This window comes from Solanum pennellii, chromosome 4 (assembly GCF_001406875.1).
Source record: "Solanum pennellii chromosome 4, SPENNV200".
In the NCBI taxonomy this organism is placed as follows: Eukaryota; Viridiplantae; Streptophyta; class Magnoliopsida; order Solanales; family Solanaceae; genus Solanum; species Solanum pennellii.
Window position 1 is genome coordinate 18,154,308 of NC_028640.1, and position 72,089 is coordinate 18,226,396.

The 72,089-nt window shown below is 37.0% G+C and overlaps 1 protein-coding gene and 1 long non-coding RNA gene across 3 annotated transcripts; both read right to left on the bottom strand.

The window, feature by feature from the left end:
• Nucleotides 1–28,280: 28,280 nt before the first annotated feature.
• Nucleotides 28,281–31,631, bottom strand: LOC114076791. Its single transcript, XR_003577832.1, has 2 exons — nucleotides 31,348–31,631; nucleotides 28,281–28,524 (listed from the first exon to the last, which is right to left on the bottom strand). It is a non-coding gene; the product is annotated as an uncharacterized LOC114076791 (long non-coding RNA).
• A 5,520-nt stretch (nucleotides 31,632–37,151) lies between these two features.
• Nucleotides 37,152–56,149, bottom strand: LOC114076790. 2 transcript variants are annotated; one of them, XM_027916304.1, is made up of 3 exons: nucleotides 55,487–56,149; nucleotides 38,752–38,828; nucleotides 37,152–38,146 (listed from the first exon to the last, which is right to left on the bottom strand). In XM_027916304.1, exons 1-3 carry the CDS (start codon nucleotides 55,549–55,551, stop codon nucleotides 37,905–37,907), a joined length of 384 nt encoding a protein of 127 aa, XP_027772105.1. In that variant the 5' UTR covers nucleotides 55,552–56,149; the 3' UTR covers nucleotides 37,152–37,904. The 2 variants fall into 2 exon arrangements, 1 of the variants encoding a protein (XP_027772105.1); XR_003577831.1 differs by lacking the exons at nucleotides 37,152–38,146; nucleotides 38,752–38,828 and adding an exon at nucleotides 54,350–54,536.
• Nucleotides 56,150–72,089: the final 15,940 nt, after the last annotated feature.

The following is a 72,089-nucleotide window of genomic DNA, read 5'->3' on the forward strand; positions in this document are numbered from 1 at the left end:
CATGGATGCTCTTGATTTGACCGAATACTTGTGGCTCAACACTTGGAGCGAAGACTTTTTTGTATGCGGAAGACTTGCAAATCACCACTGAAGAGAAACTATGTATTTCTATATGTATGTATTTGTATGTATATATATATCTCTTTTGGTTAGAAGAATACCTCTTTATATATGCTTGTGTTAGGGCTTTAGGGGTATTTTGGTCTGAGCAATTTTGATCTCTGGCTTTAAGAACATGAGTCGGGCTTATCTTGTCAACTTAATGGACTTGGTCCGATGTAATTTTGACTTGATTTAAGTCATATAATTTTAACTTTAATATTAATACGAATATCAATAATATGTCACTCTCTACAAATGCCCCTTGCTTCAAGGCTTATTGGGGTACTTGATTTGTCAAACTTGTAAAGACAAAACTTGAAGTATTTGTGAAACAAATGTTTTTTCATAGTTGATCTTTCATGAAACATTTAAAGCTTCATGAGAAATGACTACGTCGATATGTTGAGGTAGACATTTACCAGAATCTTCATGACAACATTCTCAAATTTGTAAGAGATCGTTAGACTTATTGCATGATTACTTCTTCATAATCCGGTAATTTCATTTGTGACGTCATCTACAAAATGATCGCCATTTCGATGAGCAAGGATTGTGTCTACCAGCTTGACTTGGTGATAAAGACCTTGTGATTTCGACGCAAATTTGAGGCATTGTTTTTGGGGTTGAATGTCCTGCCAAGGATTTTTTTTTCAACTTTGCTCAACCACTTGAATAAAACGTAAGGAATTTAAATTCTCATTACGAGAGCCTATTCTCCTTCGAGGCATTTTTTTTACTTCCAGTGTAGTTTCCGAGAAAGACTTACCTTATTTTTGTTTCTATGAGATCTCCATAACTCGACTTATTTGGAAAATACTCATTGTTTGATTTTTTTAATGAAAACTTGCCATATTTTGGTTTCTATGGAATTTTTATAATTTGATTCCCATGGAAAATTTCCATAATTTAATTCCTATGAAAATTTATGATAATTTTCATAATTTGTAGGAACTAAACTTTGCCATCATTATAATTTTTTATAATTTCTAGGAACACAATTTCTATACTTTTGATTTCTATAAATACACGTGTTCTTACAATGATTGCTTGTCAATTTGAGGCATACAAAACCCAATTTTCGTCCCTTTTTTAGCACAGCACGCCTGCGATAAAAATTTCATAACCTGTTGTAGAAACATTGAAATCATGACCCGTTTGATGTTTCAGAAACTAGACTCAAAAAGATACGACATGTCCGAAATTCAAAGCCGAAACCCTTCAGAATTGGCGGCAATTAATTTTTGAAGTTTGCTATCAGATATGTCTTCTTTTTTTATATCTCTATGGAGTCCTACCAAAAAGTCTCTATCTTTGTGTAGGAGATTTCGAATGAGAAACGACTTGTTTCTATAGAAACTAACATAAAATTCTACAACATATCAAAAAATCAAGGTAAAATTCTTCATGGATTGATGATAATTAATTTATTGAAGTTCGTATTCAATTCTTTCATTATTATTTTGCAGATTGTGGAATCTCACCAAAACGTTTGCATGTTGGTGTAGAAGAGCTAGAATTGAGAGTGACTTGATTTGATAGAAAATAGACTCTTAATTGTACAACCTCACCAAAAATCTAAGTCAAAGTTCTTATGAATTCAAAAAATTGGTATTTTTTAAAGTTAGCGATCCAATTGACTTTGGACAACATCCATGAGTTCACTTCTTTGCATCTTCGTCGAAGAGTGGCATACTAATTTCCTTATTGATTGAGATTTTTTTAATCATCATGCCAATTTGAAGTTTCGTGCAATTGTCACCGTGAGACACAACTTTCATCATGAAGAGCACTAGATCATATGCCATAACTTTCACCATGCTGATTTGAAGCTTTGTGCAATTAGAATCGTGAGACACATCATTAATCATGACAAGTGCGAGAGTATATGCCATAATTTTCACCATTGAGATTTGAAGCTCCGTTCAATTGGCACCGTGAGACATATCTTTTATCATGATGAGCGCTAGAGCATATGTCATAATTTTCACCATACGGTATTTAAGCTTCGTGCAATTGGCACCATGAGACACATTATTCATCATGACAAGCGCGAGAGTATATGCCATAATTTTCATCTTACCAATTTGCAGTTTCGTGCAATTGTCACCATAAGACACATCACTTTCTTTTTTCTTTTTCTTTTTTTTTCCAGGTTTACGAAGGATAAAAACAGTCTCAATATCATACCATAATAAAAGAGGGGTAATCCATTATTGGCGAGGAACTACTTAATTCATCTTCGGTTGTAATAGAAATTTTGACCACGAATCATACTTGTAGTATTTTTTTGTGATTGTGGCTTTGGTGGAGATGACTCACACTTCGTGCATCTTATTTTGTAACTGCGGCTTTAACAACAAACTATACTTGGTGCAGTTTATTTTGCATTTGCGGCCACACATGATACATCTTACTTTTGTAGTTTCAACTCTGATGACGAGCCACACTTGGTGCCTCTTCTTTTGGAATTGCGGCTTTAGAAACCAACCACTCTTAGTATATCTTCTATAATTGCGGCTTTGCTGAAGAATCATACGTGAATCATATTATTTTAGAGTAGTGTCCTTGATGAAAAACCACTCTTAGTACATCTTCGACAATTGCGGATTCAATGAAGAATCATGAGTGGATCATCTTCTTTTAGAGTTGTGGCATTGATGACGACTCACACATTAAATATTTTTTTGTTTTTGCTTTTTATTGCAGTTGCAGCTTCGACAACGAGCCGCATCTTATATCTCTTCTTTCGTAGTTTCAACATTGATGACAAACCAGACTTGGTTCTTCTTCTTAATTTGCAATTGTGGCTTTAACGAAGAATCACACATTATTTTTTCCAATAGGAGCACCATGTCGCAATGACTTCCTTGTGACTTTCTTGGTAGAACTACTTCCAATAAAGGCATCACGTCATTAGAAAGTGATTTTATTGGTGGAACTACTTTTGGTCCACATAAAAAAACATTTACCGTGCCAAATCCACCTTTATTTCTGAGAAGTGGGGCGCATTGTGTAGATGGATTACACAATTTTCCTTAGGTTCTTCAGATGAATTTATAGAATAAAAGTCAAGTATCGCTTCAACTCTTGAGGAGATTATAAAGGTAAACATTATGTATGTTTCTTATTTCAAGGATCTTGTCGAGAGTTTCTTCAAGTCGTACGCCTTACTTTAAGATCATCAAAGATGACTATAGAATTACACGAAGATGGCCTCTCTGATGCCCAATGTCGTCTCGATGGTACAAAGCTGACACATGAAAAGTTGGATGGATCCATGTAGAAACATTACGCAACTCTAGCGGATGTGGAGAAAGACTTAAAATTCTTGATATCTAAGAAAAATAAGGTCACCGCTCTCATTAACAAGTACCAAGAGAAGTTGTCCAAAAGTCAAAAGAATGTCAACATTATGGAGGGCGAGATTTATACCATTGAGGCAAACAATGTCATGTCTAATGATGAAATCGAGAGACTGACCAATCTGAAAGGGGCGGTTAAGAAAAGTCGCTAGGAATTCATAAGCTTCAAACTCTTTCCATAGCTATATGTTCTTTTTATCTATTTATTTACTTGCTTAGGATTTTCTCATTCACTCATTATGGTGTAATGGTTCCATTTTTTGATGCAATGAAATAGTGACTTATATTTCAACATGAAACACCTCGTCTTGAACTTTGAATTTTGATTGTTTGTTTCCACGAGCCCCTTTTCTTTATTGGAAAAAGGACTGCATAAGCTAGCGTTTATATGAGGATTGCAACAAAATTTTAATTATTTTAGCTTTATTTCAGCTTTGCACGCATGTGGAAGAAAATTCAGAACATAAAATACGAGCATCGGAATAATGAGTTTATTTTTTTGTTGGAAAGAAAAGTCAGAGATCTTCAATCTGTATAATAATCACGTTTATGGGATTTAAGGATTAGTACAGATTTTTGTTCGAAGTTTGATCAAAATATGCATGCTTGAATCTTCAGCTTTCTTCAACTTTGCACATAGGAGGAAGAAAACTCATACGTGAAGTAGGAGCGCTGGAATAATGAGTTTCTTTTTTGTTGAAAACAAAAGTTCGAGATTTCTATCTATATAATAATCATTTCCATAGTATTTACGGATTAGTACAGATTTGTCTTCAAAGTCAGCTCAAAATATACGATCTTGAATTTTCAGCTTTGCGCACGTGAGGAAGCGAATTCATAACGTGGAGTAGGAGCATCAAAATAATGAGCTTTTTTTTTTGTGGAAACATGACTTCGTGACCTTCAATATATATAAAAATTATGTCCATACGATTTATTGAGTAGTAAAAATTTGTCTTTAAAGAAAGCTCAAAATCTGTCACGCTCCACTCTTCAGCTTTGAGTAACTCTGGGAAAAATTCAACAACTCGGCATAAAATCCTCGAAATGATGTGATTCTTATGTCATTGGAAGCATAACTCATAGAAGACACAATATGTAAAAATCAAGGTCAAAACCTTTAAAGATTTTCACAAATATGTCTTTGAAGTCTGCCCAGTTTAGTTTAGAAATCTGATGGTCTATTTCACAGCTTCGAGCGGTCGTGGTAAAAACCTCATAACATGGCGTAGAAACCTCTAAATCACAATACAATTTTTAGGGTTGCAAAATAGAACCCAAAAACTAATATATATGTGAAAATAATTGTCGGAACCTTTGAGGATCTTTACAAATGCGCCTTTAAATTCAGCTAATATGTATTACTTAACTCTTCTCATTTGCTCATTTGTGACGCATTTGAACTTATGTGCTAGCTACATACTTTTAAAGAGATAGTGTGATGATCATGCAATACCACCAAACTCCCCCCCCCCCTTTATTTTTACTCATGTGATTGATCTTAGAGTGATTAGTCCAAGCACGTACGTACCTCGGTGAAGAGGATCAAGTCATATCGTAGTTCAAGAAAGCGAGTTTTTATTTTTTTTATTTTTTTGTGTCATAACTTTAGCCTAGGCTGCCTCTTTCGAGATTTTCAACCTAGCGGACATTTTTTTTGGGAGTAATACACATTTTATACTCTTGCAGTCTAGGAGTAATGTCACATTCCAAGAGTACACCCTAGAATTTGTGGCACTCCCAGAGTGTGACATGGCATCCTTGACCTCTCAGAGGTCTTGTACTAGCCCTTCAAATCATTCATCACATAACATTTATGAAAAGTAGTGCGAAATTAAAACTTTTCACACAAAATATCGTAAAAACATCTTTCATATTAAAATCATAGAAAACACTAAGTCTCAACATATGTCAATCTTAGACTAAGGAATACTTGGGACACTGCCCATACAATACGAAATATAGAATTACTTAGTCTGTTCCAATACTTGAGATAAAAGAAGTCTAAAGATAGTTATGCCCTCGAGTCAAGTGTGAACATACTTCAACTTTGCTTGAACGGTTAATAGATTATAAGCTTGCTTCAAAACATCTCTCACCTTCTAGCCACAACTTTAGAGATAGATAAAAAGTATGGAATCAGTACAATGTATGTACTAAGTATGGCTTAATGCATAAAATCATGAAAAACGAACATTTGTTAGAAAAATGCGCCAAACATAACATTTAGAACACAATATAAGTCATATGCAATTTATGTCAAATTATGAAACCTCATAGTATCATTACAGTAAGCTTACAGTGACCTTCACTGTAACTTGAAATAAAATTCACACCCTACAATATAGCATCAATAACACCTAAAATACACATAAACATTAGATCCTTCTACCAAAGGTTATTCTAAGTCTCACTTGAATGAGTTATGAAGCGACCGCCCAAAAGTTATGATCCTTCACACACATTTTAGACTTCCTAGGATAAGATCATTCACACTTCATAGAATAACATACATATAATATGACATTCTCCTCCCAAAGGTTATCAAAAGACTTACTTAAGTAATTAAAGAAGAGAACACCCATACACTCTCTCCAAGATTACCTAAATAATCCTTAAGACTACCTATGTTTAGATCATGTCTACTTTATCACTGTACTTTTCTATCTAGAGTCATTCTTAAGACTTCCCTAGGTAAGACATGAAGAGACCATTCTTTTTCCCCCGTCACACCTTAACTAAGAAACCCTTAAAGTACTCTAGGTAAGTACTTATTCATTAACATGCTTTCTTACTTGAGTCGTTATCTTCTTTAGTTCACTTAAGAGACATTCAAGATATAAATACATACAAGTAATGGTCTTGGAGAATACCTAGGGACTCACTCACTAACATCTTCAAAGCCTAATCGTGCAATGTTTAGATAGCTTCCCATACCACCACCTAAACTTCATAGAACTTCTCAAACACTAGTGGGTATCCCGTATGATGAGAATTGACAATAACCGACATAGATCTAACTAGATATGCATGGAATCCGGAGTCATGTACCTGCTCTTATGGAGGTTGTTCTAATTGCCAATGGTAGAACTAGGACACATACAATGTAGGCAAATGATTAAAGAATATGAAGGCTTTCTTTATTCTCTAATGTCATCTTATGTAGAGCAACTTCCCAAACCATACTCACTTGGGGCTAGACTTGTTCTCATAGAGTATTTCAATAAAAGAGTACATGAACAGGTTCCATATCTAGTTCACAAGCCAATCACATTACACCTTACCAACGAGGGTCCACTAGGGCTACCTAAAATCGCTAAGAGGATAGCTCAATGACTTTCCTAAGTATGTTTTCATGCTGTTCCACTCAACCAACTCTAAGTCCAGCATTCACACAAGAAGGATATCATTACAACTCTCAACTTCAAGGATATCATAACCTTCCAACTAGGTTGGAAGTTCCACATAAAGGACCTTCTTAACAATGTTCAAGGTCACATGTAAATCACACATATAAGACTAACAAGCTTTAGCATACTAAGTCAAGAAGTCATATTAACATTTACATGTATCAAGTAAGGGACACAAGTCTACTAAGACCAGACACACACATACTCCACATATAATATATCATTCAAGAAGCACATAGGTATAACCAATATCATATATATGTCAGCCTATTCACTACTGCATAACCACAATCTAAGTATCATATAATCTATCAAGAATCATCATACTACAACATCAAGTAATCCACATATGACTACACTATGGTCTACTAAAGACACATATCATCAATTAGAAGGACTCATGCTTTGACTCCACATAGCACATAAGTCATCAAGACATTCATAATACCATCATAATAAAGTTATAACATGATAAAGCCATAATACATAAAGTAATGCCGACGAGGACATATTGGTTCAAAATTAATAAAGTAATGCCGACAAGGCCACTTTAGTTATAAGTATAGCACATAAGCACCGCCACCATAAGTGGACCATACCAAACATCATCACTATCTACACCCTACACAATGTATAGAATGTTAGTTTAATATACCATTGATCCAACCTCACAACTTCAATCCATAGCCAATTCATTCAATACAATATACCAAGGCTCTTACTTATAGCCATAGTTTACAATTCAACCCATCAATTATAATATACAATGAATTTAAGATAATTCAACATGAATTTATGAATTTAGGGTATCTTACTAATAATTCTAACATCATTCTATCATAATTCAATTCCCTAATCAAACTACATAAGAATCCAATAGCATTAGGACAATAATCAAATCACCCACAAAATAGTCAAATCTAGGGTTGCATGAATTGCATGGGTTTTTTAAGTTTAAATCATCAAATTAACATCAATTTGATCAATATATAATGATTCAAAATGTTTTATGCAAGAACGCATGGCTGGATATCAAAATAGGACAAGTTCATCTTTGAAAGACTTTGGAAATCAATTTGAAGTTTGTCTCCTTGAAGAAAAAAGATTAAAGGATGAATAGCCATACCTCAATTGATGCTAGACCACGAATTTGATGAAGAATTTATGAAGAGATCACATATAATCTTCAATCCAAGCTCTATCTTGAGTTTTGTCTCCACTGGAGTTCTAGAGAGTTTCTTAGAGATTTTGGATTTTGATTTGGATTAATGAATTAATCTAGGTTTTTAGGACTTATAAACCGAATTGAAATACTCAAACACCCCTAGGAAACCACCCACTTAATAATTTGGACGTGGAGTGTATTTCCCAATTCACCCATACACTTAACAGTGAACCAACGAGCAGTTGTAGACACCACCGATGGTTGCCAATCGACGAGGCATTGGTCCCTTGACGGGTCATATTGTCTGACCGTCGATGGGTTCAGAGATTTGCGTTTAGTTTATTAATCTCCTTATATAATTCCTCACTCACGCCTCCCACTTACGGGGCGTTGATCAGCCTATTGGGCGTCGATGCCATCCATAGGTAAGGCTGGTTTGCACATCCTTGGCTCATAAGTTGAGTGCTTCCTCAAGGACCCTTGGTTATTCCTTGGGGAATTTTGTTCGGACTTTTCCAACCTGAATATATTCGCGTACAAATTTATCACCTCTCACATAAATTTCATCGAAAACGAACACGTAAGACTCAACGAAACACACTAAGACCCACAAGTACGTTTCAAGGCAAACCTTTTTACGTCATGGATGTTCTTGACGTTTGACCTCCAAAATTCATGAAACCTTAAGCAATGCCTCCTAACGTCATTTTAACCCTATTTAGGATTTCTAAACATTGGGACACAATTGTTAGGCTCTAGTTTCACCTAAATCGTTTTAGATATGTTACAAGTATGACATCATTTCAAGGATAGTACTTTTTCAAGAATTTTCCATTGATGGGAAAAATCCGCAAGTCATCTACATCCACAAGTTTGTAAGCTCTGCTTGCATAGAATTCTTTAATTATGTATGGTTCATCCAATTTTTATGTGAACTTGCTTTTCAATTTATGAGATATGATAATTAGCCTTCTAACTACAGGGATGTGATCACAAACTTGGAAGGACCTTAAGCAAACCTTTTTATTGAAAGCACGAGAAATACGAGCTTGATACCATTCAATACTTTGTGATATTACAACCTTTTCTCATTGAGATCTTCTAACTCTTCAACGCGCAGACAAGCAATATCTTCTTCAGTAAGTTCCTCTTGGATGGAAAGCCTCAATAAGGTTATTTGTTGTTTAAATTGAAGGACTGCTTTAGTTCCAAAAACAATAGAATAAGGAGTTCTTGAGTCGGTATGCGATGAGTCATTCGGTATTCCTAAAGATTTTCTTACATTCTATCATGCCAATCTCTTTTAGATTTGGAGATGACCATCTTTAACAAGTTGCATAAGGTCTTGTTAAATGCTTCGGCTAGTCCATTTAGAGCAGCATAATACATTGACGAATTATGTTGCTTGAAGCCAAAAAAGGTCGCATGTCTTATCCATCAATTTATTGGCAAATGGATTTCCATTATCTGTTAGTATATAACTAGGAATTCTAAAATGATAGATGTTGTGCACCCTAATGAAGTTTGCTACATTTTCCTTCTTTACTACTTTGAGGGCTACAGCCACAGCCCATTTTTAGAAATTATATGTTGCAGCCAGGATGTACAAGTGGCTTCCAAAATATTTCGGTAGTAGTCCAACTACGTCTAGCCCCGAAGCATCACTTGCCCAAGATGTAATAGTCGGATGTAATACATCAATAGGTTGGTACATAAAGTTTGCATGAAATTGGCATGCTTGACATCTTCGAGCATTATACAAGCAATCTGTCATGTCCGAAGAGCACCCCCCAGATGTAACCGGCGTCGTCGTCCTCGAAGAGGACTTAGACAAACCCTTAGAGTTCGTCATAATATATCATAGGTTCAAAATGCGGAAAATCAAAAAATTTCTTATACTAAGTGAATATAGTTAGACTTCTTTCTTATCATATATTGAGGTATACATAGACCTCTCACATAGAAGCTTACTTAGGCATCTCTTTTAGCAACATGCTCAACATACATACGATAGTCTAATAAAACTATCTCACATTAAAACCATCTAAAGAGTACGAATCTTGGACTTACCCAATACAATATCAATATGCCATATATGCCTTACTATGATAGAATTTGATGATAAAAAGAATAAAAGTATATCTCTTAGACTATTACAATCTTCATGGCTAGAGTAAAGAAAAGATAGTATCCGCGAACATGAGGACCTACCAACACTTGGAGAAAGAGTTCCAAGATTCTTCAATCGACCTTCTTAAGCTTCAATGGCTGGACCCTACATTTTTAGATTTATGAAGGATATGGTAGTACGCCACTTGTAATAAGTATGGGTATATGCAAATAAAACATTTAAAGACATGCATGAAAAGGACCATTTCTTTAGAAAGCATGCTGAGCCATTTGAAAGCATTTAATGCACATACAATATAGCATATACAAGATAAGGATCACAACAACATAAAGCACGATCATAACCAATCACACATAATCATAAAGTCATACTAACATTTCATGTTCAATAGATCATATCAACATAACATACAACACTTACAAATACACTCATCCCAAGCCTAAAAGTGCAATGCACATGTGAAACCCCATAACCCCACATAATCAAGTAAATAATATAGGAGACCAAAAGTAAGGCTTTACTTCATACAAATTATATCATAAGTAGTCGTCATCACACATAGCAATATAGTCTAACAACATGTTCGTCAACATAACCAACATCATATAAGAGCAACATCATATATCATGAGTAAGGCTTTACTTCATATAAATTATATCATAAGTAGTCGTCATCACACATAGCAATATAGTCTAACAACATGTTCGTCAACATAACCAACATCATATAAGAGCAACATCATATATCATAAGCATATACATTTCATGTACATAGTACATAAGAACAATAGTTTAGGACTTCCCTTAGAGTCAACTTGTGTAATGTCTAGGTAGATTCCCATACCCCTACCTATACTTAGTAGAATCCTCAAGTCACCCTAATCAATGTCCATTTACACTAGTCTTTCATATTACTTTAGGGAACAATCGACTTAACAAACATTATAACATGTGAGATAAACATGGAATCCGGTATCATGAAACCCTACACCAAAAGAAGGTGGTCTACTTGGCAATGTACAAAGAAAACATGAATATAGCATTCTATGTGGATCCACTAGCTAGTATTCCGATGGGGGAAACATAGTTAAAGAACTAGGATATATATTATAGACTCATAATTCCATATTTCATGGCAGCCTCCATCTCATGAGAGTCATTGTGAACCTACCTTCCAACTTGGGAAGGGATACCTCTCATATCTAGTTCACTCAGTGCTAGGATAAGGTCTCATTCTAAATAACCTTTAAGTTATCATTTATCATCAATCTTATCATAGGTCATAGGAGACTAACTCCTTGTATAAACATGTTCATTAGCTCATTAGGTTTAGGATAAGAATTTCCTTTCATCACAACCCTTCATTAGTGAGAATAGCATATCATAGTCATATTGTGTAAGGCATACAACAAAAACATCATCAACCTTGCATTATCATACCCTTACCATGATCTCACATTCAACATATTCATAGCCCATCGTATATGCATAGCAACATAACAACAACATCAATTATAGGCCAACATTAACATAACAGAGTAATCATGAATTTAGAAGACTTACCTATTGCTTCCAAGAATCTCCATGAAGAACATACTCTCAATTCACAACAATCATCCAATAATATTGTGAATTGCAGACTAATATAACAAATCCTAACCACTCTAGTCATATACAAGACCAATTCATATCTAAGTTTAAGGGAAAGGGGTTCCTTTATGAGTTCATTCGAGAAATAGTCCCAATCCCAATATTTCATGACATTAAGTGAAAGTGTAATGTAATCAAATCCATTATTTAGGGAAACAACATGCATAAAAATCCAACAATTCCATGTCAATTACTCAACAACATATACATAATTAGCCATAGGAAATCAAAATTCAACATAATTAGTCATCATTTTTCGAGTTAGGAAGAAAATCCATTTGTAGAGTAAAAACGCTAGAAATTTGAATTGTTTAGAAATCACTTTGAAAGGACCTATTAGGGAAAGGAATCCCAAGAGTAAAGGATTCTTACCTTAATGACAATTCAATACATGAATTTTGAGAAGAAGAGTTGAGAAATTTACCTTTTTCTCCAAGTTTCCATTGCTCTTCGTTGGTGATTCAGTAGATAAAGAGTTTAGAGAGAGATGAGAGATGATTTGGTGAATCTGATTTGGAGTGCATGAAAATAGTATTACACTGACCTAAAAATGATGTAAACTCTTCCAGGAAATTACCCAAAAGACTCTTCACTTGATTTGGTGGTTTTATTAAGTTAAATTAATTTAGAAATGACGCGGACGAATATGCGAAGTGGTTGTGCGTCGCGGGGGCAATTTCAATTCTTTTTAATGAAAGCCAAATTGAGTAAGTAAGCCTTGTGAAGGACTCTGTCACGAGTCAAGTTTTTTCCTTCCTTGTGCTGACTTCGCGACGCGTGGCTGGCTCCACATCTTGGTTGTTGCAAGCTGATTTAGCAGCTTGCTCACCAATGTTTGGGTCCTCCTCAAGGACTCTTCAAGTGGTCCTTGGGGAGTCATTACTAGACATTTGGACCTTTATACTATATTTTACCTATTTAAAGTATTTTTAGAAGATCTAGACTTTATTTGACACTCCCAAACCTTCACCAAACATACTGATGTCTACTTGTTCAATTTGGCTAGTTTCCGGACGTCAAGGTCTTTCTTTGTTGTTTTGGATCTAACCTATTCTAATTGATTTTAATATATTAATATAGGTATGAAACATCAGTTTAACCATTATTTAATAGGTGAATATCTAGTCTAAGTTATGAAACTGGAGTGTTACACAATCTTTTACCATTGTTGGCCAATAATATCCCATTCTTTTTACATGAAAGTGCAACTTTTGCCCCGACTGATGTGATCCACGAACTCCAAAATATGCTTCTTTCATAGCATGATTTTCTTCTTATTCTCCCAAAAAATGCAAGAGACATCCCCCTCAAATGATCTTCGATATAGAGTATCTTTATAGTAAAGAAACCGAGGAGCGCGACGATGGATTTCAGTCTTTCTCTTTGGATCTTCTGGAAGTATATTGTAGAAAAACTAATCAATCAAGGCATGTCTCCAGTCAACTATCTCAGCTTGGAAGACAACTAAAAGATGTTCAACCTTGCTTTCTTCATTCGAATTTGGTGGTACTATCCATTTTTGGCAGATAGTGATTTGGGCTCAGTCAGGGAGAGTTAATGTTGAAGCCAAAGCAACTAAGGCATCATCTCTATTATTCTCCTTTCTTGGAATATGTTGAAGAGTTACATCTCTGAGCCATCTATCAATTTTTGCGCACAGTCATAATAGAGGCGCAATTCTGGCTTTTTGACTTCATAGCTACCCTACAGTTGATTGATCGCTAATTCGTAGTCTCCAAAAACGTGTAATTGCATTTGTTTCATAACAACCCCCATTTCAAGCCTGAGTATTAAGGCTTGATATTCTGCAATACTATTGGGGCAACATTGTGTGAAGATGAAAGAATATGGCAACTTTCGTCACTTCTCTTGAGAAGTGACAAATATCACTCCATCGCTGGCTCCTTCACGATGTGAGTCCTTATTAAAATACATCTTCCAATGTTGTTAACCTTCAACAACCATTGCATCTTCATCAGGTAATTTTGTCAGTGATATCCCAATCATTAGGTATTGGGTGGTATGCTAAGAAATCTGCCAATGCTTTCCCTTTCACGGACTTTTGAGGAACATACACAATTTAAAATTGTTGAAACTGGTGATACCATTTTACTTGAAAGTAGTGTTTTATCTTCTGAATTTAGACGACTAAGGTTAAACATACATTTTAATTGGAGAGTACTTTAACTCATTCGTTTTCATCATCCTACTCAAGTAGTAAAGGGAATTTTGTTTTCCTTTACTATTCGCTTGGCATAGGAGTGCTCCTATTGATTTTTCTTGAGTTGATATCTACACTATCAATGGCTTTCCAGGAACAGGAGTTGCCAAAACTGGTGGTTTTGTCAAGTAATACTTGATGCTCTCAAAGACATTAACATAAGATTTGTCCTTTTATAAAAGAGCCCTTTTTCATAAGACGAGTGAATGGTTAGAACTTTCCTGTTAGATTCAAGATGAATCTCCTAGGATATACTATCATCCCTTGCAGACTCTTCAATTCATGGATGTTTCTTGGTTCCACCATCTTCAGAATTGCATATATTTTTGCTTAATCTATTTCGATTTGTCGTACAATGAAACCAAGGAATTTTCCAGAGGTAACTCCAAACGCATATTTCAAAGGATTCATTCTAAGTTGATACCTTCATTGTAAATCAAACACCATCCTCAAATCTTGCAAGTGATCACATTTTTTCCTTGATTTCACTACTAAATCATCAATGTTAACATTCAACATTGTGAAGAATGTTAACAAAGATGTTTTGCATAGCTCCTTGATAGATGGATCTTGTGTTCTTTAAATTAAAAGGCATTACTTTGTAGCAAAAAATACCCTTAGGAGTACGGAATGCGTTCAACTCTTCATCATTTGGTGACATGCGGATCTGGTTGTATAGCTGGATAAACCATCCATAAAATACATTGCGTCATACCCAGTAGTGGCATCAATCATAAGATCACAAATAGGAATTGGAAATTCATCTTTGGGACATGCATTATTGAGATCCCTAAAGTCAAAGCGAACTTGAATTTCCCATTTTCTTCCTCACAGGTACAATACTTGAAACCCATGTGGGTTACTTAACTTCACTGATAGAGCCAGTCTCAATAAGCTTGTTAACTTCAGTTTTGATCACGAGAACAAATTCAGGCCTTTGAGCTTGCTTGATGGGACGTGCACCGCTTTTCGCAACAAGATGATGGACTGCTACCTTCTGGTCTAAAGCAAACATTTCTTTGGAACTTCAGCAATTACATAATAATACTTTTCGAATAAGTCAACGTAGGTCCTTTCCTCATCACTCGCCAGTGAAGCATTCACATAAGTAGGTTTTAGATCTTCATCAGTTCCAAGGTTGATATCTTTCAATGCATCAACTATCACCTTTACTCCATCTTCAAGTCCAGGTGGCACATCTTTAGCATCTTCATCTTCGTGAGGTTATCCATTGTTGAAGACATATGGTAACACCATGAAACATTCTCCAACTCTCCATCAATTTTAATTGGGGAAACATTATGCCTTTCATCTGGTGTAGTGACATAATGTAAAGACTCATGACATTCTTCATCTTCGTCACATTGCTTGGTGTAGACCACAAAAAGTGACTTAGCCCTTAGTACTTATCCACATGAGACTACAATGTTTGTTTGCCGCCTCATTCTATAAGGGATCAAACTTTGAATATCTTTAGGAGAATTTTGAGGATTGGGTAAACCAGATGCTTGCATACTCTTGATATTTCTCCAAACCTTATTTTTCTTCCTCAATGGCCCTAACCTCTCAAATACATAAATCCTCTGTAACACTCCAGAAGTTTCATGACCTAACTAGATCCTTACATGACGAATAAGACTTGAAGCACTGTTTATAAACCTAAAATAATTCATTTAAACTAATTAGTAAGTTTTATAAGTGAACATTAAGAAACATCCAAGAAATCCGAAGACTAGTGAAATAGAGGTTAGTATGCCTTCGCATATTTCATGGGGTTATAGGACTCGGAATTAAATGAAAATTGGTACCAATGTTTTAAACATATAGAAGAGTGTGTTTAGGGTTGAAATGTCTGGGTACGATTCCCGAAAAACCACCCTAAGGGTCCTTGGAGAGGACCCTACATTTGGACTCAAAAGATGTAAGTTGACCATAGGCAATCGACGGACCAAACTACGAGCCATCGATGGGTCCACGGCCCGTCAATGGGGTCGTAGGTCCAGCCTTATTCCATTTACAAAATGGTCCCAAAATCCACTCTTTGAAACAAATGACGCCTTGCCAGTACGGGGCTATTGATGGACCTACGGGTCATAGGTCGAGGCCTCGTCGTTTGGGGTCTATTTAAATGTCTCTTTTTAAGCCAAATGAATTAATTAGTTAGTTAGTTAGTTAGTTAGTTAGAGGTTAGGGGGTGGTTAATTAAGTTAGATGAGGGAATATATAAGACTTAACCTTGATTAAACTAACCCAACAACATAATTCCCCAAACACAATTATCGCTAGCTTCTCTCTACTTTCTCTCTCTGTAAGCTTCAACCTCCATTGAAGAACACTAGGATCAAAGTTGAGGAAGAATTTACCAAGGATTTCACCTAAAATTCGTGCAAAAATCATCGCGAAGGTATGATTTCTTTCACTCTTCGGATCCTTTCCCCAAGAGTCTCCTTAGACTATCGTTTTTCAAACCTTCCAAGACTAGGTTTTTACTCTAGACATGGGTTCTCTTTCAAAAACAAATTGTTATTCAATTACGATGTACTATAGTATTTTATCATTGTTTAACTAAGTGTTGAGGGTCAATTGTTGGTAGTCACTCAAGCTTTTCCCTTGAACTCTTGTTCTTCCCGAAACACTTTATGTCTTGAAATTCTTAGGCAATTGTGGAGGATGATGAGTATGTGATTATGTAGAATGTCAATTTTTATGTACTACTCCTTTAATTTACCTTGTTTATGCATTGATTATGTATCCTTTGTTAATTGAAGTATGAAGGCAATGAAAGGGAAAGAAGGTATGAAGATTGACTCTTCTTGAATTCAATTATGAAGTATGTGTTACTTGGAGAATGCTTTTATGTCTAATGTGTGGTTGTAATGTTGATAACAAGTGTTCCTCAACCTTAATATAGACAATTGGATTAGCCATGAAGTATGTGTACATGTTATGATATGATTATTATATGATTCTAATGATGATTTAATAATAAAGTGTTAAGTGAAAGGTTTACTCACTTGGTTAAGTGGAGTTCAATGTGAAAGCATTGTTCTCACTTATGATGGCCTATGAACTATTAAGTTAAAGTGTTTACATAGGAGTCTAGAATAGACTAATGTGAACTTGTATGATTAAAAATATGGTTGCTAAACGAAATAAAGACTTAGCACCGAAAGGGCATGTAAATGAGATGGAGCTCTAATGTCTAGTAAGTTCGGCCTCCCATATGGGTTTCTTCATATCTAGAAATTTTGAAGTCCCAATATATGTGTTTTCTCGTGAGATGGTAACCTCCATGTCTAGCAAGTCAAGGTTTCTAGTAGCAATCTCCTTGACCCTTAACTATGTTCCCACATAGTACTATAGCTTAGTGTATCTACTTTGAACCTATATATGATTGGTTACTCCTTAGGCAAGTGTTAACCCTCTCTTTTAGATGTAGGAGGAGAACACTGAAGTCAATGTAGCTCACATGGTCTAATGCCGGTTGTGGTACTTGTTTCCCTAACGTAAAATAAAATGAACAATTTAAGTATGTGAGCTCTTATTATGGTTTTCCTAAAGGTTAATACATACGGTGAGGGAGGGTATGGGACATTTCTAACACATTGCACATGTGGGAACCTAAAAATGATCTTTGTAGTGTTTTGGAGTAACTAAGTTGATTATATGCTATGTATGTCAAGTCATATATGATCTTTTGAATTAAGAATGTTATGATGAAATATGAAGTTATGTTGAGTTACTTATATGTTGAGTTTCTTATGTGTTGGGTTGAGTTATGATGTTCCATATATGTGCTTAATAAGGTTTTATGACACTGAGCATGGTTTTGACTAAACTGTTGCTTTTATGCATAGGAATCATACATAGTACATGTGGTTTGTACTAACTCATATCTCTTCCCTTTTCCCCAATGTTGTAGGTTTCGATCATTGAAGAGCTTCTAGACCACTTTGCAATAAGACTTAGACTTTTCCCAAGTTTTGGTACGTTCTGTAGTTCGAGGATAGTGCCACATAATCTACCTTAGTAATATTTGTACTGTGTAAAGACATTCATTTCTTTCCTGTTGTTGGAGATATTGTTGTATGCTTTATGTGTCAAATATGTACTTGTATAATGTCTATGCCCGAATGTTGTACTTCGTTTAGATGGTTTAATATGAGACAACGTATTAGACTAAATTTCTATGTATTGGTTATGTTCTCTAAACGAGAAGCCTAAGTAAGCTTCATATGCGAGGAGTCTAAGTAAACTCCATATATGATATGTGAGAGGTTTATGTACACCTCAATATGTAAAAAGTTTTAATTTTTCCGCATTTTTTACCTATGATATGAAATGAGGATTCCTAAGGTCTTTTCCAAGTCCTCTCCTAGGATGATGACACCGGTTACGTTTAAGGGGTACTCTCCGGTTGTGACAAACTTTGTATCAGAGAATGAGATCGAAGTGATCATATGATTGATTTCTCACTAAACAAAGTCTATGTAGAGTCTTGTTCATGGGTTTAAAGCGCATCACACTTATGAATGAGAGGATATGTGATGATTAAGAAATTCTAATCTTCTTGGTAATCCTATGACTTGCCTCAAGAGTCTTGACTTTATGTGTCTTTTCTTCAAATCTCTTTCTTAGGTTTATAGGTATTACGACCCAAAGCACCCCTTAGGCATAACCGGCGTCAGCGTCCTCTACGAGGACTAAGACAAGCCCTTAGTGTTCATCATAGCACATCATAGGAGACAAACTACGGAAAGATTAGAAACTTTTGCTTATATAGAAAAGAGGTTTACATAGACCTCTACATAGGAAGCATACATAGGCTACTCGCATATATACAACATATAGGAATTTAGTCTAATACTTTGTCTCACATTTAACCATCTATAAAGTGAATCACAATAGTTTGAGCATAAACCTTACTCTATTACAATATTCCATATAGACTACATTGAAAGACTGAACATGAGAATGGAATAATTGTCTCAAAACATAGACAAAACTAATAAGGCTTGATGGGTGTCTCTATCCTCGGAAATCATGAGGACTCACCAATTGACTTAAAAAAGAGCCAAGTCTTCTTCTTCAATGACCACGAATCTCCTCAATGGCCCGAACCTAAACTGTTTGGGAAAAAGGGAATAAATATGGGTTAGTACAAACCACATGTACTAAGTATGGATCCTATGCACAAAATCATCAATGCATGAGAAAAGGACAATATAGTCATGCTTTCTATAAATTTAACTCAACATACATATATAAGAAGCATAATAAGTCAATTCAACATAATAGCAACCCAACATGTAATTCACCCAAGTAATACTTTTGCAATATCAAATATATAGAACCTCATAATCCTATCCAGGGCTAAGTATCACATTAAGCAACACACTTCATAGTTACAACATATTTTCATAACATGCTTATACATTAATGCTTACTTATAGCTTATTAATCATAGCCATAATCATAATGATAATCATAAAAGAACACTACTTAGAATCATCCCTTAGGATCTCACATGTGCAATGAATAAGAAAAGTATCATACCCTCCCTTGCCCTATGTAGTAGCCTTCAAGAAAACCCTAATAAAAGTTCACATACTTAACTTATTCACTTGATTTTACATTAGGGAAAGAAGTTCAATAACCGATATGAGACCACATGAGCTACATGGAATCCGGTGTTCTACTCCCACACCAAAAACAGAGGGTTAACACTTGCCGAAGATGTAACCATCGTACAGAGCTATCTAGGTGGATCCACTAAAATAGAGTCCTATGTGTCCACATAGTTAAGGTTCAAGGATATTGTTTCTAGAAACCTTGACTTACTAACGTGGATGTTTCCATCTCATGAGATAACATATTATTAGGGAATCCAAACTTAGTAACGTGAGGAAACCCATGTGGGAGGCCGGACTTACTAACGTGAGACCTCCATGTCATTTACATGCCCTTTCGGTGCTAAGCATTTATTCCTTTTAGAAGTCATCTTATTACATTGTACAAGTTCACATTTGTAACATTCCAGAAAATGTACTCGTCTAGTGAAGAGCCTATTAAGTTTTTATAATTGGTATTGGGGGTACATAGGCATCCCAATGCCCAATATTGAGTAATATTGGGAATATTAGAAAATATTCGCTTAAAAAGGTGTTAGCCAATTATACAAGTATTTAAAATATAATCCAAGCTTCTCTAAGAAATGTACTTGCAATGAAAACACTAAGCTAAAAATACACATATTGATTCTCAAACCAACACATGAGGTATTAGGCATCCAAGTGTCAAGCCTAGGCACCATAGCACATGACCAATTAAAAGGATCATACAGATTAAGCAGTCAAGGACATAGTGATGATCCTTCGACAAGGAGTGAACTCTCCAAATGCAACAATAGGACTGCATGGTTGGGAAAGTGGGCAGCAACACATTTGCAAGTATATGTGTAACCGGCCGAGGGGGACCACACGACCTAAGCCAACCAAATTCGGTTAGGTGGTTGAGGGCAAGCGCGCGAGCGTGTCCCTCCATGTGGGGCCTAACTCCCTGAAAAACTCTAGACTCTAACTAACTGACCTAACTAACTAACTCCAACCAAAACTAACTATCTAAGGGAGCCGAAAACCTAAGACCTAGTCGAGTGACACCAAACAATGTAACTAACTAAGAGATAACCTATTACCTAACCTAGGATGGTCTAAAAGGGTTAGTTATGGTCCTAATTACTTAGGGGTACTTTAGTAATTACCCTACGTCCCTTAATTAATTAAATTAGCAACTTAATTAATTAATGAAAATTCACAAGCTAGGCCGAGATCCTTAGCCAATTTAAAGATTTGGCTAAGTTAAATGTTCTCCTATGTGTAGTCAATTTCGGAGGGGCATTTTATAAATTAACTAATTTATTTAATTAATTAAATTAATTAGTCTAAGTTGAATTAGTCAATATAAGTTTCTAAGAATTGGACTCATGTTCAAACACTAGAAAACTCACGACTAGAAACGGTAAGCAAAAACATAAGAAAAACAAAAGTTCTCTTAGGCGATTGCAAGGTATTCTTTAAGGTTTTCGTGCAAGGTGATACTCGTAGATTCAATTCTACATAAGGTATGGGTTTTCTCTCTTGGTTTCCTTTCCCCAATAAACTTTTCAAACGTTTTATGAATTCAAGATCATCAAAAATAGGGTTGTTCCTAATGACGCCGTTAAACGTCCATCTCCCTAGTTAACCTTGTTTTCGATTCTAATAGTATGTAGATGTAATCTCGAACATGTTGTTGGTATGTTTGCTAATTGATTATTATGTGTAGGGTTCTTGTTTTTTTTATGTCTAATAAGGCCTATAGATTTGATTCATATGATTAGGGTATTAGTTACATGAGTTAAAGAAGTTGTAATGCCGAATTGTGATCGAGAAGGTGAAGTTGTTATGAATCGTTCGTGAAGTTTAGTTCACTATTAAATGTCAACTTGCTTTGAACTATGAAATCACTATAGTACATCCATTAGGTTAATTGACTTGGATAGTGATTATATCATAGTTTGGTTTATGCCAACAAATTGGCTAGCAATATATTATCCAAAAAGTTGAATAGAATTGGCTTACAATATTATTTCCAAAATATGATATAAAATTGGCTAATAACTAAGTTATGCCAAATTAAGAATGACCAATGTAACTCAATGAATTCATAACCAAGGGTATGTCAATCATTGGGACAAGTCCTAACACACCCTTTCCAAATGAACTATGAATGTAAGTAAGTACATTGAACAAAGTTTATAACGTTCATAACGAGTGGCATAAAGCTACCAAATGTCATTGAACAAGATAAGGTGAGTAATGACGTAATTAAAAGTTTAAGAATTATGAAAGTGGACCGAATGAGGTGTTAAAAGAAGTTAGACAAGTCTCACTCACCCCTAGACTATTATGTTAAAGATACTCATATAAAAGGGTGTTAATAATCGTGACACAAGTCTCATACACCGAGATGATAATATAAGGTTAAATTCACATTTCATCAAGTAAAGAAAGGGATGTACGGCTATCCAAAGAGTTGAGTAAACCTCATAACTAGAAGCAAGCTTCCATAATGTTTGAGTCAATTCTAAAAGTTATAAAGAAAAAAAAGTTGAGGACAACACCGATAGACTAGCAATGAGCTTGTTCCATCACATGTAATCCTCATGAGATGAGGATCCACTAAGGTGGATAAGAGTCTCCAAAAATCTCCTAGTCTTCGAACTATGTTGCCATCATAGGAACTAGCCGTGAACAACCTCTTTTCGAAGCCGGTGAACCACCCTTTTTTGGTGTGGGGCAGACACTGGATTTCATGTTTAGCTCACATCATCTAGGTTAACTTTGATCGGTAAGCCACCCCTTTTAGGTGTGGGTCAGACACTGGATTTTATGTTAGCTCGCATGATATTAATGCTAAAGATTTCTTTAAGAAAGTAAGAAAGAAAGAAGAAGAAATGTAAGTTCAAAGTGAGATGCGAAAGCTAGAGCTTAAGTATGTCAAATCATCTGTGGTTGATAAGAATGAAGTTTTAACAAGTTATTGGCTTGTGCCAAATTAAGATATATGCTCAAATCTTCACGTTATGCAAATGATCAAATAATGGGCACGGCCAAATAAAAAAATTGGCTTAAAATGACTTCTTATATTATGCCAATAAAGGAGAGTAAAACATAATAGCATCAATGCCCCATAATCTCCTTAATATGAAAATGATGAAACAAGTGGCCTAGCCAATAAAGATTGGCTTATAAAGATTTCGTGCCCAATTTTAACAAGAATGACAAGAATAACTTGTAGTAAGGGTAGCCAAATCATTTCCCTGGTCTTTTGGATTACTTGCTCGATTCATTGTAGGTGTGAGACTATAATGAATCATTGTAATTTTAAGTAAGACATAGGATTACGGAGATCATTGAACTACACAAGAAGAAGAAGAAAAAGAATGAAAAATGAACTTAAGTGTTAGGGGAAAATCTCTCGGGTTTTGGAGGAGCAAATTTCTAAATTTTCGTTCGAGTTGTTCTAAAATTATGTTCATGATACTAAGGTCTTATGTTCATAAAGAAAATGATTTGTGTGCTTTGAATGCATTAAAATATGTCATATTCATACCATGATTCACAAATAATGAATTAAGAAAGTCTAGTGACTTCACTTTCCAAAAATGGCATGTTGTTGTAGAACGAGCTTTCTTTGATCATGCATATTCCTTACGTGTATATGTGCATATACCCATACTTAGTAAAAGTGTGTACTTACCCTATACTATTAATATTTTATAGGCGCATGTCATAGAGAAGATTGAGGACTCATTGAAGCTGTGTGGACTAGCGATCTCTAAACTTTGGTAGGTCCTCTTGAGTTCGAGGATGCTACATCTATCATTCTTGATTAGCACTTTAGACATATCTAGTGGATGTTTGCCCTAGAGTTTCATTTTAGACATTTTATTCAAAGCTTTGTATTAAGGCCGTTTGGCAAACTATTACGATATATTGATTCTTTCATTTGAATTGTTTAATCTATTATAGATGGTTGTTTAGTTTGATCTCGTTTGAATGTTATTCTATATAATAATCATATGAAGTATATGTATACTTCACTATGTTTTAAAAGTCTTAAATTTTCCACAAATTTAACTATATGATTGTGATAAAAGCTACGAAGAGGCTTGTCTGCGACCTCAAAGAGGTTAACGACGCCGGTTGAGTTCGGATTCCAGAATCCGGGTGTGACAACATTAGTCTCTTCTAGACCCTTAAGTAAACCTCTTATCATAAAAGCTCATAGGTGATCACAAGTGAGAACTATCCTTTCACTTTAGATGCATTATCATAATCATGAGAAACCACATTAAATCATATAATAATCATATCATAACATAATTACATAATTCATAGCCAATTTACAAATCTAGGGTTAGGGATGAGGGATTCTTAAGACCAACATAACAACACAATTAGCTATATAATCACTATCACATAAGTTAATTTCACCTTGCATTATTTAGATCAAAGGAGAATCAAGAACATACCTCATTGCCCTTCATGGGACTTTACCCTTCATCACCCAAGAATTCAAAACCAACATATGAAAATGGGGCGATTCATGAAGTATTAACATAAATAAAATCAAAGTAAACAAGGGACATGTTCATCACCCTCAACAATTCACCTTAATCAATCCATGAAATTAGGGACTTAGGGGAAAGACATGGGTCAAGGGAAAACTCATAGGAATTCATCAATTGAACATAAATTCATACTTAAAACAACATTAATTAATCATTATTTTATCACAATTTTGTTTTAGAAAGAAGACCCATGTGAGGAGAATAACCCTTGTTTTGGGGATTTAGAAATCATCTTTTGAAGGAACTCTTGGGGAAATAAATCCCAAGTGTGAAAGAAACCATACCTTATTGATGAGAGAGCACTAAATTTGGTTGAAAAACTTGAAGGCTTGATCTTCTTCTTGGAGCTCTATTGGTCTGCAATGGAGTTTTGGAGGAAGAGAGAATTTGGGAGAGAGAGTGATTTTTTATTTCAACTTGTGGGACTTGATTTTTGTGTTAGAATGGACCAAAAGATAACCCTAATACTTATATAGTCGCCCATTAAATTACCCAAAAGACCCCTCACTTAAATGGGTTTATTTGTGAAGTCAAAACACCCAAAATACTACTGTTACGATATATGGGATGTAGGTGCGCGTTGCGGGGATAATTCCCCAATTTATTTTTAAATTTTGAGTTCGGGAAGTAGGGTCCGTGTCATCCCCGCATTGCGAGTCTAACTCCATATCTCCACGTGATGGCTGCGCGTCACGCAACGGCCATCAGAAACCAACCTGCACGCAGCTACCTTGGAAGCTTGCTCACCCAAGTTCGGGTCCTCCCCGAGGACCCTTCCGGTGGTCCTTGGGGTGTTGTGACTGAATTTTTTGACACTATATACTACAATATACCTATTAAAATCATTTTTTCAAGTTTTGGACTCAATATGACCCTCCAAAATCTTCACCAAACATAGGGGCGTCAACTAGTTAAATTTTGCTAGTTTCCGGATGTTAAGGCTTTTCTTTAATCCTATTGCTCCAATACTTCTCAAACAAGTTATTTATAGTTATATAGGTCTAAAACCATAATTACTCAACAAATAAGGATCTATTATAAGTCATGGAAATTTCCGTGTGTGTCAATAGGCGATTAATACAAGAAGGAACAACGTTCGAAGGGCCGAAGAAGAGAACACAAATGACGCCGTTCCTTCTCAAGCTCCTCAAAACACAAAAGTTCCTATTGAAGAAAGTGTTATTTCTAATCTGAAGATAAGTGGCCATTCATAGTTTGACTCAAGTGATGGCTACTCATCTTGCTACGGATACTAGGGTGCAAGTGAACCCAATGCTAGTACCGCCGCATCAAGTATATAGTATTTCACAAGGATCAATCCTCCTACTTTCTTTAGATCCAAGGTTGAAGAAGACCCACAAGGGTTCATCGATGAAGTATTCAAAGTAGTGGATGTAATGGGTGTCACTTCTCAAGAAATTGTGAAACTAGCCGCCTATCAACTAAAAGATGTAACACAAGTTTAGTACGAACAATGGACGGATGAGAGATCGGTTAGAGAAGACCGATTTACTTGGGGGGATTTCAGGATGGCTTTTCTTGATAGGTTCTTGACTTTGGAACTAGGGAAGATAAAGATTAAAGAATTCATAAATCTTCGCCAAGGGAATATGAGTGTGAAAGAGTATAGCCTTCAGTTCACTCAATTCTCCAAGTATGCTCCCACCATAGTGGCGGATTCCAGGGCCAAGATGAAGAATTTTTTTATGGGGGTATCCGACCTTGTTATTAATGTGTGTAGTTCAGCTATGTCGATTCCTACTATGGACATCTCGTCTTATGGTTTATGTCGAATAAATTGATGAACAAAAGCATAAGCAAGTTGGTAAGGAGTTGAACAAAACAAGAGTTGAAGATAGAAATTCTTTCAAGACTAGATTTGAAGTGCAAGATAAACCAAGGTTCAAGAGGAAGTTTTCCAACCAAGGCCCTTTAAACACTCCAAGTTTCAAGAAAGAAAAAAGTTCTACACCAAAGTCTTAAGAGGGGAGAGGTAATGGTACTTATGTGGAGAGTTTTACTTGTGCTAAATGTGGTAGAAATCATGAAGGCAAATGTCAAATTGGCACGGGCAATTGCTATAATTGTGGTAAGAGTGGTCACATGAAGAGATATTTCCCTATGATATAAGCTCAAAGAAGGGAAAATACTCAAGCACAAGCTAGTGCACCAAATTTGGAACCTCCAAAGTAGAATCCCATCTATGCTCTTCGCTCTAGGGGTGATCAAGAGAATTCACCCGATGTTTTCACCGGTATGTTGCAAGTGCATTCCAATAACGTTTATGCTTTATTATATACCGCTGCCACTTTATCTTTTGTAACTCCCTTAGTAGCTATGAGGTTTGACGTGTTACCCGATGTTCTAAGTAAACCTTTTTCGGTTATATCCCCGGTGGATGACTCGGTTATTACTAAAATAGTCTATAGGAATTATCCTATAATGTTGACTAATAGAATGACTTGGATTGATTTGGTAGAACTTTGTGTTATTGATTTCGATGTCATTTTGGGATGAATCGGTTGTATGCTTGTTTTGCTTCTATAGATTGTAGAACAAGGATAATTAAGTTCAAATTCCCAAATAAACCTATCATAGAATGGAAGGGGGGAAACTTAATTCCTAGAGGCTGTACCATTTTTTGTCTAAAGGTCCATAAAATTATTTCTAAGGGATGTCTCTTTCTTGTTGTGAGGGTCAAGGTTCTTAAGTCCGAAGCTCCTCCTTTAGAGTCGGTCCCCGTAGTGAGGAATTTTCAGAAGTCTTTCTCAATGACTTACCCAAATTTCCTCCCGGACGGGAAATAGACTTCGGTACTAATTTATTCCCAAATACAAGACAAATATCAGTTCCTCCTAACCAGATGGCCTCGGAAAAATTAAAGGAACTAAAGCTTTCACTTAAGGATTTACTACATAAGAGCTTCATACAACCTAGTGTTCCTCCGTGGTTCGCTCTGGTGTTATTTGTGAAAGAGATTGATGGTTCCCTTGTAATATGCATTGATTACCGCCAACTAAATAAGGTCACTATAAATAATAAGTATCCTCTCCCTAGCATTGATGATTCGTTTGATCAACACCAAGGGGCAAGCTACTTTACTAGGATTTCTTTGAGGCCGGTATATCACCAACTTAGGGTAAGGGGTGAAGAAATTACCAAAACAGCTTTTCGAACTAGGTATGGTCACTATGAGTTCCTATTCATGTCATTTTGGTTGACAAATGCCTCGGCGTCTTTCATGGACTTAATGAATAAGGTGTTGCGATAGTACCGTGATTCCTTTGTGATTGTCTTCATTGATGATATCTTGGTGTATTCTAAGAGTGATTATTAGCATATGGGCTATTTGAGGGTTGTATTGCAAGTCCTCAAGGAACATCAACTTTTTTCTATGTATAGTAAGTGTGAATTTTTTTTTGAGATTGGTTGATTTCCCAGGCCATATTATATCATGTGAGGATATAGAGGTTGATCCAAGAAGACGAAAGCAATTAGAAATTTGCCTAGACCTCTAACTCCCACCGACATAAGAAGTTTCTTGGGTCTAGAAGGGTACTATAGAAGGTTTGTCGAGGGGTTAGACTCTATTGCATCTCCTTTGAAAACATTAACCCAAAAGAAGGTTAAGTATGAGTGGTCGGAGGCTAGTGAAATAATCTACCAAGACTGGAAAAATAAGTTGACCTCTCCTCCGGTGTTGACCTTACCAGAGGGTACCAAGGGTTTTGTAGTATATTCTGACGCTTCTCGGGTAGGTTTGGATTGTGTCCTCATGCAACATGGTAAGGTGATATCTTATGCCTCTAGGCAACTCTAGGTGCACAATAAGAACTACCCAACTCATGTGTCACGACCGAAATCTACACCCCAGACGAGATCAGCGTCGTTGATACTCTCAGAGGTCACAGACAAACCTACATACGTCGTTGTTACTCTATCTAGGTTAATTTTAGCGGAAAATTTGAAATTTTTTTTACTTAAACTTTATATTGTAAAACATTGATCTCGCATAATACTATCTACTTAAACTCATAAGCATTAACGAAAACCGTCGAATTTAAGATAATCAAATGAAAGATATAGTCATAAATATAGAGTTGCCAAAATGGCACCAATATAACGTCTGAAAGTAAATACGAAAGAAATGCTAGTGGAACATACGCCACTAGCTCATGCCTACGTCTACGCTATAATAAATCAGTAAGCATCCTCAAAAGCATGAGGGCCTACCATATCCGAATAAAAGCTCCACGTTCGGGTAACTTCTGCGTCAACTCGTAATCTCTAACGTACAGCTGCATCTGCACCTAAAAGTAGATAATATATGGAATTAGTACACACTTTTACTAAGTATAGGTATATGAAAGCACACATCATGGACATGTATGATTTAGAATAGCTCTCTCCTAACTATATGAGTTATGGAAATTCAAGATAATGGACTTGCCAAAATTGGATTAGGGAAGTCATGCCATGAGAGTAAGAATATCATATTTCACACGTCACCTAACATATTGCATATATCACATAACATATTGCATATAGCTTATATCATATTTCATTTCATTCGTTCATATGCCATGAGACCTTGGAATCAAGGACTTAACATTAGAACTTCCCAAAATGAGTGCTCAACATATGACACCTCAACTAGGGAGCCTTCTTTAGAAAACATAAAGGGCTCAACATTTGGGACCTCAACTAGGGAGTCTTCTTTAGCAAACACAGAGTCTGCTTCATCATTCATACGTACTTCATTTCATTTCATTCATAGGCTAGTGTAAGCACCAACTATACCTAGGATGTAGTTTAAGACTCTTATTGGGTTCACTGTGCAATGACTAAGAATGACCTAGTGTCATTACATAAGTCTAGTTCACCTCTTGATTATCCTACCCAAACACCTTCTATATCGTTCATTTCATTGTATACATGCATGACATGAGGCTAGCCTCATTCTTTCTTTGGTATCTTTAACTTTAAACAACATATATCATGTGAGCTCCATGAAATCCTATGTCTACCCCACACCGAAAAGAGGTGGAATCATCGGCCAAAGTAAAACCAAAACATGCTAGCGTATATAGGGAATTGAACCCTGCTAGATCCCTATGTTGGCTGCATAGGTTCAAAGACTAGGAGATATAAAGAGACCCATACCCGTCTGGAAGACAGTCTCACCTCATGAGAATTACACGAACCTCTGCCTTCCCAAAAGAAATAATCGCAAATCATAGCTAGCCTATCGGTTCTCAGTATAAAGTTTCATTACATTCATCTCATACATCATAGAAGTTCGCTTCCAGCATGAGGACATCATAGCTGATGATTTCTCATCTCATCATTAGTATTAAGTATATATTAACTTTAATACTTTCATTAGAGTGTTCATAGAGACTGGTCTCTTCATTAACCTTACACTCTCATAGGTGAGTACGTTTTGGCAACATTAGGCTAATTTGTGATTGCTCTCATATTTCACATTAGCCTCTTATCATGTTGTCACCACATTCATTAGTCTTAGCACACTTGCCCTTCATAATTACTCACCCCTTTTTACGTGACTGTTCATTTCATCATATGTCAATGCACTTGGCCTTTTAGTGTGTTCCACACTCTTACTTAACCTTTTAGGGATCACATCATTTATTACATAACATTTTAGGTTCACTTACTTTTAAATGTCTGCTGGATTATGGATCCATACATACAAGCCATGTGGCTTCATTCGTAATTCGTCTAAGTGATTCATACTTACCCAAGATTATGTGGTACAAGAATTATGCATCTTGTAAGTATGTCAAAGTATCAATTTTGATTCCTATACAAAGCATGCGTTAATTATTTAATCACGTAAGACTTATGTGTCAATAAGGAATTAGGAAAGGGAACCCTATTTCAAATCCCTTGTATAACACTTAGTTAAATTTTTTTTGTGATTTTCATTGTCATAAACTTCATGGCTAGGGAACCAGAAATCCATTCCCCACACCTACACTTTCTTTCTTTCTTTTCTTGATTCTTCTCTTAAACATTTCGGCCTGGGGTACCCAAGATCGAATCCCCACCCACATTCTTTTCTTTTTCTCTCTTTGCTTGATTTCTTCAACTTAGACTAAGAGGGTGTGGGATCAAACCCCCACAGCCCCATTTTATTTTTCTCCTTTATTCTCTTCATTCAGCCGAGAGGTTGTGGGTTCGATTCACACATACCTAATTTAATTATTTCTTTATTTTATTTTTCAACTCTCTCCTTCACCCATCCAAGAGGTTGTGGGTTCGAACCCCACACGCCTCACTTCATTTTCTTTCATTTATCTCCTAACTTTTCACTTGATCTTTAACCCATTTCAAATCCCCCTCACCTCATTTTATTATTTAATTTTTTTTCTACTTGTATATGGTGAGGTCTTGGTTTCAATTCCCACTGACCTTATACATTTTTTAAAAAAAATTAAAACAATTTTTTTTACACTAAGCTTGGCCGAAAAAAAATTCAGAATGCTGGAAATTTGTTCACCCTTTTTGCAGTCTATTTTCTCAACTTTTAAATGATAGATTGAGGAAAATTTTTGTGTAGCATCTAGTGCATCTTTTGGGGAGTTCTCATGGTACTTTTGGAAATTTTATCACCTTTTTGCAGTCAATTTTCTCACCCTCTTTCACATTAAACATTAAGACATTTCGAGTAGTTTTTAGGGAGATCTTTAGGTGCATCTTCAAGGTTACTTTCAGTCAAGAGTTATCATTAAATTCAGCAACTTTGAACTTATATGAACATCAAGTTTTAAAGATATTCGCACACACATAATTCATAACATTTTAACATGTTAATATCAAGCTTCAAACTGTGGCTAATTTACAGCACACACATGCACAAACAAGTTGACAAACTTCACATTTTCAGAAAACCTCTTTCATTTCTACATAACTCTGAATGCACATTCAAATGTGTAATCACAACCAGCCCTAAAATCATCTACCAGAAGTCATACCAACGCATACTTGAATCTTTTAAAGGATCTAATGAAAAGGGCATGCAATGTGGACAACCTTAGTTTTTTTATTGTAAATAGTCTCAACCTTAGGGGTCACTTGGGAAAGGGACCAAGAGGGAAGAAAACCCATACCTTAATGTCTTTCAACACTTGTTTTAATGCTGCAAATTTCCCACAAAACCATGCCTCGCCACCGAAACTTCAAGCACAAACCGTCGAGGAACCCCTTTTTGTTTTCGTTTTTAGAATATCTTTGCTTTTGAGTTTTAGCATTCAAGTTCTTGATGAACTTTATTTTTTGTTTTGTTCTTTTTCTTTTGTTGAAGACTGATCGTGCAAGTGAGGGTGAGAGTAGATAGAGAGATGTGAGAATGAGTGAATTAGGATTAGAAGAGTTAGGTGGAGACTTAGTCAAACTAGGACTCCTCATTATTTATTAATTTTATTATAAATCTGATTTTCCTTTACTTAAATCAAAAATTTAAATATTAATTAATTTAACTAAATAACTAAACACCAATTAGTTAATTTAATTCGTTGCTTCCATCCAGGTTCAAACCAGGTTAAAGCTTAAGTTCGCATAAGGGTCAAATTCGGTCAACCCATACCCGAATTTCCCCTTAATCATATTAATTAATTAATTAATTTTTAGGGTTTGGTTGGGTTGGTTGTTGCATAGGTTCAGAGGTCTGGTCCTACGCGCATCAATCCGTGTGAACCCGGTCTAATCTTAGGCATTCTAGATACATACGTCATTACTTAGCAGTCATTTTAGGGTGGTTACATTATCCCCCCCCCCCTTAGGAACATTCGTCCCCGAATGATACTTCTAATTATCTAGCACAATGCCAGTCATCTACAAAACATATGCATATCCAAGCAATTCAATGCTTTTTATTGGTGAATATCTGGTTCATATATTAGCAGGTTGGCGCACATCCTTGAAACCTACTAGCAGCTTCGCACTAATAGACTAAGGAACTCTTTCCTAAACTAGTCTCATCAAAGCATACAATATAAATAAACACATAAGTCACATAAATCAGCAACCAACATGATGACTCCAACATATTAACTTCATACTAGTTCATAAAACTATACACATGAAAAACTAATTTAGGCTACGCACACGAGACATCACCAGAGGTGTCTTCCCCTACACCCCTAGACATGAGTGCGAAGAATAGTTGACTCCTTGGAGCCTCTTCACTAGGATCATTCGGCTGAACTTTCTCCTTACCTTTTTCTCCACCTCTCATATCCGGACAAATCTTCATCATGTGACCCAGTTTTTCATAACTGTAACAAGCATTAGAGACCATCATACACTCTCCTACATGCAGTTTCCCACACTTCCTACAAGGTTTCTTTTCCTTTGGTGTATTGATATACCGTGGTTTCACGGTATTTTTAATGCTTTTTCCTTAAGTTTAGCGTGTCCAAAAGCCTTTTGTACTAATTTTTATATAAGTTTCTCTTTATTTGTAGGAAATCTATCTAAAAGATGAATGCGGAGGTTTTTGAGCAAGAAATAAAGAAAACTACCACCTACAGAGCATGGGACGGTTCGTTGTGCCCGTGACGGTCCGTAGGTGGCATCATAGTGCAGTTGCTGAAGGAAGATGGGGAATTCTGACCAAGTGTGAGGTTACGTAGTGAGTGATGGACCGTCGTAGCCATGACGGTCCGTCCTGCTGGTTCGTCATGAAGATCAGAGAAGTAGTCCCAGTATCCAAATTCCAAGAGTTCAAGTGTTTTGGAACGGGGACCCTCGACGGACTATTGTGCCTGTGACGATTCGTCATACCTGCCGTCAAGGGTAATGAAGAGAGCAGCAGAAGAAATTGCACAAGTATGGGACGACACAGTCCATGACGGTCCGTCGTGACCACGACGATCCATCGCGAGGTCCGTCGATCCAACCGCATTTTGACAGATTTCCAGCAAATACAGTCCTTATTTAATTAGGTTTTTATTTTTTATAAATAGTTGGAAAAACCTTGTTTTTGAGGTTAGACTCTTTGTTAGGCTCTTGATTTTTTTTAGACTCTTTGTTCGACTCTTGAATATATTTAGACTCTTGTAATTGATTGTTGGTGACTTTTGCTGATTAATCAAGTGAACTTTTGGATTTTATTCTTTCTCATTGAAGTAAGTGCATGAATTCTTATATTACATATTTGAATTTTGTGATTATGACTATGGGTAACTAAACTCCATAACTAGGGTTGTGGGAACCATAGGCGAATAATGAGGTAAAACCTACCTAAAATAACAATTCTAGAATAGTGTCTTGCATGTATTGATAATTCTTTCGCTTAGAAGTCTTTTTAACGGAAGGCCAACTTTAGAACTCGCCTTAATGCTATTTGCCGGACAAAGGAGGTAGATAATAGGAAAAGAATTATCATCATAGATTTAGTGTATACTATCTAATAGGCTAGTATTGATTGGTACGAGGTAATAACTTAGTCAAATATCGAATACGATGCTTAATGTGAGGAAAAGATAAGGGTTAGTATAGCAACACACGTAGCCAGACCAAGGTGGGGAGTGAAATTTTCTAGATGCCGGACCAAGGATATAGAAATACATAACTTATCACTTTGCATGCAAGATAGTAGGAAAGAATTGTTATAGTTAGAATTATCAAGTTATGAACCTGTGGGCAACATGTAAACCCTAGTTACTTCTATTAATTGATTAAACTCCAACATTTGAAGTTGTTAGTTGTCTCCTTTAATTTCGCTAGTTATTTTCATTTATTTAGAAATAGAAAACCCCCCCTTTTTATTATTTTTTCTTTCCAAGGAAGTAATTGACTGAACAATAGTAATAATAGATTGAAGTTAAGTCTAAATGATTTTCTTCGTGGGAACGATCCCAACCTCATTAGTTGGGTTATTTACTTGACACGACCGTTTTACTTCTTATTTGAGAAGTAAGTTTGAGCGTATCAAATTTTGGTGCCGCTGCTGGGGAAAGTAGCTTTTAGATTAACTTAAACTTATTACAATAGTTTAGTCGATATTTTCTTGATTTTACTGTGTTTTATTTTTTTGATTTTTACAGAATCATCATCCTTGTATGCCAAATACACGGAGAGGAAGAGAACCCTTGTTTCCCTATGATCACGAATTAGAGCGTACACTACGCAACATGAATCACAACTTGGGAATTAATTATGATGATCCAAACCAGAACATCCCAGCACCGGTTGATGTTCATGGTCACTTGTTACCCGATGCTCCGGGTGAACACCAACAGAGGGGACAAAATCCCGCTCCACGGCCCCAAGAATACTACAGAGGCTATGACAATATAGCAGACTCCGATGGGCCACTTGTCTTGCCCCCTCTACCACCAGGCCACACCTTTGTGGTAACTAGTAGCCTGATGCAGATGCTCACTGCCAAAGGTTTATTTTCAGGGCTACCTTCTGATGATCCACATGCCCATATAACTAAGGTTAGGGCAGTGTGTAAAAGCTATGTAGGGAGGCCTGACTTGGACTTGGATGTAATAGGGCTAAGAGTGTTTCCTCTCTCACTGACGAGAGAGGCTATTATTTGATTCACTGAGCTCCCTTAAAACTCATTTTTCACTTACAACCAACTAAGGGACGTTTTCTTAGCACGCTACTACCGGGTCTCCAAGAAGGTCAACCACAAAGACAGAGTGAACAACTTTGTGGCACTACCAGGATAGTCAGTTTGTAGTTCTTGGGATAGATTCACCTCGTTTTTTAGAAGCGTACCCAATCACCGCATAGATGATGAGTCATTGAAGGAATACTTCTATTGGGGACAGGATGATAATAATAAAGCGGTGGACACTATAGCGGGTGGTTCTTATGGGGAGTGTCCTTATGCTGAGATTGCTGAAAAGTTAGAGAAAATCTCCCGGAACAATAAAGCTTGGAGTACTAGGAAGTCAGATACAAGGAGAAACACCTTCGCAGTGCAATCCACTCACAACCCAGCCACAGATGAGATCCGTGAAGAGATGGCACAGATGAGAATTGAGCTTGGGTTGGTATTAAAACATATCACTGGGGGTGCAGAAAAGATAAATGCAGTTAACTACTTGTCTAAACCACCACCACCTAATGATGAATCCTATTATGCGGAGGATTCCTATGTAGTAAATGAGCTAACGGGGAGTTTTCAACCGAGTGCCCAAGGCTCAAATCAGGATAATTGGCACCAAGGTCAAGGGAACCAAGGTTGGATCTATGGTAACTATAATCGTGAGGGTCATTATGTCCGAGATGGAAACTACAACCGCGACAACAACTTCAATATAAGTAACTACGGTAAAAGAAATGATAGGAATGGGCCCTATGTCCCTCCTCAAAATCATGAAGTTACTCCTAGGGATGGTGGAGATAGTATGGCGCGAGTTGAGGATATGTTGGACAAAATGATGAGGAGGTTCGATGCTAGTGATGAGCTCATTAAATTAAGGAGTGATTTAGCGGGTATTGGGCTAAAAGTCGATACACATGGAATATCGATTAAGCAGATCGAGTTGCAAATGGCCCAATTATCTACGACTGTGAACACACGGCAATCGAGCACTCTTCCTAGCAACACTGTCCAAAATTCGAAAAATGATTCACACTATATGGAAATCACTACTCGGGTTGGTAAGCAAAGCATTGACCCACTTATGCCGTCTTATGAGGAAAACGTGAGAAAGGATAATGATAAGGTGGTAGAGGATAGTGGTGAAGTAGAAGATAGAACTGGAAAAGATGCAGAAGTCCCTATAAAGGTAATTCCCATGCCTAGACCACCACCACCCTTTCCTAAGAGATTAGTGAAAAAGACCGAGGATGGTAAATATCGGCGTTTTATAACAATATTGAAGCAGCTTTCTATCAATGTCCCTTTGGTAGAAGCTCTAGAACAAATACCCGGTTATGCCAAGTTTATGAAAGAACTGGTTACAAAGAAAAGACGGTCACTTTTGAGGATGATGATAGAATGCAGCATTGTAGTGCTATTGCTACAAGATCTCTCGTACAAAAGAAAGAAGATCCGGGTGCGTTCACTATTCCTTGTATAGTTGGGTCATTACATTTTGCTAAAGCATTATGTGATCTGGGGGCAAGCATAAATCTCATGCCCCTCTCAATTTACAAGAAGTTGGGTTTGGGTGACCCAAAGCCCACTGCGATGCAGCTACTGATGGTTGATCGAACAGTGAAAAGGCTTATAGGGATACTCCACAATGTGCTAGTAAAAGTGGAGTCATTCATATTTCTGACATATTTTGTTATTCGTGATTGTGAAGTCGATTTTTGAAGTGCCTATTATTCTTGGGAGGCCATTTCTTTCTACGGGTAGAGCCTTAGTTGATATGGAAAAGGGGCAGATGAAGTTTCGGTTGAACAATGAAGAAGCAACCTTCAACATTTGTAGGTCCATGAGGCAGAGTGGTGAGCTCCAATCAGTATCTTTTGTATCCAACAAACAAATGATGAATAAGTATAATGACCTAAAAAGTAAAAACGAGAGTTTATGGTTGAGGATTTGGTGTTTTTGGACAGTTCTAGGTTGCGTTGGCTTCCGGGCAAGTTCAAGTCCAGACGGACTGGCCCTTACTTGATTACCCAAGCATTCCCTCATGGAACAGTTAAGTTAGAAACCAAGGAGGGAGTGCGGTTTAAGATGAATGGAGAATGAATAAAACTCTATTTTGGGCATACTGCATAAGTGAAGAAGTGATAGAGGCATACCATCTTGATGAAGGTTGAGTAATCAAGTGTCCTCAGTAGTGTCGCGACGTTAAATCAGGCGCTTGTTGGGAGGCAACCCAATACTTATAGTTTTTTTTCTTTTTCTTTTTAGTAATGGTAGCATTTTCTACTAATGGGTTTTGAATTTACAGGCACATCACCAGGAAATTCTGCAGAAAATCACTCTGCAGCAGTCACCGACGGATACATCGACGGCCCGTCACGGGTTACTTCATTGTTTCTCTTAACTATGGGCTCAGAATCTCTATCATAGCGACCCTTGGATGAACTTGACTCCCCTTGGTGTGAGAGTCCCTTTTTAAACCTGGGCTTATCCCTAAATTCAGTACTACTCTTCCTTGAAAAATTCTCCTCAACTTGCCTTAACATGTTCCCTGCCCTATTGTGCTTTCTCTTCCTACTTTCCTCCACTTGCTGGACATGGACCATAAGTCTGGAAAGGTCCATGTTGTCATGAAGCATAGCTGCCCTACACTCCTCCTCCAAATCCTCTGAGATCCCTGTAAGGAACCTGCTCATCTCGTCCCTGCTGTTCAACACAAGGGAAGGGGCATACCTGGACAACTTCACAAATTTCAGGGAATACCCCTAACAGTCATGGATCCCTGCTTACGGTTGATGAACTCCTCAACCTTAGCCTCTTTCATCTCCCTGGGAAGAATCTCTCCAAGAAATTGTCTTAAACAACTCCCATATGACCAGACCTTCGCCCAAAGTTCGACTATCCTGCCACATCTTGCACCAGGACTATGCAACATCCTTGAGTTGGTAGGAAGCCAGCTCAGTCTTCTCAGCATCTGTGGCCCCCATGGTCACCAAAATCTTCTGCACCTCATCAATAAACTCCTCTAGATCCTATAAAGTATTGGACCCTGTGAAAATTTGAGGATTCATCCTCGTGAAGTCTTGTAGTCAGTCTGTCATGCTACGTGCTGGTGGGTTCTCCTGTTGAACCTCCTGCCCGTTGGCATGGGCCGTCATAGCCTGGGCCTACACAGTGATGGCTTGAGCCATCTGGTGCCAAAGCGATCCACACCTCTACATCAGTCCACCCAACTGGGTTAACTGGCATGGCCACTCCTATAGCTGGAGCTTGGTGTGGAACTTGGTTGCCCCCAGCAACTTTTTCTCCTGTCTTCGACCAACATTCCTTCTTGTGTTCATTTTCTGAAAAAAGATAAGAATTGATGTCAGATACACTCATAACACCAAAAAATTAGTCATAAGAGAATGCACGATAAGATCAAAAGAAGGGAATTTTCCTATGTATCATGCAATCTCTAATTCAGGATAGTGGTCACTTCACTACCATGACTTAGAAACTACTCAATATGGTTGATGTGAACTTACTACCCTCAGAATTTAACCTACAGCAATCATACCACATTTATCATGACCGTAATTTAGATCCAGATGAGACCGGCGTCGTTGACCTCTCAGAGGTCACAGTCAAGCCTACATACGTCGTCGTTACTTCATCTAGGTTATTTAAGAGGAAAATTTTGAACTTTTGTTTACTTTTAAACTTTATACTGGAAAACATTCATCTCGCATAATACTATTTGCGTAAACTCATAAGCATTGATGACAACCATCTAACTCAAATAATCAAATGAAAGATATAGTCATAAATATAAAGTTGTCAAAACGGCACCAATACAACGTCTAAAAGTAAATACGAAATAAACGCTAGTGGAACATACTCCACTAGTTCATGCCTTCGTCTAGGCTAGAATAAATAAGTAAGCATCCTCGAAAGTATGAGGGCCTACCAAATCCGGATGAAAGCTTCGCGTTCGGGTAACTTCTGCATCGACTCGTAGGCTCTAACGTCCAGATGCACCAGTACCTAAAAGTAGATTAATGTATGGAATTAGTACACACTTTTACTAAGTGTACTTATATGCAAGCACACACCACAAACATGCATGATTTAGAATAGCTCTCTCCTAACTATATGAGTTATGGAAAGTCAAGTCAGTAGAATTGCCAAAATTGGATAAGGAAAGTCATGCCATGAGAGTAACAGTATCATATTTCACACATCACCTAACATATTACATATAGAACATAACATATTCCATATAGATTATATCATATTTCATTTCATTCTTTCGTATGCCATGAGACCTTGGAATCATGGACTTAACATTAGGACTTCCTAAAATGAGGGATCAATATATGGGACCTCAACTAAGGAGCATTCTTTAGTGTAACAACCCTAAGAATGGATATGCTAAGTAATGGTTAATGTGTCTAGAATGCCTACGATTAAACCGGGTTCACACGGGTTGATGCGTGTAGAACCAGACCTTTGAACCTCTGCAACAGTGAAGCCAACTAACTGTGTGAGTTAGTTGAGCTAGAAAAGGTTGGGTCCAACCATGTAGGGCAACCGGATGAGTCTTTACCAAACTTAAAAAGGGGAAATCTTAAGTTTGGAGGGTCTTGGGGTAAAATGGTATTTTTTTCAGGCTAAGGGTAGTATAGTAATTACCCTAATTATTTAATTAATATGGTGGAGGGGCATTTTCGGGAGAAAGTGCCAAAATTGGCCTTTGAGAAAAATCTTGCTCCATAGGGTTTGAACTTATGTAGGAGCAATGATTTAATTTGATTTATTATTTTGGTGAATTAATTTAATAAATTAATAATTAATGGCTGATTTATGAAAAAGGAAAATGAGATTTTTATTTACTATTAATTATTATTTATTAATTATTTAACCTTATTTGACTAAGTCTTGCCTAAAGTCCTAGCCCTAAGGAAACACTCTCTCTCACATCTATGCACTCTCACGTTTATCTCCCTCTCTTAAACATTCTCTTTCACGTTCTCTCTGCTTAACAAAACAAAACCATAAATCAAATAATAACAAAAGCAAAAGTTCTTCATACTTGAAGAACTCACACGCGAATTACAAATTACAAAGAAATCTGAAAACGTAAAGCAAAACATTATATTCTCGTCGGGTAAGGTGTGAGATTCTTTGGTGGACATTTGGTTTGGGGTGGATTTGGAAGCAAGTTGAAGTTTTGAACGACGTGAGATCAGCTATGGGTTTCTTCCTCTTGGTCCTTTTCCCAAGAGACCATTAAGTCTCAGATGAATCTACTCCAAAAACTAGGGTTGTTCCCCATTATATGTTACCTATAACTAGCTCCCAATGATCTTAGGTTGGTATTTTACGATTAGATTAGGCGTGTATTGTGATGTTTTTGAAGAATATGCTCATGAAACTGTGTTCGGAATCGTATGACTGATAATTTATGTCTTCTGAAATTATGTGAAAAATTATTTGTGTGCAATGTGTAAGCCGTGACATATACTTTCAGTTTGAAGTTCGAAAAATGACATGTTTTATGATTGTATTAAAATGCACAAACTTGTATAAATCGTAATGTTCATATGAGATATAATGTGGTTGATTTGAGTGAAAGACGCTTAGCTAAATGTAACTGTAAAACTACACCTCAAAACATACTAAATGATTCACGAAATGCCTTAAGAACTAACGTATAATTGTTGATAAAAATGAGCTGAAAAACGTGACCCAATTTCTAGCACCTTGTTAGTTGGCGGCCAACCAAAGTTGTACAATATGCAATGTTAAATGAATGAAAAATAAGAGAGGTCACTAAGGATTGAACCCGACACCTCACCATTATAAAATCACTAAAAAAATGTAAGTAAGAAAATGTGGTTAAGGGGAATCGAAATTGGGTGCCTTACCAGATTTTCACACTTGAAAATAAAAAAAATAGGTGAGAGGAGTGGGTTTCGAACCCACCACCTCTCGGTCAAACATGAGAACAAGGAGAAAGTAATAAAAATAATGAGATGGGAGGAGTGGGATTCGAACCCACATCCTCTCAGCCAACATAAAAGGAGTCAAGGAAAAAGAAAAAATTAAAGAAATGTGCTTGTGGGGGTTCTATCTCGGGTCCCCTATTGCCTAAACGTTTAAGGTGAAGTGAGGGAAAGGAAAAAGGAAGGAAAAACAATGTTACTGAGGGGATTCGAAATCGGGTCCCCAAGCCGAGGGTGAAGATTAGGAAAAAGGGAACAATAACTAAAAACATAAGTGTTGTCCAAGGAATTCGAAATTGGGTTCCCTTGCCCAATTCCGTATTGACACATAAGTCGTACATGAATAAATATTCACAAGAATGCTGCCTACATAGATCAAAATCGAGATCTTGGCATACATACAAGGTTCATAAGTCTTGTATCACATAATCTTAGGAAGAAATGAATTACTTAAACGAACTATGAATCAAGCCTAATGGCTTGTATGTATAGACTCATAAGTCAAGCATACATTTAAAAGAACGTGAATCTAAGATGTATGTGATGAAATGATATAGCCCTAAAAAGGTTAAGTAAGAGTGTGAAACACACTAAAGGGCCAAGTGTATTTGCATATGATGAAATGAACATTCACATAAAAAGGGGTGAGTAACTATGAAGAGCAAATATGGTAAAGCTAATGAATGTGGTGACAATATGATAAGAGGCTAACGTGAAAGATGAGAGCAATCTCAAATGAGCCTAAGTAAATGTTACCAAAACGTACTCACCTATGAGAGTGTAAAGTTAACGATGAGATGAATCTTTTTAAACACTTTAGTGAAAGTATTGAAGTTAATGAATACTTAATACAAATAATGAGATGAGAAATCATCTAATGAGATATGATGTCCTCATTCTAGAAGCCAGCTTCCATGATGTATGAGTTTAACGTAATGGAACTTTATACTAAGCACCGATAGGCTAGCTATGAGTGATGATGCCTTCCTTCGGGAAGGGCGGAGGTTCACGTAAATCTGATGCGATGAGACTGTCTGGCATGCCGCGTATGGGTCTCCTTATATCTCCTAGTCTTTGAACCTATACTGCCAATATAGGAATCTAGCAGGGTTCGACTCCCTATATACGCTAGCATGTTTGGTTCACTTTGGCTAGTGATTCCACCTCTTTTCGGTGTGGGGCAGACACAGGATTTCATGATACTCACATGATCTATGTCGGTTAAGGTTAAAGTTACCAAAGAAAGAATGAGGCCAACCTCAAATAATACACATAATGAAATGAACGATACCAAAGGTGTTAGGATAGGATAATCAAGAGGTGAGAAAGACTCAAGTAATGACACTAGGTTATTCTTGATCATTGCAAAGCAAATTCGATAAGAGTCTTAAACTACATCCTAGGTATGACTATTGATTGCACTAGTATATGAATGAATGCAAATGAAGTACATATGAATGAATGAAGCAGACTCTATGTTTGCTAAAGAAGACTCCCTAGTTGAGGTCCCATATGTTGAGCCCTCATTTTGGGAAGTCCTAATGTCATGTCCATGATTCCAAGGTCTCATGGCACATGAAAGGATGATGTGAACTACGTGATATGATATGTGCAATACGTTATGTGTTGTTTGCAAAATAATAAGTATGATGATGCATGTTACTCTCATGGCATGACTTTCCTAATCCGAATTTAGAAAGTCCACTGACTTAACTTTCCATAATTCATTTCGTTAGGAAAGAGCTCTTATTAGTCATGCATATCCTTGGTGTTTGTTGGCATATACAAGTTGACACTAAAGCTACCCAGACGTGGAGCATTCATCCCAACTTGGTAGGCCCCCATGCTTTCGAGGACGCTTGTCCATTATATTCTAGCTTAGATATAGGTTTGAGTTAGTGGAGTATGTTCCACTAGCAATTCTTTTTCATTTTATTTCAGACATTGTATTGGTTCCATTTTGGAAAGTATACACTTATTGCAGTATTGAACTATTTCTTTTATTTGATGATATTAATATAGATGGTTGATTGTGAACGTTTGTGAATTTAAGTAGAATGTCTTATATGAATGTTAAGTAAAAAAAGTTCAAATTTTCCGCTAAAATTAACCTAGATGATGTAATAATGACGTATGTAGGCTTGTCTGCGACCTCTGAGAGGTCAACGACGCTGGTCTCGTCTGGGGTTTAGACTTTAGTCATGACATTTAGCAAACACAAAATCAGTTTCATTTATTCATACGTACTTCATTTCATTTCATTCATAGGCTAGTGTAAACACCAGCTATACCTAGGATCTAGTTTAAGACTTTCATTGGGTTCACTGTGCAATGACTAAGAATGACCTAGTGTCATTACATAAGTCTAGTTCACCTCTTGATTATCCTACCCAAACACCTTTGCTATCGTTCATTTCATTGTATGCATGACATGAGGTTGACCTCATTCTTTCTTTGGGAACTTTAACTTCAACCGTCATAGATCCTGTGAGCTCCATGAAATCCTATGTCTACCCCCACACCAAAAAGAGGTGGAATCACTGGAAAAAGTGAAACCGGAACATGCTAGTGTATATAGGGGATTGAACCCTGCTAGATCCCTATGTTGGCTGCATAGGTTCAAAGACTAGGAGATATAAGGAGAACCATACCCGTCTGGACGTACTGTCTCACCTCATGAGAATTACACGAACCTCTGCCTTCCCAAAAGAAATAATCGCAAATCATAGCTAGCCTATCGGTGCTCAGTATAACGTTTCATTACATTCATCTCATACATCATAGAAGTTGGCTTCTAGCATGAGGACATCATAGCTCATTAGATGATTTCTCATCTCATTATTAGTATTAAGTATATATTGACTTTAATACTTTCATTAGAGTGTTCATAGATACTGGTCTCTTCATAAACCTTACACTCTCATAGGTGAGTACGTTTTGGTATCATTTACTTAGGATCATTTGAGATTGCTCTTATATTTCACATTAGCCTCTTATCATGTTGTCACCACATTCATTAGTCTTAGCACACTTTCCCTTCATAATTACTCACCCCTTTTTAAGTGGATGTTTATTTCATCATATGTCAATGTACTTGGCCTTTTAGTGTGTTCCACACTCTTACTTAACCGTTTTGCGATCACATCATTCATAACATAACATTTTAGATTCACTTACTTTTAAACGTCTGTTGGAATTATGGATCCATACATACAAGCCATGTGGCTTTATTATTAATTCGTCTAAGTGATTCGTACTTACCCAAGATTATGTGGTACAAGAATTATGCATCTTGTAAGTATGTTAAAGTCTCAATTTTGATTCTTACATGGAGCATGCATTAATTATTTAATCACGTAAGACTTACGTGTCAATACGAAATTGTAAAAGGGAACCCTATTTCAAATCCCTTGTATAACACTTAGTTAATATTCTTTATGATTTTCGTTGTCATAAACTTCTTGGCTAGGGAACCCGAGATCTATTCCCAATACCCACACTTTATTTCTTTCTTTTCTTTATTCTTCTCTTAAAAATTTTGGCCTTGGGGACCCAAGATCGAATCCCCACGCCCACATTCTTTTCTTTTTCTCTCTTTACTTGATTCCTTCATTTAGACTAAGAAGGTGTCGGATCGAACCCCCACAGTCCCATTTTATTTTTCTCCTTAATTCTCTTCATTCAGCCAAGAGGTTCTGGGTTCGATTCCCGCATACATCATTTTATTATTTCTTCATTTCATTTTTATCCACTCTCCTTCACCCATCCAAGAGGTTGTGGGTTCGAACCCCACACACCTCACTTCATTTTCTTTGATTTTTCTCCTAACATTTAACTTGAGCTTTAACCCATTCTGAATCCCCCTTACCTCATTTTATTATTTAATTTTTAAATTACTTGTATATGTTGAGGTCTTGGTTTCAATTCCCACTGACCTCATGCATTTAAATAAAATAAAACAAATTTTTTTTGTACAGTAAGCTTGGACGAAAAAATTTTCCGAAATGCTGGAAATTTGTTCACCCTTTTTGCAGTCCATTTTCTCAACTTTTAAATGTTAGATTTAGGACAATTTTCGTGTATCATCTAGTACATCTTTAGGTGAGTTCTCACGGTTAATTTCGGAAATTTGATCACCTTTTTGCAGTCCATTTTGTCACCCTCTTTCACGTTAAACATTAAGACATTTTGAGTAGTTTTTAGGGAGATATGTAGGTGCATCTTCAAGGTTACTTTAAGTCAAGAATTATTATTTGATTCAGCAGCTTTGAGCTTATATAAACCTCAAGTTTTTAACATATTCGCACACACATAATTCATAACATTTTAACATGTCAATATCAAGCTTCAAACTGTGGCTAATTCACGGCACACAGATGCACAAACAAGTTAACAAACTTCACATTTTTGGAACACCTCTTTAATTTCTACATAATTCCGAATACACATTCAAACACGTAATGAAAACCAGCCCTAAAATCATCTACCAGAAGTCATACCAACGCATACTTGAATCTTTCAAAGGATCTAATGACAGGGGCATGCAACGAGGACAACTTTAGTTTTTTTATTGTGAATTGTCTGAACCTTAGGGGTATCTTGGGAAAGGGACCAAGAGGGATGAAAATTTATACCTTAATGTCGTTCAACACTTGTTTCAATGTTGCCAATTTCCCACGATTCAAGCCTCACCACCGAAACTTCAAACACAACCCGTCGAGGAACCCCTCTTTGTTTTCATTTTTTGAATGTCTTTGCTTTTGAGTTTTAGCGTTCAAGTTCTTGATTAACTTTATTTTTCATTCTGTTCTTTTTCTTTTATTGAAGACTAATCGTGCAAGTGAGGGTAAGAGTAGATAGAGAGACGTGAGAATGAGTGGATTAGGATTAGGAGAGTTAGGTGGAGACTTAGCCAAACGAGGACTCCTCATTATTTGTTAATTTTATTATAAATCTGATTTTCCTTTACTTAAATCAGAAAATTAAATATTAATTAGTTCAACTTTTTCACTAAACACCAATTAGTTCATCTAATTCGTTTCTTCCATATAGGTTCGAACCCATGTAAAGCTTAAATTCACGCAAGGGTCAAATTCGATTTATTCATACCCGAATTGCCCCTTAATCATATTAACTAATTAATATTTAGGATAAATACAATACTATCCTTAGCCCTGAAAAGACCATTTTACCCCTAGACCCTCCAAACATAAGATTACCCCTTCAAGTCCGGTTAAGACTCATCTGGGTAAATATTCATATTCGGGTGCCCTACATGGCTGGAACCAACCTTGTCTAGCTCAAATAACTCACCAAGTTGGTTGGCTTGGCTATTGAATAGTATCAGAGGTCTCGTTCTACGCGCATCAATCCATATGATACCGGTCTAATCTTCGGCATTCTAGATACATTAGGCATTACTTAGAATAGTCATTTTAGGGTTGTTACATCATGATCTTGAATTGGCGATCGTGGTGTTTTCCTTGAAAATGTGGAGGCATTATTGTTATAGGGTACATATGGACGTATTCACAGACCACATGAGCCTTCAATATGTGTTTACTCAAAAAGAGTTGAATCTCCGACAATGAAGATGGTTGGAGTTATTGAAGGATTATGACATGAGTGTTCTTTACCACCCTGGCAAGGCCGACATGGTTGCGGATGCTCTAAGTCGTATGACTATGGATAGTGTGTCTCATATAGAAGAAGCTAAGAAAAACCTAGTAAAAGATATTCATAGGTTGGCTCAGTTGTGTGTTCGGCTAGAAGAATCTCAAAATAGTGGTTTTGTTGTCCATCGTAACTGCTAATTGGTTGAGGTGAAGTCTAAGCAACATCGTGATCCATTATTGATGGAGTTGAAGGAATCGGTTCTTAGTAAGCTTAATGAGTCATTCTTCCAACGGAGGGATGGGGTGCTTAGGTACCAAGGTAGGTTGTTGATGTACCATGATTTCACGTTACATTCAATGCTTCATCCTTAAGTTTAGTGTGTGTCTTGGGACATTTTGTAGTAATTTTAATGTATTTTTATCCGTGTTTTGCAGAAAAGTTGTCCAAAATGGAAATGCAGAATGTTGTGCAGAAATTAGTGTAGAAGTGACCCACGAAACCATCGATAACCCATAGTCACATCGACGGACCGTAGGTGGTGATTGTGGACCAGAGGTTCAAACATCTCGAAGCAACTCAAGGAATTCTGACCAAGTGCGGGGCTACAGAAGCATTGACGGTCCGTCGATCAATCGACGGACCGTTCTAGAAAATCGTTGATGAGATCAGAGACTACTCAAGTACCCGATGTTGAAGAAAAGATAAGTATGGAACAACAATGGGCATCGACGGACCGTAAGTTAATCGACGGACCTTGTTGCTAGTTCGTAGGTTAGATCAGAGAAGATGCAACGTGCATGTTTTGAAAAGATGCTAAGTATGGACCAACGGAGGCAGTCGATGGCCTGTCGTTTGATCGACGAACCGTCTATGGGGTCGTCGATTGAAGCCACTTTTTGGACAAAACATTCCTTATTTTGAATCCTTTTTAATTTAGGACTCTTTTTATTATAAATAGGGTAAATAACCTCATTTTTGGGGTTGGATCTTTTTACTATTTTCATATTTTTGTTCTTGGAGATTTTCTTGGATAATTTTATTAAAATTTCCGAATTTGTTATTCAAGACAATTGTATGATTTCAAGTTGAATTCTGGATTTTCTTTCAATTTATTAATGTAAGTTCATGATTTATTTTTCATCAATTATGAATTGTGATATTCTAAGCATGAGTAACTAAATCCACAACTAGGGTTGTGGGAACCATGGGCAATTAACAAGATAAAACTAGCTAATTAACAATTCTTAATTACGTTATTGCATGCATCGATAATTCTTTCTTCTAGAAGTTTTTTTAACGAGTGCACACGTTAGAACTCGCCTTATTACTACTTGTCGGACCAAATGGTAGTTAATAGGAAATGAATTATCAATATAGATTTAGTGGATACTATCTAATAGGCTAGTTTCGATTGGTGTGATGTAATAACTAAGCCAAACATCGAATATGATGCTTAATATAAGTAAAGGTAAGGATTAGTAACTTAAACACATGTAGCTGCTCCAGGGTACGGGGTGAAATTATCTAAATGTCCGACCAAGGATTTAGAGATACATAATTTATCACTTTGAATGCAAAATACTAGAAAAGAATTGTTATAGCTAAGGTTATGGCATTATGAACCTACGGGGAACACTTAAACCCTAGTTTCTCTCACAACTTGATAAACACCAACAATTTACTCTTGCTATTTGCTTGATTTCTAAATATTGCAACGCTTTTGTTTTACAAAACCTCCCCTTTAAATTATTAGTTTTTGAAATAACTTGACTAAATAGAGGTAATCATATGTTAAAGTTAAGTCTAAATCATTTTCCTAGTGGGATCGACCCCAACCTAATCGTTGGGTTCTTTACTTGATACGACCGCTTATACTTCTTTATGGAAGTGTAATTTGAGCATATCAGTTGTGTGTGCTGGATGTTGATGATTAGAGAAATAGAATATTGGAGGAATCTCATGGTTCCCGATATTCTATTCATCCTGGTGCCACCAAAATTTATCATGCTCTTCAAGAGAGATATTGGTGAAATGGTTTGAAAAGAGACATAGCGGGGTTTGTGTTTAGGTGCCCTCATTGTCAACAAATAAAAGTTGCATCAAAAGTCGAATGGCTTGACTAAAGTTATAAATGTTCCTACTTGGAAATGGGAAGACATTAACAGGGACTTCATAGTGGGTTTGCCTCGGACAGGAAGGAAAAATGACTGAATATGGGTTATTGTGGATAGGTTGATGAAATCCACTCCCTTTATCCCCGTTAAGTCTACTTTTTCTGCAGAAACATATGCTAGAATGTACATTAACAGGATTGTGAGCCTTTATGTGATCTCTTTGTCCATCATATAAGATAGAGGTGCACAATTCACTTCGCATTTCGGAGGTCTTTTCAAAAAGGGTTGGGTACTCAAGTAAAGCTAAGTACCTCTTTGCATCCTCCAATGGATGGTCAAGCGGAGAGTACCATTTAAACCCTAAAGATATGTTAAAAGTTGGTGTGATTAATTTCAAAGGAAATTGGGACGATCACCTACCGCTGATGAAGTTCTCTTATAATAATAGCTAGCATTCCAATATTGACATGGCTCCTTTGAAGCACTCTATGGTAGGAGATGTAGGTCTCCGGTAGGGTGGTTTGAGGTTAGTGATCTTTCACTCCTTTCTCCCAAAATGGTCTATGAAGCTTTGGAGAAAGTTCATATGATAAGGGATTGATTGAAAGCAGTGTATAGTCGGCAAAATTCTTATGCAGGCAATAGGAGAAGAGACCTTGAATTGGAAGTGAGTGATAAGGTGTATTTGAAGATTTAACCTACGAAAGGGATGATGAGATTCAGTAAGAAGGAGAATCTTAGTCCCCGCGATGTGGGTCCCTATGAATTTGTAAAAAGTCAGAAAAGTTGCATATGAGTTGAAATTACCTAGTGAAATAGCTTCGGTTCAATTGGTATTTCACGTATCCATGCTTAAGAAGTGTATTGTTGACCTTGAGTCTATTCTCTCTATTGAAGGGTTAAGTGAGAATCTTTCCTGTGAAGAGGTTCTAGTGGAAATCCTTGATCGTCAAGTGAAGAAGTTAAGGAATAAATAGGTGGCCTCCCTCCATAAACGTTCTATGGAGAAACCACCTAGTTAAGGGTGCAACTTGGGAAGCCGAGGCCGACATGAAGTTTTGTTATCCTCATTTTTCCCTAATTAAGGTTAGTTGTTCCTATTAATAATGAAAATAATGAATAAATTTAAATTTGACTTGTTTTGCAAAAATGCGCATAATTATGGTAAAATGTTTATGCTAAAATGAGTTTTCATGTAAAAAATATTCTTTTGCTTGATTTACGCTCATTTGTGTATTTGGTGTATTATTGCCTTCATAAAATAGTATTGGGCATGTTGATGTGTTTTGAAAGAAGTTTTGGCATAAGTGACTCTTAATGTTTATGTTGAGCTCTTATATGTGGTAATTTTTGTTTTGAGTTGCTAGGTGTAGATGTCATGTTTATGTGTTGAATGGAGTTTTAAAGTACTCTTTTGAGTAGTAACTCATGTTGATTATATGATGTTGGTTGGGCTGCTAGTATTGACTCTATTCTCTCCCAATAAAAAGATGTTGGTGTCATTCAGGGACGAATGTTCCTAGGGGGGATAATGTAACACTCCGAAGTTCCATGACCTAACTAGAGACTCACATAATGAACTAAGACTTGAAACACTTTTTATAGGCCTAAAAGAATGTATTTAAACTAATTAGGAAGTGTTAGAGTCAAAACGTCAAGAAACATCCAAGACGTGTGGAGACTAGTGAAATAGAGGTTAGTGTGCCTTGGCATGTTTAAAGGGGTTTTGGGAGGCAGAATTAAATGAAAATTGGTAAAAAGGTATATAACATATAGAAGAGTGTGTTTAGGGTCAAAACAATCGGGTATGACTCACCAAGGACCACCCTAAAGGTCCTTGGAGAGGACCATACATTTGGACTCAAAAGTTGTCATTTGACAGTAGGCAATCGACGGACCAAACGACGAGCCGTTGATGGTGTCGCAGATCTAGCCTTAGTCAATCTCCAAAATTTTACCAAAAACCACTCTCTGATCCAACGACGCCTTGCCATTACGGGGCCTTCAATGGACCTACAAATCGTAGGTCGAGGTCTCGTCGTTTGGGGTCTGTTTCACAGTCTAATTTTTAAGCTAAATGAATTAATTAGTTAATTAATTAATTAATTAGGAGTTAAAGGGTGGTTAATTAAGTTATTTCAGGGAATATATAAGACTTAATCTCCATTAAACTAACTCAACACCACATAATTCCCCAAACCCAATTCTCCCTAACTTCTCTCTAGTTTCTCTCCCCAAACTTCAACCTCCATTGAATAACACTAGGGCTCCGAGTTGAGGATGAATTCACCAAATATTTCACCTCAAACTCATGTCAATATCATCAATAAAGTATGGTTTCTTTCACTCTTGGTATCCTTTCCCAAGAGGCACCTTCAACTATGGTTTTTCAAACCTTCCAAGACTAGGTTGTCATTCTAGACATGGGTTCTCCTTTCATGATGAAATTGTATTTCAATTATGATGAATTATACTATTTTATCATTTTTTAACTAAGTATTGATGGTCAATTGTTGGTAATCACTCAAGATTGTCCCTTGAACCCTTGTTCTTCCCTAAACACTTTATATCTTGAAATTTTAGGGCAATTGTGGAGGATGATGAGTATGTGATTATGTAGAATGTCAATTATTATGTACTAGTCCTTGAATTTACCTTGTTTATTCATTGGTTATTTATTTTTTGGCAATTGAAGTATGAATTCAATGAATAGGCAAGATGGTATGAAGATTGATTCTTCTTGAATTTAAGTATGAAGTATGCGTTACTTGGATTGTAATGCTTTTACGTCTAATATGTGGTTGTTATGTTGATAACAAGTGTTCCTCAACCTTAACCTACACAATTGAATTAGCCATGAATTATGTGTACATGTCATGATATGATTATTATATGATTGAAAGTAGGTTTCTCATGATTATGATATAAAGTGTAAAGTGAAAGGTTTACTCACTTGGTTAAGTGGTGTCCAATGTGAAAGGATTTCACTCACTTGTGATGACCTATGAGCTATTATGTAACAATGTTTACAGATGAGTCTATAAAAGACTAATGTTAACTTGTATGATGAAATTATATGGTTATAAAGGGAATAAATACTTAGCACCGAAAGGGCATGTTAATGAGATGGAGATCTCACGCCTAGTAAGTTCAGCCTCCCACATGAGTTTCTTCACGTCTAGCAAGTCTGGATTCTCAATATATATGTTGTGTCAACAGATTGAAGCCTCCATGTCTAGAAAGTCAAGGTTTCTAGTTTCCATATCCTTGACCCTTAACTATGTGCCCACATAGGAATGCAGCTTAGGGGATCCACTTAGATAGCTACATATAATTGGTTACACCTTACGCAAGTGTTAACCCTCTCTTTTCGGTGTGGAAGCAAAACACTGGATTCCATGTAGCTCACATGGTCTAGTGTCGATTGTGGTACTTATTATCCTAAAGAAAAAGTAAATGAACAACTTAAGTATGTGAGATCTTATTAGGGTTGTCTTAACTACATACGGTGAGAGAGGGTATGGGACTTCTCTCACACATTGCACATGTGGGAACCTAAGGGGTGATCTTAGTAGTGTTCTTGAGTGACTAAGTTGATTATATGCTATGTATGTCAAGTCATATATGATCTTTTGAACGAATCATGTTATGATGAAATATAAAGTTATGTTGAGTTACTTATATGTTGAGTTGCTTATGTGTTGGGTTGAGTATGATATTCTATAAATGTGCTTTAATAAGGTTGTATAACACTAAGCATGGTTTTGACTAAATTGTTCCTTTTTCTCATGCTTTGATGATTTTATGCATAAGAACCATACTTAGTACATGTGGTTTGTACTAACCCATATTTCTTCCATTTTCCTCAATATTGTAGGTTTCGGTCATTGAAGAGATTCTTGACCACTTTGCAAGAAAACTTGGACTTTCCCCAAGATTTGATACGTCCTCTAGTTCGAGGATGTGCCACATAATATACCTTAATAATATTTGTATTTTCTAAAGACATTCATTTCTTTTACTATTGTTGGAGATATTGTTGTAAGCCCTATATTGCAAATATGTACTTTCATAAGGGCTATGCCCGAATGTTGTACTTCATGTAGATGGTTTAATGTGACACAGAGTATTAGACTAAATTCATATGTATTGGTTATGTTGCCTAGACGAGAAGCCTAAGTAAGCTTCATATGTGAGGAGTCTAAGTAAACTCCATATATGATTTGTGAGAGGTCTATGTACACCTCAATATGTAAAAAGTTTGAAATTTTCCATTTTTTTACCTATGATATGTTGTGACGAATGTTAAGGGCTTATCCAAGTCCTCTACAAGGACGACAATGCCGGTTACGTTTAGGGGGTAATCCCCGGTCAAGACATCCTCTAAGTTTATCTTTTATGTTGATCGAAGACAGGAGGCCTTTTGTTAGAATTAGCAGACTCATCTATCAGAGTGGTGTAGTTGTTTCTTACCTTTTATGGAGATGCGGATAGGTGGAGGTTGTTTATAGCCTTCACCTTCAGGTTGTTGCCTCATGACAGGTTCTGACGAGAGCTTCACAATTTTGACGATTTGTTAGGATTGAATCCAGCTTTTGGTAGCAGTAGGTAGACATTAGGATAAAAACTTCTTCTATACGCCTCATTGGGAGAGCTTCATATTGGGTGACTTAGGGGCCACAAATTTTCCGTTAAGTAATGACTTAGAAACCACAAACTTCCCAAGAAATTTTTTGGATAACTTCCTCATATCAATTTGCCTTACAGGAAGGTCAAACCTTCCAGTGTATTTTCTCGCAACTCGAGAGAGTTTCCCTTCTCCTCTTTTGCCTTTGGTACATAGCGAAGAATCTGTGTAACCTTTTTACTTGAAAAGCACCAATCATATTAGGCATCCTTTTTGGATTGCCAAGATTTGGATCTTCCTTGTTTTCGATATTTGCCATACTGACCGCTACCTTAGCCATCTTGTTAAGGAGTCTGACATCTCCCGATGCAATGTCATCAATTTTTGTGGAATACTTCTTCAAGTAAAACTTTGCATTGGCAAAGTGACCTTCAGCTTCAGTAAATGGATTATCATTGCAATAATCTTTTTTTCGACACCATCCTCATAATACTTCAAACATTTGTGGAAAGTAGATGGGATTACTTTGTTCTCATGTACTCACGGCGTACAAAGCAAAATGTTATATGAATTTTTGTATCAATTACATGTAACCACACACTTGATTGAAACTCTTCGATGGTATGGGCTATTTTGATGGTCCATATGGACCTTTGTCATCCTTGATTGAACCCTTAGATCATCAAACGACTATCAAAAATATATGTTGTTGATATCCCAAGTTCTTTCATTGTCAATTGAAAGGATGTTGATCCCAAACCCTCCATCGACTAGGATTTTATTTTGCTTTTCTCATGTGCAAAACCAACCATGAAAAAAATGGTGATTATGAAATGTGTCATCAAATAGAAGATCATCGTCAGAGAATGTGATTTTGGCCATACATGTGTTTTCGACTCTAGGAGATAGTTATGGAGCATCTTTTGATGATGGATGTTTACATCGCTAATTTATTTAAATAAAGAGAAACGTCGCGGTGACTCAAAAGTACTGGATTAATTCAATTTTAAAGATTTTAAATAATAGAACAAATTTTAAAATGATTCGTCACCTAATTTTAGGAAAAAATAGGAAACCATTTAAGTTATCTACGAAACCATTACATTCTAGGTAAGGTTTCTGGTTATTTCAAAGGGAAGGTGTTATGCACCCTTTGAAATCCACAATTGCGGATCCCGACGGAACTCATTTTTTTCAAATTGAGGAGGAGATAAAAAGAGTATATAACTTAAAAAAATACATAATATACACAAGTAATGAAATAGAAGAATAAAATAGAAGACGGCCTAAATTTTCCTATCATCGATAACATGCAATAATAGATCAAACATTATTCAAAGAAATTCGAACTTTGTTCGAATAGTTTCAATGGGAAGCGACTGTGGGATACCTGTAAAGACACTTGATAAAAGTGTTAGTATCAAATTTAATTATGAATAAAAATTAATGACTTAAATAATAAAATCAAAATAAAAATCCATCTTGTAAGCATGGACGGCCTTAGAAATCGACGATAATTTTTAATCGGCCATTTTTAACAAGCAAAATATATAAAGATAAACTAAACCGTCTTTTAACATTGAGGAGGCCTCCAAAACCGACGGAAAGATTTTTTCATTGGCCAAATTTAACATATCATATCCAACATTATTTCGACAAAATATTTTAGGAGGAAAAAAAATTGCACAAACAGAAAGCCACAATAACAAAACAATAATATGTTAAAAATACACCGATAGTAAATTGCTAACAACCTTTAGACAATTCAAAATAAATAATAAATTAAAGTAAACATACAGACAACCACAAGAATCACTGGAAAATAATTTAAAATATTAAAATAAAACCAACAATAATAACCACAATAACGAGAAAATACCAACATTATTTTTTCTGACTTAATTCACTTAAGTGAATAAATAACTCAAGATTCAAAATAGACATAAATCTCAACAGTAAAATAAATTAACCAAAATAATGTATAAGGCGGAAATAGTCATTAACAAAAAGGATTAATCAACAAAAATAAATCAACAAACAGGATTAAATATACAAACCATTTTACTGAAACAAGAATAATAGTAGAAGAACAATTTAAATAAATTTCTAATAGCCGTAATAAACAAATAATGAACAGCAAAGAGAACGAAAAAGATGTGATTAAACATAGGAGACAAACAAAGTTTTATTCAAGCAATAAACCAAAATGATAGTAGTCACACTAGTAGACAAACTATCACCAAAAAAAACAACGATGGCTGGAGTGTGAACCCTTCCCCCAGATCTAAACCCAAAGAACAAATAAAATAAAAATAGCAAAAGATAAAAATAAAAGGACACCTGTGTTTGTTGGAGGTGTATTGAAGCTTGGAAAAAGAGATGGTAACAATGATGTTTGGTTCCATCAGCTTTGTTCGCTGGAGATTGGAGTTGTTCGCCGGAAAATGGAAAAAACGAAGGTTTTTTTTTACAGTGTTGTTCTGGGTGTCATTCACCAAAGCTCGGATCTGAAAGCTTGCGAATACCTGTAAAAAATAGTAAAGAAAATGTGAAAGGGAAAAAGACAGGGGCCTGGCGTAGTTGTAGCTGCGGTGGTTTTGGGTAGTGGTTTGGCTGTGATTACTCGCTGGAGAGGAAGGAGGAAGGTTTTCTTTCTTGGGTTTTTTTACATGTTGTTGGTCGGAAAAAAGAATAGTGTTGGCTGGCAACGAAGGTTGGTTGCTCCGGCTTTGAGCTGGTCGGAGAAGACAAGAAGAACAGGGGTGGACGCTGGTTATTTATTGGAGAAAGAAAGTAAAATGGGTGTTTGGTGGCCATGGTTGCTGGCCGGAAATGGAAAGGGAGAAGGAAGGGGAAATGGGGGGTCATTGGGTGGTGGTTCGCCGGATTCCGGCATGCCCATCATAAAAAATAAGATACCCTTTATGAATTAAAGAAAAGAGAACAGACATAAAGTCACTATTGAAATTTTCTCATATTTGCATAATGATGCCTTAACTTGGAAGTGTCCTATTACTTCAACAAACTATCTAAATTCATAATAAATATACCATTTTGACTAAATTTAACACCACTCATGCTGTCACAAAATATGGGCGCCTGAAGGACTCTTGGTACAGCTTCAAACCAGCGTAAATTTGCCACATGCCACTTTCAATTTGACTTATTTTTAAAAATATATAAAAACTCATGTATTGATTTTTTAAAACTTTATTAGAAATAGCTTTCTTAATTTTTCAAAATCATTTTTCTCATCTTCCCTACCATCATTAGCTTACCCATATTTTTTAGACATTCATAGCTTCCTTCATTTTTCCTTTGCTCGTTTCCCTTTCTAACTAATGTTATTGTGTTCATTCTTATTTTTATTTTTTATTTTTTACAAAAACAAATAAGTTAAGTAATTTTTTACCTTCTACAAATCAAGATTGGAATTTAGAAATAGTGAAACTCTGAGAAATTTGATTTGGAAGTAAGAAGTTGGAGAAGTTAATAATGTAAATGTCAAATTTAACTTGGTAATATTTTGAGTATTTAGATTTAATAATTTGACAGAATTTATTTTTATAAATAAATTAGTTGGTGATAATTTGATTAATAATTATATTGTTACCACGAAATCCGTCCCGCAATGGTAGATATGTCAACTGTTGCAGTACACGTGAAGGCAATGGTAGAAGACAAAAATTAAGGGGAAGAATAAAGACAAAAAAAAAAAGAAACAAAGAAAAATAAACAAGCAAAGAAATCAAATAAAAATAATTAAAAAATAACACGTGGCAAGTAACTATTTGTGTGTGATTTACAAATATTTTAATATGAGTGTTATTGGGTGAAAAATGGGATGTACATACTATTTTGAAGTTGTTCAGTGGGTTAATAGGACACCCACAAAGTTAAGGTGTCTTTTTAAAAATACGAGACAACTTCAATGATGACTTTATGTCTTTTGTCCAAAGAAAATCTGAAAATTATACCCACTATCTAAAATTTATTCCTCCATGATTTTTGACCTAATTGTTAGTTAAATAGTGAATTGTTAGTCATTGGGATCAAATTATGGGCTCATATTGTGGCCCAAACTTATTGGTTAATCTGCATATGCAAAACTCACTCGTAATTAAAAAAAATCGATTGTGAAAAAAATATAAAAATAAATATTAACAAATGATGTGAATAATGACATGAATTTAGCAAAAATAATGATTTAATGAAAATGAAAAAATACTTGAACGTATTCAACCGGATGTGAAAAAATAATAATAATAATAATAATAATGTAATTAAAATTAACTGATCAAAAATTCTAAATTTTGAAAAATAAGGATAGTAATCGACAGACTTATTTAAAATTATAAAAAATATATATATTTTGAACTATAAAAAAATTAAAATTTACGAATTTTCTAAATGTTAGGTCAAAATTGGGTATCAACGGTTGTCCCTTTCGTTGAATATGAATGATGAAAGAGGATAACAAAAATTGACAAACTCAATTTTGACCGAACACATGACTTTTATATAAAAGTATGGTTGGATTGTGGTGGAAGTCGATCCCAAACTTGCCTCTAAAAGGATCCATGTTGTGTTGCATCCTTGTTGAAGTAGTCTACACCTGTGGCTCCACTTAGAATGAATCCTCTTGGATGTTCTCTAAAAAAAAGATGAAACTCATTAGTAAAGACAAAATTACAAAAAAAAAAAAAAGGCATCTCTTACCATACAACAAATGAAGATGATCCATTGGTAGGATAAAAATGCATGTCCATTGATAACACATATGAAAAATAATGATCCATAGGCAGGATTTTGAATGCATGTGCATCGGTAGGACGAATGAAAAAGGATGATCCATCGAGAGGTAATTTATATGTATGTACATCCATAGAATGAATGAAAATAAATAATTCATCGGTAGAATTTTAAATGTATGTCCATCGGTAGGATGAATGAGAAAAAAATGATTCATAGGTAGGATTTTGAATGTATGTCCATTGGTAGATAATCCATCGGTATGATTTTACATTGTATGGACATCAATAGAACAAATGAAAAAAGACGATCCATCGATAGGATCTTGAATGTATGTCCATCGGTAGGACGAGCGAAAAAAGATGATCCATGGGTAGAATTTTGAATGCATGTCTATCGTTAGGACGAGTGAAAAGGTTATCCATCAATACGATTTTAAATGTATGTCCGTCGGTAGGACGAATGAAATTCTTTCGACCGAAGTCTCCTCCAACTTGAATGTGGAATAGATAAGGTGCACATCCTTTGTCTCTGAATAGATGCGACTTAAATGCAAATATCTTTCAACGCGAGTTTTCACTGACTTGAACGTTGAAAAGATAAGGTGCACATCCTTCACCACCGAATAGATGTCACTTAAATACAAATATCTTTCAATGGAAGTTTCCACTGACTTGAACGTTAAAAATATAGGGTGCACATACTTCACTACCTAATAGATACGATTTAATGCAAATATCTTTCAATGTAAAGTTTCCACCGACTTGAACCTTGAAAACATGGGGTGCACATCCTTCACCACCGAAAAGATGCGACTTAAATTTAATGACCTTTCCCATATGTAAAAAAATGCAATGTCTCTTTTGGAAAATAATAATGAAATGACCCTCTTGAAAAATGAAAAAAGCAATTATCCTCTTGAAAAATGAAAAAATGAAATTACTTTCTCTAAAAATGAAAAATGCATTGACCTTCTCGGCAAATAAAAAAAATGCAATAAAAATACAACTGCTGGATGACCCAATGATTTTCCACTTTTAGGTACTGGATGGCTTGTGTGTCTTGAAAATGTCATCATCTCGATACTTTCATGTGTCCCTGAATTCAGAAAGGAACAGTTAGAAGACACAATATCGCTTTAGCTAGCGACATGATCAAGGAACTTCAAGTAAAGATTCATAAGATAATATGTACAAAGTGTCTTTCACTTTGGCACAAGTGAGAAATCATCATTTTTCTCTTGAACGCTTTATGTTCTTTGGAACTCATGTTTTATTAGGGATTTGTACGAGGAGTTGTTGGCTTTCCATAAAAATGCTAGAGATTTGAAAGTTGACTTTGAACTTCAAATGATGATGGATCGTTTGAAATTGACTATCAAACTTCTCACAGTACTTGTTGATATTTTTGAGTTCTTCCACAAAAATTCTGTCCCAGTTAAAACTTTTGGCAAATCTCAATGATCTTCCATCTTGACTTGCTGGAGATAGCATCTTCATTGTGAATTGTTGAGATATTCTCAAATATTATGTTCCGGTGTTTATTATAAGAAGAAGAAAACTCACACTAAGTATATGACTGAGCCATTGTGGCGCCTACATATCCTGTTGAGTCAGGAATCAGGTCAAATGTAGTTCGAATCATGTAGATGATGAATACTCCAAAGAATCTGAGAGATCATCTGTAGAAAATGCACAATATGAACATGATAAAATATGAAAATGATATTCCTTGCTATGTTCAAAGCCTAAAGACAAGATATATCACTTTTTTGGGATGGAAAACCCAATGAAGTAAAATAGAATTCTCACACATACAAGATTAATCTAATGAAAATTTTTACAAATGAACATCTAAAAAAGGCAATTTCTTCTTCTTCTCTTTTTAATGGAAAAACTCTAAAAAAGGGTTAGAAAAATATTAAAGAATGGGTGCTTGCTCATTTTGTTTTATTTTACCTTTCTTTTTAAAAAATAAAGAATGTGACGAGACAGTCAAATCTTGACTACAATTGATACCAACAGTTAAGATTGCAGGTAAATATCTCATTTTCTTTTTTTTTCTTTTCTAATTAAGATTGAACTCAAGGTAATTCCTACATCTTCAAGTGGTACCTCAAACATACTTAAAGATAAACAATATTCCGTATCTTACTTCAAACAGAGGTTTTGAATTGTACCAGTTGATATACCGTGGTTTCACAGTATTTTTAATGTTTTTTCCTTAAGTTTAGTGTGTGTCCAAAAGCCTTTTTGTATTTATTTTTATGTAAGTTTCTCTTTATTCACAGGAAATCTGTCTAATGATGAACGCGGAAGTTTTTAAGCAAGAAATGCAGAAAAGTACCACCTACAGGGCCTGTGACGGTCCGTCGAGCTTGTGACGGTCCATAGGTGGCATCGTAGTGAACCTGCTGAAGGAAGATGGGAAAGTCTAACCTAAGCATAGATTACGAAGTTCATGACGGACCATCATAGCCACGACGGTCCATCCTGTTGGTTCGTCGTGATGATCAGAGAGTAGTCCCAGTACCCAAATTCCAAGAAGTTTAAGTGTTATGGAACGGAGACCCTCGACGGACCGTCGTCTTGGAACGGTCTGTCATACATGTTCGTCGAGGGTAATGAAGAAATCAGCAGAAGGATTTGTAAAGTATCAGATGACGGGGGCTATGACGGCACGTCGTGACCACGACGGTTCTTCACGAGGTCCGTCGACCCAGTCGCGTTTTGACAGATTTTCAGCAATTAGAGTCCTTCTTTTATTAGGTTTTTGTTTTTTTATAAATAGTTCGAAAAACCTCATTTTTGGGGTGAGACTCTCTTATGTTAGACTCTCATATTGTTAGATTCTCTTATATTACTCTTTCTTAGTAGACTCTGTGATTGTTAGACTTTTATTGAATCTTTAGTCTTTGATTAATTTCAGTAACTGATACATTTTTTTTGGAATCGATTCTTGGTGCATTTGTTTATTAATCAAGTGAAATTCTGGATTTTATTCTTTCTCATTGAAATAAGTGCATGAATTCTTATATTACATATATGAATATTGTGATTATGACTATGGGTAGCTAAACTCCATAACTATGGTTGTGGGAACCATGGGTGAATAATGAGGTAACATCTAACTAAAATAACAATTCTAGAATAGTGTCTTGCATGTATTGATAATTTTAGTGTCTTGCATGTATTGATAATTATTTCCCTTAGAAGTCTTTTTAACGGATGGCCAACGTTAGAACTCGCCTTAATGCTACTTANAGGTAGATAATAGGAAAAGAATTATCAACATAGATTTAGTGTATACTATCTAATAGGCTAGTATTGATTGGTACAAGGTAATAACTTAGTCAAATATCGAATACAATGCTTAATATGAGGTAAAGGTAAGGGTTAGTATAGCAACACACGTAGCCGGACCAAGGTGCGGAGTGAAATTTTCTAGATGCCGGACCAAGGATTTAGAAATACATGACTTATCACTTTGCATGCAAGATACTAGGAATGAATTGTTATAGTTAAAATATTATCTAGTTAGGAACTTGTGGGGAACACTTAAACCCTAGTTACTTTTATTAATTGATTAAACTCCATGATTTGATTCCGTTAGTTGGTTACTTTAATTTTAGTTAGTTATCTTTATTAATTTAGAAATAAAAAAACCTTTTCTATTGTCTTTTGTTTTCTAAGGAAATAATTGACTAAATAATAGTAATAATAGATTAAAGTTAAGTCTGAACTATTTTCCTCGTGGGAACGATCCCAACCTCATTAATTGGGTTTTTTTCTTGATATGACCGCTTTACTTCTTATTTGAGAAGTAAGTTTGAGCGTATCAAATTTTGGTGCCACTGCCGGGGAAAGTAGCTTTTAGATTAACTTAAACTTATTACTATAGTTTAGTCGATATTTTCTTAATTTTACTTTGTTTATTATTTTTTATTCTTGCAGAACTATCTTCCTTGTATGCCAAATACACAGAGATGAAGAGAACCCTTGTTTCCCTACGATCATAAATCAGAGTGTACACTACGCAACATGAATCGAGACTTGGGTATTAATGATGATGATCCAAACCAGAACATCCCAGCTCCGGTTTATGTTCATGGTCATTTACTACCCAATGATCCGGGTGAAAATCAACAAAAGGGACAGAATCCTGCTCCACGCCCTCAAGAAAACTACAGAGGCTATGATAATATAGAAGAGTCTGATGGGACACTTGTCTTGCCCCCTTTACCACCAGGCCACACCTTTGCGGTAACTAGTAGTCGGATACAAATGCTCACTCCCAGAGGTCTGTTTTCAGGGCTACCTTCTGAGGACCCACATGCCCATATAGCTAAGGTAAGGGCAGTGTGTAAAAGTTGTGTAGGGAGGCCTGATTTGGATTTGCATGTAATAGGGCTTAGAGTATTTCCTCTCTCACTGACGGGAGAGGCTGCTATTTGGTTCACTGAGCTCCCTTATAACTCAAATTTCACTTGGATCCAACTAAGGGACGTTTTCTTAGCACGCTACTACCCGGTCTACAAGAAACTAAACCACAAAGACAGAGTTAACAACTTTGTGGCACTACCAGGAGAATCAGTTAGTAGTTCTTGGGATAGATTCACCGCATTTTTAGAAGCATCCCTAATCACCGCATAGATGATGAGTCACTGAAGGAATACTTCTATCAGTGACAGGATGATAATAATAAAGCGGTGTTGGATTCTATAGTGGGTGGTTCTTATGGGGAGTGTCCTTATGCTGAGATTGCCAAAAAGTAAGAAAAAATCTCCCGAAACAATAAAGCTTGGAGTACTAGGAAGTTAGACACTGGGAGAAATACCTTCGCAGTGCAATCCACTCACAACCCAGCCACTGATGAGATTCATAAAGAGATGACTCAGATAAGAACTGATCTTGGTTTGGTATTAAAACTAATCACCGCGACAACAACTTCAACAGGGGTAACTATGGTAACAGAAATGATAGGAATGGGCCCTATGTCCCTCCTCAAAATCGTGAAGTTACTCCTACGGATGGTGGAGATAGTATGGCGCGAGTTGAGGATATGTTGCACAAAATGATGAGGAGGTTCGATGCTAGTGATGAGCACATTAAAGAGTTAGGGAGTGATTTAGCAGGTATTGGGCAGAAAGTCGATACACATGCAATATCGATTAAACAGATTGAGTTGCAAATGGCCCAATTATCTGCGACTGTGAACACACGGAAACCGGGCACTCTTCCTAGCAACACTGTACAAAATCCATAAAATGACGGACACTGTATGGCAATCACTACTCGGGGTGGTAAGCAGACCATTAACTCACCTATGTCGTCTAAGGAGAAAAAGGTGACAAAAGATAATGATAAGGTGGTAAAGGGTAGTGGTGAAGTAGAAGATAACACTGGAAAAGATGTTGAAGTGCCTACAACGGTAATTCCCATGCCTAGACCACCACCACCCTTTCCTCAAAGATTAGTGAAAAAGTCTGAGGATGGTAAATATCGGCGTTTTATAACAATGTTGAAGCAACTTTCTATCAATGTCCCTTTGGTAGAAGCTCTAAAACAAATGTCCGGTTATGCCAAGTTTATGAATGATCTGGTTACAAAGAAAAGATCGGTCACTTTCGAGGATGATGGTAGAATGCAGCATTGTAGTGTTATTGCTACAAGATCTCTCGTACAAAAGAAAGAAAATCCGGGTGCATTTNGCGTTCACTATTCCTTGTACAGTCGGGTCATTACATTTTGCGAAAGCATTATGTGATCTAGGGGCAAGCATAAATCTCATGCCCCTCTCGATTTACAAGAAGTTGGGTTTGGGTGACCCAAAGCCCACTGCGATGCGACTACTGATGGCCGATCGAACAGTGAAAAGGCCTATATGGATACTCCACGATGTGCTAGTAAAAGTGGAGTTGTTCATATTTCATGCAGATTTTGTTATTCTTGATTGTAAATTTGATTTTGAAGTGCCTATTATTCTTGGGAGGCCATTCCTTGCTACGGGTAAAGCCTTAGTTGATATGGGAAAGGGCAGATGAAATTTTGGTTGAACAATGAAGAAGCGACCTTCAACATTTGCAGGTCCATGAGGCAGAGTGGTGAGCTCCAGTCGGTATCTGCTATATCCTACAAAGAAAAGATGAAGAATCACCATGACCTAAAAAGTGAAAACGAGAGTTTATGGTTGGGGATTTTGTGCTTGTATACAATTCTAGGTTGCATTGGTTTCCGGGCAAGCTCAAGTCCAAGTGTATTGGCCCTTACTTGATTACCCAACTATTTCCTCATGGAGCAGTTGAGTTAGAAACCGAGGGTGTGCGGTTTAAGGTAAATAGACAACGAATAAAACCCTATTTTGGGCATGCTGAATCGGCGAATAAAGTGATAGAGGCATACCATCTTGAAGAAGGCTGAGTAATCAAGTGTCCTCAGTCATGCCGCGGCGTTAAATCAGGCACTAGTTGGGAAGAAACCCAATACTTATATTTTTCCTTTCTAGTAATGGTAGCATTTTCTACTAATGGGTTTTAAATTTGCAGGCACATCACCAGGAAATTCTGCAGAAAATCAGACTGCAACAGTCACTGACGGATACATCGACGGACCGTCACGCACGCGACGGACCATCGCATGAATCCGTCAAGCCAGGTACGTCTTCCATTTATTTTCAAAACTAGGGCACACAAGATGGAACCAATGACGGAACGTCGCAGATATGATGAATTGTCGTCGGGGGACTCGTTGCGTTATTAATGAGCGTACCCGGCCCGGCCCGGTTGGGGGTAATTTGAAAAATTGGTAACATTTTAAAAACCCACCCCTTCATTTCACCAATTTCCTTCCCTCTTTCTCCCATTTCCCTCCCTTTTCAACTTCCAACTTCCTACCTCTCTTCTCTATCAACTGATCACTTCCCTAATTCCCCAAATTCCTAGAATCAACCCTCTACTAGTCGGAGTCCGCTGCTGTGGTTCTGTTCTTGCTAACCAAGTGCCTCACTTGCTTGTCTTTCTCCTGTTCTCAGGTATGTGTCTCTGATTTTTACTCATTTACATTGCATTTTTGTTTATCAATTAGTATTATCCTAGTTCTTATTGATAGGTCTTCATTCTTTGATCCAATTTTGTCTGACCTAGGTTGAGAATCCTCAAATTGCCTTGTTAAAACTCTAGAAATAGGTGTTATAGCATTGCTAATTTACTAGGTATTAGGGTTAGAAACATATAGGTTATCACTAAGTATTCCATGTGAGTCACAGAGGATGAATGTGGCATCCTCAGTTCTGTCACTGAATGACAGAACGAGAGCCCGATGACGGACCGTCGTACCCACGACGGACCGTCATAGGGTCCGTCACAACACCACCAACACCTCGCTGTCCAATTTTCTCCAAGTGTCCACCAACGGACATATGTGACGGACCGTTGTTCCCACGACGGTCCGTCCTGCACAACCGTTCTGGTTGTCAGAGACCCTATTCCTAAGGGTCTCCCACCTTTTTCTAAGTGTCCTCTTACGGACATCTACGACGGACCGTCATACCCGCGACGGTTCGTGCTGCACAACCATTCTGGTTTTCAGAGACCCTATTTCTAAGGGTCTCCAACTTTTTCTAAGTGTCCTCTTACGGACATCTACGAAGGACCATCATACCCTCGACGGTCCGTCCTGCACAACCGTCATGACGGTCAGAGACCCATCTCCTGAGGGTCTCCATACTTTTTCTAAGTGTCCTCTGACGGACATCTACGACGGACCATCATACCCTCGACGGTCCCTCCTGCACAACCATCATGACGGTCAGAGAGACATCTCCAGAGGGTCTTCATACTTTTTTCTAAGTACCCCACGACTGACATGGACGACGGACCGTCATTTTCACGAAGGTCCGTCCTGCTTAGCCGTCACACTTGTCATAGACTTTCCTTCAAGGGTCTCCACATCAACATAGTTGAAGTAAGACATGACGGTCCGTCTTACACATGACGAGCCATCACCTGGTCCGTTATGTTTCAATGTTACTGCAGAAAAGTCTTTACAGCTTAGCTCTTATATTTATTTTGTGTCATTTTTTCTCGTGTTGTTTGCTCCTTCTCGTACTAATGTTGATTACAGGTACTATCTCTAATGGCACCAAAACATGATCGAGTTTACGCACGTGAGCGTTCAAAGTGTGTTGCCCCGTCTGCCCGCCTGGTCATAGGATCTGATGATGAGCATGATCTCGAATACGTGCCCCCAGGCACTGCCACTTCATTACGAGCTGCACGGGCTACCAGAGCTACGCCCAAAAAGGTGGCGTCTGGCGTAGTCACTGCCTACCAGTCTAATGAGGAGCGCACACTGACCGGCACACCTTCTGGGTCAGCTACACATGAAGAAGGAGCATCTGGATCCTTAGGAGTTTCGTGGTCGGAGGAAGCCTCCGGGTCTGCCAAAGTCCCTGCCCTCGCCACATCTGCACAGTCTGCCTCGTCAGATGAGGCTGACAGTTCTGATTCCACTCCTGGCTCACCAACTCGTGCTCTCACCCCGGTTGCCAACCATCCCAACCGGTGGTGTGTCGACGGACAATATCAAGTGTATTCAGACGCCATGTTTCTGAATGATAAAGGTGTCATGACATGGACCCTTACACTGGAGAGGCGGGTCCTTACGAGAAGTCTCCCCACCATGCCAGAGATCCACAACCTTTTCACCAGACACCGGCTGGAGCGGAAAGCTCATCCTTTAGGCTGTTATAGTGAGGAGTTTGTCCGAGATTTCTACGCCTCTTACGTGGCTACTCGCAGATCACATATAGATAGGCGGGCTGCCCCTGCCAAACAGGCCTCACTTGAGCATGTCCGAGTACATGGCATTCAGGTCGATATCTCCCTGCCCGCCATCCGCCGGTATCTATATAGCGAGGATGTTGATGCCAATAGGACCCCTCTCACCGAGTTCGACTACCAGTGGCAAATTGTAAAAGATGGCCAATTCTTGCGTGAGCCATCGCTGAGAGAGACCACTAAGAGGTGGATGGCCCTGCACTTGTCTGTTGATGGAGAGGGTGCTGACTGGGTAACGGAGCCGAGGGAGCCATCAAGAAGGATAACTTGACCTTCACGGCTAAGTTCTTATGGTTGATTGGCCGCCATTGCCTTTCCCCCACGGCCGTTGATAATATAGTCACATGGAATCATACAGTTCTGATGGCGGCGATGATAGCCGGGTTTGAGGTGGACTTTGCTAGGCTTCTACAGACGGTCATACACGAGAGGGCTTTCAAGGTCACAACTACTTACCTCTTTCCATGCATGATATTTTCCCTATGCAGGTCTGCAGGTGGGCCCATCTGGCACATTGATCAGCTTGAGACTCCGCTGGGCACTGTTGATATCGGCCTCATCAGGGATAAGGCCAATGAGTTGGCTCCACGCAAAGGGCCCCGTCTAGAGTTGCCTCCACTTGGTGAAAATCTTGCTGATACGGTAGCACATGCTCGCACGGCTACGCAGGCTGCTTCTGAAACCACTGACACTACCCCGATCAAGTCTATCCCGGTATTAGCACTGCCCTTAGCTCCTATCGCTCATCCCCTTTCCCCGCTCTGGTCCCGCTTGCTAGGTTCCAGAAACTAGAGGCACAGATGGCTACGCTTCTGCATCACATCCAGCCATGGATGCAGAGGTCTATTGCTGAGGCAGAAGAGCGCTTGGAGCATAAAATGGTCCAGCACATAGAGAGGAAGATCGTTGAGGTTCATCAACGCTTGGACGTTTTTGAGTTGCGGGTGCTAGCTCGGCCAGCCCCTCAGGTGGACGTGTCGACCTTAAGGCTGCGGTCGAGAGTCTTCGAACGAACATTGATATGATCCTAGAGGCTAGGGAGCCTGATTCTGAGGCCCCTTCTGCAGAGCCTGCTGAGGACACAGTGATGGCGGCCTTATTCTCCACTTCTAAGATTCCACCACCACCCCCTCAAGAGCATGCCAAGAGGCGCCATGGTCGAGAGGAGGATGAGGCTAGAGCATGGAAGAAGGAGTGTCGTGAGATAGAGGCTGCGAGGAGAGCCTCGCTTGCTGATGAGGAGGCGCGCCGGATCAGGGTTGTAGAGTCAGCTGCTGGGGCATCTAGCTCCATAGATGTGGCGATAGCAGGAGGCACTGCCGATAGTGTTGTTGCTGATGAGGACACTACTGAGGGTGTCCAGACTACAGAGGTAGTGGGTTCCGGGGAACCAGACCCACCAGCTTGCTGATCATCGGCGCTTTGTGCCCTAGGTTTGCTTCACCTACCACTCTCGTATTTCAATTTTTTTATGCATTGGGGACAATTGCATATATTTTTGTTGGAGGTGGGGTAAATGGAAAGTGAGTGCTAGGGTGAAGTCTGAGTAGCCCAATTCACTATCCTCTTTTGGGGTTTTCTTGCCTGTGTTCTTTTTCCCCAAGAGACTACTTATTTTTAGTGTTAAACCGCCATGTCTATATCTTGTGTACATAGTTTAACTCTGAAGCATGATGGTTAAAATGATATCCTGATGAAATGAAAATGATGCATGACTAGGCATAGTAATTGATAAATGTGTGGCTCTAAGCATGACATAGAGATACACCACTGCATGACCCTAAGTCTAAAATTTGAACTAGGTGTCTGATAATCTGGTAGAGTAATGAGATGTCAAGTGAGTGTGAGGAAGATTTGAATAGTCCACTATTTGTAATGAGCTAGAACTTGTCTGGTTGGTCCTGCTAAAGTAAGTTGTAATAGACAATTAGGAAAGGATCATAGGCCCTTGTTCAATATAGCCAATTTTTAGCCTAAATAAAAAAATGAATGAAATTAATCCTTATTTAATCCAAATGATTTGAGCTTAAAATAAACCTTTCTTTTTCACTCCAACTGATCTTTTCTGGGAACAATGTGTTGGCCCTGGTCCCTCCTTGGACATGTGCAGCTCAGCTTATGTCAAAAGCATAAGTTGAGGGTGGCTAGTGCAGTAAACAACCTTTTCATGGCCCTGTCCCAACTTTGGGTATTGTGTACTTTGACTCATGGCAAATCCATGAGTTGAGGGTGGCTCTTATGAGGAATGCTCTGGAAAGTGGGTTGAAAGAACAAAGAAAGAGAAAGACTAAAAGTAAAGTGACTCAAGAACCAGTTGAAAGAAAAAATACAAGCAAGAAAAAAAGAGAGTCACTTACACAAATGAAGAAAGAAGAGAAAATAGCAAGGTGAAAGAATATGAGAAATTGGGCGAAATAAAATGATAAAAAGTGGTATGCTAGCCAATATGTCAAGGAGGGCAAAAAGTCACTAAACTATACCTAAATATACCCTACCTGACCCTGAGCCTATGTTACAAGATAAGAAAGTCCTGTCGTGATCCTAAGAGTTGTAAAGCTAACTTAAAGCAGTGAAAATGAGGGAAAGCTTATGGAAATATGTATGAATGAGTTGTGAATTTGTTCTGAGAGTGAGTGTTGAAAAGTAATCCTTATACTCTAACTGAAATCATTGTGTGAAAAATGAGGATGTTGTTTTGAAGTGAGGACACTAGTTGCAATACCGGAAATATTAGCACCTCGGTGAGAAATTGAAGGGGATAGGTGTCAGTGCGTGGTGAGTCTGTGTCATGGTCTGATTCCACATAATTCAAGTCTAATAGTGATAACATGCATAAACATGATGAGACTGATTGGGATTGATAGCCAAATGATTGCGAAAGCTAAAACATTGATACTATTGTACAAAGATTTTGTAGTGAGTCATAGTGTGTCGCTTGGAGACAAACAACGAATTTAAGTTGATGGTGTTGATATACCGTGGTTTCACGGTATTTTTAATGTTTTTTCCTTAAATTTAGTGTGTGTCCAAAAGCCTTTTTGTATTGATTTTTATGTAAGTTTCTCTTTATTTGCAGAAAATCTGTCTAAAGATGAACGCAGAAGTTTTTGAGCAAAAAATATAGAAAAGTTATCACCTACGGGGCTTGTGACGGTCCGTAGTTCGTATCGTAGTGAAGCTGCTGAAGGAAGATGGTTAAGTCTAACCAAAGTGTGGGATTACGAAGTTCAGGCGGACCGTCATAACGACGACGGTCCATCCTGTTGGTTCGTCATGATGATCAGAGAGTAGTCCCAGTACCCAAATTCCAAGAAGTGTAAGTGTTATGGAACAGGGACCCTCGACGGATAGTCGTGCTTGGAATGGTCCGTCAGACCTGTTCGTCGAGGAAAATGAAGAAGGCAGCAGAAGGATTTGTAAAGTATAGGATGACAGAGGCTATGACGGCCCGTCGTGACCACGACGGCCCGTCACTCCGTCGACCCTGCCGCGTTTTGATAGATTTTCAGCAATTAGAGTCCTTCTTTTATTAGGTTTTTTGTTTTTTTATAAATAGTTTGAAAAACCTCATTTTTGGGGTTAGACTCTCTTATGTTAGACTCTCATATTGTTTGATTCTCTTATGTTACTCTTTGTTAGTAGACTCTGTGATTGTTAGACTTTTAGAGAACCTTTAGTCTTTGATTAATTTCAGTAATTGATACATTTTTTCTGGAATCGATTGTTGGTGCATTTGTTTATTAATCAAGTGAAATTTGGATTTTATTCTTTCTCATTGAAATAAGTGCATGAATTCTTATATTACATATATGAATATTGTGATTATGACTATGGGTAACTAAACTCCATAACTATGGTTGTGGGAACCATGGGTGAATAATGAGGTAAAATCTAACTAAAATAACAATTCTAGAATAGTGTCTTGCATGTATTGATAATTCTTTCACTTAGAAGTCTTTTTAACGGATGGCCAACGTTAGAACTCGCCTTAATGCTACTTACGGGACCAAGGAGGTAGATAATAGGAAAAGAATTATCAACATAGATTTAGTGTATACTATCTAATAGGCTAGTATTGATTGGTACGAAGTAATAACTTAGTCAAATATCGAATACAATGCTTAATATGAGGTAAAGGTAAGGGTTAGTATAGCAACACACGTAGCCGGACCAAGGTGCGGAGTGAAATTTTCTAGATGCCGGACAAAGGATTAAGAAATACATGACTTATCACTTTGCATGCAAGATACTAGAAAAGAATTGTTATAGTTAGAATTATCAAGTTAGGAACCTGTGGGGAACACTTAAATCCTAGTTACTTTTATTAATTGATTATACTCCAAGGTTTGATTCTGTTAGTTGGTTACTTTAATTTAGTTAGTTATCTTTATTAATTTAGAAATAGAAACCCCCCTTTTTATTGTCTTTTATTTTCTAAGGAAATAATTGACTAAATAATAGTAATATTAGATTAAAGTTAAGTCTGAACTATTTTCCTCGTGGGAACGATCCCAACCTCATTAGTTGGGTTCTTTACTTGATATGACCGCTTTATTTCTTATTTGAGAAGTAAGTTTGAGAGTATCACCAATCCTCATGTTTCAAATGCCCTCACGACAAAGATTGGTCCTACTTCAGAGATATTTGAAACATTTGATTTCTGGACATCTTTGAAAGTGTACTCACACTCCCAAGAATCTTTATGAATACGACTATGATATCATATGCTTTACCCTTATTTTAATCTCCACTAATGTGAGAAAAATTGGAATGAGATCATGTAGGACTTGTCAATTGACTTTTAACGTAGGCTTAGGGATGGTAGTATGTTTATTTAGGATAAGAGTGACTTAATTCCTCCTTGAGTGTCACACTGAATTTGTGCCCTTAATGATTGATACATCTAAGGCATCAGATCCTCTTCATTGTCCTCCCCTTTTTCGACATCTTTTGAATGCTCATTTTTAGGAGCTTTTCCCTTCTTTTTTCCCTCTTCGTTTCGACTTCTTTGGAGTCCTTATTTCTTGGAGTTTTTCTTTTATTTCACTCCTTTCTTTTGAATTTTTTCTCCTCTTTTATTGGAGTATATTCTTTTCTTGTCTTTTACTGATTCTGTAGGGGTATTTTATTTTTCTTTATTTGTTTCAACTTTTTCATTCTCTAGAAGTCTTTTTCTCTTTCTTGACTTTGGGAGACTAGATATCTTTGTTTTTGAAAATTTCAAACATGGATCTTCTCTTATAATTTGCACATTCTTTGTGCACTCAAGAAGGTTGGGCCAAGAGAGGAATGGTGCATGTAAGCACTCAAAAGGGTAATGGATAAAACGTGGTTGTTCAAAGAAAGGTTTCAGGC

Bases quoted from the DNA above. Each gene is read 5' to 3' on its own strand.
- LOC114076790 (XM_027916304.1), bottom strand. From the start codon at position 55,551: ATGGAACCAAACATCATTGTTACCATCTCTTTTTCCAAGCTTCAATAC. The intron at 38,829-55,486 runs GTGTCCTTTTAT...ATCTACTTTTAG, and splicing joins TACACCTCCAACAAACACAG to GTACTGGTGCATCTGGACGT. The intron at 38,147-38,751 runs GTAGGCCCTCAT...ATCTTTTTTCAG, and splicing joins GAAGCTTTCATCCGGATTTG to AAAATGAACACAAGAAGGAA.